General features: G+C 35.9%; 1 protein-coding gene across 1 annotated transcript; it reads left to right on the forward strand.

Moving 5' to 3' along the window:
* The first annotated feature begins 27,825 nt into the window (after positions 1-27,825).
* RASSF9 (Ras association domain family member 9) lies at positions 27,826-56,391 on the forward strand. Its single transcript, XM_006169611.3, has 2 exons — positions 27,826-28,108; positions 54,935-56,391. Exons 1-2 carry the CDS (start codon positions 28,062-28,064, stop codon positions 56,193-56,195), a joined length of 1,308 nt encoding a protein of 435 aa, XP_006169673.1. The 5' UTR covers positions 27,826-28,061; the 3' UTR covers positions 56,196-56,391.
* The last annotated feature ends 3,263 nt before the right edge of the window (positions 56,392-59,654 follow it).

Below are 59,654 nucleotides of genomic sequence, written 5' to 3' on the forward strand. Positions count from 1 at the left end.
GGTTTAGTGGTTAAGATGATGCACTTCCCCAAGACCAACCAGTTTGAGTCCTAGACAACTGCTTGAAAAATCACATTAAGCATATGTGTGTGCATGCCCAAAAACCTGAGAGGAGAATGGAGGTGAAGGGATTAATTACAGTCTGGGCCATCCTCCCCCCAGGATGTGATATCTCACCTTCTTTATCACTGTCTTTCTCTGTATCTCTTTCCATCCACTGCCTGTTCCCTATGACAAAAACCTTAAAAACAAACAAACAAAAGACAAGAAAGAACACAAAACTATCCCACCTCTGCTCCATTCCAATCTCTGTAGTCTTTATTTGTTAATTTATGGTTACCTTTTTAAAGTTAAATCAAGGATCATTCTTGTTGTATTTTCTTTAAATTACAGGAACATTAAATAATGTTTCTACATAGTAGACATTCAGTAAATATTGATGTAGCAAACCAATGAAATTCCAAGCACCCTTCCCTGGTAGATTTAGCATAGCTATTTCTCCATCAACTCTCATGAGAATATTTCAATTTTCCATTATGTAAACAACGAAATCCAGGAAGCAATCTCTTTTGGAGAAATTCCTAGCCAAATGAGGTAGTATGAAAGAATGTTTCTCTTCAAGGAGTTTTGGGTATTGTTTTTAATTTCAGTAGACACTTTGTAAGTTGTCACTGAGAGAAATGGGTGTATGAGAGTGCTAAAGGAATGCCTCCTATTTGATGAATTTCTGCAGAGAGATAGGTACCAGCAAGCTGTCAGTCGCAGAGGATGAGGGTGAACAGTAGAGCATTCTTTTCTTTTCTTTTCCTTTTTTTTTTTGGAGAGGTTTTTGCTACAGGGTGCGTGCGCTCGTCAGAAAGACAGAGAGAGACAGAAAGAAAGTGAGAAATCACCTCTTAGGGGGGATGGCCACGCCACAATCCCTTCTCCTCCATTCTCCTCTCGGGATCTTGGGAATGCACGCACAAGTGCCTGGCGTGAGTTTAAGCCGCCGAGTCCCAGACTTGAACTGTGGTTGACAACATGGGAGTCCAGCCACATAGCCATCACACTAACTGCTGGTCCCGAGCATTCTGAGTGTAGAAACAGCCATCAGAACCAATCCTCAGTGTAATTTAAATATTAAACCTGAAATTCATTTATTGAAAACCTGCTCTGTGATAGGCACTATGCCAGGTAAATTTGATTTCATGTAATACAGCCTACTGTGAAGCAGGATTCTCATGATATTATTTCTATTGTGTAAGTTTGAAAAAGAATAAAGCACTATAGACAGGTTAAATAAAGATAAAGAGACTTGGTAAGAAGAAAGTGCATAGAATTAACAATGCTTTCCTTTCCAAACTAACAGCTAATCTTTGTAATATTATACCAGATCCAAGTATTCAAAGCAAATCTTGTATTAACATGCTGTGGAAAAAAAAATCATACAAAATAAAAGATGAGTGAATATTTTTTACCTAAAAGTACATTTAGTAAAACATGATGTACTTGGACTCTAATTCATCAGTCTAATCATGTTTTCCTTCCTTTTCAGGCTCAGGTATGTTACACATCTTAAACACACAGACCCTTGATGCTTCTTACTTTAAGGATTATGTAGAACCTGGTGGGCAGGGCATGCATTGAATTGTTTAATAGTTTAAGATGAGAAAGTCTAGAAAGATGAATCAGGGAGGAAGTGAGGTTGCCACAGGAGGGGAATCCACGCTATTGACTTGGGAGGGACATTCCTCACTTTGTACTCTAGGTGGAGGCACCAGTATGTATGGAATGAAAGTGCCAGCCAAGGACTCCTGTGCTAAACCACATGCATATATCTGTAATAAATGTTATTGTGTGTATTTTAGTTTTATGAAAGGATGTTAGGAAATATGTAAAGTTACAGAGATACATACAGCTACATACATAATACATAGTATAATGATTACTACAGGGAAGCAGATGGACCTGCAAAATGTGCTTATTTAACAAAAATTCTTCACCTATTTCTCTTTTGTTCCCATTTATTCGTGACAGAGTTCATGCATGTGCACGTAAAAGTGGAAGAGAGAAGAGCACCCTCCACAGGGTAGTCATACAATGATCCCCTCCTCCAGTCTTCCATCCTGTTAGATCTTGAAAACTGTATGTACCAGGCGTACTTGGGGCTGACCAGGTGAGGGATTCAAACCACAGCCAACATCACCCTGTGACATCCAGCTTTTCTTTTTTTTTTTTTTTTTGGAGAGGTTTTCACTATAGGGCGCGTGTGCTCGCCAGGCAGACAGAGACAGACAGAGAGACAGAAAGCGAGAAATCACCCCCCAGAGGGGATGGTCACGACGCAATCCCTTCTTCTCCATTCTCCTCTTGAGATCTTGGGCACGCACACACATGCGCCCGGTGTGAGTTTTAAGCCACTGGGTCCAGGACGCGAACCGCAGTCGACTACATGGGAGTCCAGCGACATAGCCATTACGCTAACTGCTGGTTCCCAAGACACCCAGCTTTTCTTGAGCGGCACTTCATCACTATGCCATGAAGCTGGCTTCTCTTACCTGTTTCGTAATTTGTCCTCTGCTTACCTGTTTCTTAATCTATGTGTTTTTTAACAAACAGAAAAACAATTTATGATCCAGCCTGTGGCATGGTGGTTAAGATAGCTGAATCCCACTTGGTCCACTGTATGGTTTGAGTTCTGGACCCAGAGAGTTGAAAAACACACTTGGCATGTGTGCCTGTGTGCCCCGAATCCTGAAAAGAAGTGGAGAAGATGGGATTGTGGCATGACAGTCTCCCATGGAGGTAGCTTTCCATCTTTCCCCAGTACATGTACTCTCTGGAGAAATTAAAAACAAAGCAAAACAAAACAAAAACACAAAAAGTGTTTTTCATGGATCTTTTGTTTTTTAGTCTCAATTTCATTTTCTCCTCTGATCTTTATTATTTCTTTCTACTACTTTGTGATTTGGTTTGTTCTTGTTTTTCTACATTTTGAGGTACATTGTTAGGTTATCTGAAATCCTTCCTCTTATTTGATTTAGGTATTTATTACTATAAGCATCTCTCTTAGTGCTACTTTTTTGAATCCCGTAGGTCCTGGTACACTGTGCTTTCAACTTCATTTGCTCCAGGACATTTTTAGAATTCCCTTCTTAATTTCTTCATTGACGCAGTGATTGTTCAGGAGCATATAATTTAATTCCATTTATTTGCATAGGCTACGCTTTTTAAAATTTCTTTCTTTCTTACATGAGAGACAGAGACAGAGAGAAAGAACATTCCTAGCAAGTTGTTGACATCATGATCTAACCCCACCGTGAGCCAGACCAAGCTCATGGGTACACATGGCCCCAGCATACTCAGGGAGGTGTCTGGAGCTGAACCTGAAACTTTTCCATGTGGATCAGTCTCACAGAGCATTGCATTTTATTACTGTAATATTATCTGACCCCTAGCCATATTTGAATGTCATCATCATTTATTGACTCAAAGAATTTTAGAACTGAAAAAGAAACAGGCTATGATACTCTGAGTTACAAATTTTCACCTTTCAATTTTTAATCACTTTAACACTATCTGATTCAAGTCTGACCTCACTATTTTTTCTCAGAGGCAAGTTATTCTCCAGCATGAATCAAGCTATTTTGAGAAATTAATGTATCCTTTGTACTTTTCACTACTACAGAGCATCTCCACAAGAAGTTGGAACACATTCAAAAAGAATGAATCACTATGAAATAGGCTTTCCTTTGGGACATGTCTCTCATGTCTGTCTGTATTCTGTATAATGTCTTGGTTTGCACATGATCAGTTTCATTTCTATCTTGCACTATATACAAATCCTTTGGTTCATAGAGCATGGATTCTCTACTCAACTGTTCTTTTGTTTTACTATATAATATAAAAAACAACAAAACCCTGGCTTTTGATAGAAAGTGGAAGAATATGGAAGATTTATTGCTGAGTGAAGCAAGCCAGGCTATGAAGGAGAGACACTCTATGTCCCCACTTAATATATACTGAGTGTCCGCACTCTATAACTGAAACTGACGGGCTAAAGGATGTACAAACACAAGAGATGGGTGTGGATGCCAGATGTGGTGTGTGTGGAGGAGTGGGGCCTAGGGAAGGACATTTGGAGGAGGGATACGGAGACAGCATTGTTGGGACAGGGAGGTAGTGTTGCTATATTTTGATCAACTGGACCAGGGAGAAATGTTCACATATTGAAATGATCACCTTGGAAACTAAAAAATGTGATTGAATGTATTAAAAAATGTAAAAAATTAAAAAAAATATATTAAATGTCCTCTCTGGTCCTGAGGTTGGATGAACATGGTCATAAGTCAGATAACCATACTCTAATGCCTATAAGGACCAGATAAGTAGATGTCCTCTTATTTTAGTTTACTTGCTACTGTTTCTTTCTCAAGAAGAATATGCAAATCCAGCATGGCAGAGCTTCCAAATTTTCAAGATCTTTGAGAAATTTGTTCTCTGGTAATCTTATAATACTTAAATGTAAATACTAGACTAATATTTTTGTAATACTATACAGACCAATCAGAATATATATATATACTGAGTTCAGCATTTAGATGGATTATTTTGCTAGCCTCTGGTTTAAATTCTACTTCTATAACTTTCTATCTTTCTGGTATTAGGTTTATTTCTTTTATTGTTTATTGTTTATTTATTTATTTATTTTTTGCCATAGTGCATGTGCACTTGCCAGAGAGAGACAAAGAAAGTGAAAAAAAATCACTTCCTACGGGGGGTGGCCACATCGCAATCCCTTCTCTATTTTCCTTCTGGGCCTTGGGGCACTCATATACATATATCTGGTATGATTTTCAAGCCACCAGGTCTAGGATTTGAGCAGTGGTCAGCTAGGTGGGGATTTAGCATCTTAACCACCATACCAGCTGCTGGCCCCTATTTTTTCCCTTTTATTCCTTTTTTTTTTTTTTTCTTTTTGGTCAGAGAGCTCATGTGCCCCTTGAAGAGAGACAGAGGGAAGTGAAATATGGAAAGTGAGAAAACACCTCAGTGCAGGGATTTTCACATCACAATCTCTTGTTCTCCATTTCTCTCTCCTTTTGGGATTTGGGCACACGCATGTGCCCACTGTTTCTCAAGCTGCCGGGTCTGGTACTCGAGAGGCAGACTCAGCTATGTGGGATCCTGCTACCTTAACCACCATGCCATGAGCTGACCTGGCTTTATATTTCAATTATCTGGGCCTCTTTCATAATCTGTAAAATAAATATAGCAATCACTCTTTAAGAGATGGTAATATAGGTTATTTATGTTTTAGTGGTAGATTCATTATATATTCCAAAATACATGTAACAGGCACTCAATAAATGTTAGCTTACACACACGAGCCATTCCATCGTAAGCTATACATATGCCTCATTTTTTTCTGTCTTCTATTTTCCTACTTTACATTTACATATCTTAATTTTTAAAAATCATTCAAATATCTGTTCACAAAAGCCTAAATTAGGCTCTTTCTCAGGCATTCTTTGTGAACTTTATCTCTCCCCCTTCTTTCTGAAGCTGAATATTTTTGTGCCTCTTTGCTTTCCAATATTATGGTCTTTTAATGTTAGTTCAATATATAACATTTTCTCCTTTGGGGCTTGCATTTTAATTTATGTAAAATTCACATTTAATGAAAGTCATAAATCCTAACTGTGAAATTAATGGTTCTGAAACAAGCAAGGTGGCGTGGTGGTTAAGGTGACTTTATCTCACATGGCTGACTGCATGGTTTGAGACCCAGACCTGGTGGCTTGAAAATTACCCGGGCATGTGTGCATGCATGCCCAAAATCCTGAGAGAAATGGAGAAGTGAATGTGGTGTGGTAATCCTCCTTGGGTGTGATTTCTCATTTTTTCTCTCTTTATTCTTCTCTGTCCAATGAGCTCATGTGTACTATAGCGAAAGAAAGAAAGAAGAAAGACGGAAAGAGAAAGAAAAAGAAAGAAAGAAGAAAAGGAAAGAAGAAAGAAAGAAAGGGAGGAAGGAAGGAAGGAAGAAAGGAAGGAAAAAAGAAGAAAAGAAAAGAAAAGAAAGAAAAAGAAAGAGAGAAAGGTTTAACAGTTGTATACATTTAGGTGTTTCAAAATTCAAGGGACCAGCAGACAGCATAGCAGTTACGTTGTCGGACTCCCACATGGCCAACAGAAATTTGAGTCTTGGGCCCAGTGGCTTTAAACTCACGCTGGGCAATGTGTGCCTGCATGCCCAAGATCTCAGGAGGAGAATGGAAGAAAAGGGATTGTGGCATGGCCATTCCATCTGGAGGGTGATTTCTCATTTGCCCTTTCATTGTCTCTGTCTCTGTCTCTCTCTCCCTCTCTGGGGAGAGCATGTGCCATAAGGCAAATAAACAGAAAACAAAAACAAAAAACAGGGACCAGCAGTTGGCATAAGGGCTATGTCGCTGGACTCCCATGTAGTCTACCGTGGTTCAAGTCCTGGACCCAGTGGCTTAAACTCACACCAGGCACTTGTGTGTGCATGCCCAAGATCTTGAGAGGAGAATGGATTGCAGTGTGGCCGTCTCTCTTGGGGGACGATTTTTTGCTTTCTGTCTCTCTGTCTCTCTCTCTCTTTCTGGCGAGTGCACACGCCCTATAGCAAAAACCTCTCCAAAAAAAAAAAAAACCAAAACTAAAAATTCAAAAAAAGACAAAGATCCTTTTTCCTCACAATTGGATATTTTTCCAAGTATATTCCTAGAATTCACAGATAAACAATTTAACCTATATTTAATGCTCAAATAACTAGAAAACAAAATAATATGCATTATTTTGAGAAAGTCTACTAATGCTCAACATAATGTTTTTGAGATTTATTTATAGTTCACATGTCAACAGTTTGTATCTTTTTATTGTTTGATATTATTGCATTATATAAATATACTACAATTTGTCCATCTGTTCTCTAAAATGAACATTTGAATTTCCAGTTTATGACTTTTAAGACTAAACCTCTGATAATCATCTCTGCTGACCAGAACCGCTTTCCTAAAACTGTATTCCATGGAGACTCACCTACAATTGCGGAACTGCACGAGACCCACCCTTGATCCAACCTTGAATGGAATCTATGTTCCCTATTGTTAAAAACTTTAAACTTGTGGCCCCTCTCCCTTTACTTGCATGTATCACATTTTCAATAACTCCTCTGGAAGACAACTGTATATAGCAGAGATAGTGTAATGGGAGAGGGGGAAAGGGCAGAGGGTCAAACATAGGATAAAAAACATATATATATGTATACATATGTATGAAAGTAGAAATGGAATATTATTGATGATAACATGCTGGTATGGAGGATCTATTGCTGAGTGAAATAAGCCAGGCTATGAAAGAAAGATATTGTACATATCCACTCAATATACACCGACTATCCGCACTCTATAGTAGAGAGCAATAAATCGGAGGACATAAAAACAGTGAAGGTACTTAATGAGAATAGGACAATGTGGAGTGGGGTGAGTGAAGAGAAGAGGATAGAAGGGGATAGCAAGTGAACAATAGAGAGTCAGGACGTTAGTGAGAAATAGAGAGGGCTTATAGACATAAGAACTGGACAATTATTTGCTGAGAACATGTATGTTGATGTGCTTGATTGAGCCAATGCACAGTGTATTTTGGATGGAAAATTCATTGGTGTGTTGTGATGGTGTATAGTGAATTAATGTAGAAAATGAATAAATAAAAAAATAAAAAAAAAGGACTAAACCTCAGGAATATTCATTTACGTGTATTTTTCTAGACATACATTTTCATTACTCTTGTATAAATACTTCTGGTGGAAGTGCTGGATTTTAATGTAGGTGCATCCTTTGCTTAATAAGAAACAACCTAAACTCATGCTGGGCGCGTGTGCGTGCGTGCCCAAGATCCTGAGAGGAGAATGGAGGAGAAGGGATTGCGGTGTGACCATCCCCCCTGGGGGGTGATTTCTCGCTTTCTGTCTCTATGTCTCTCTCTGTCTGTGTGGCGAGCGCACACGCCCTACAGTGAAAATCTCTCAAAAAAAAAATAATAATAAAATAAAATAAGAAACAACCTAACAGTTTCCTATTTGGTTATATCATTTTAAAATCCCATGAGTAACATCATTGCTAACATTGGAGGTTGGGCCATTCTTTAAAATTTAAGCCATTATACTTCACTTTAATCGCTTTTTCTTGTTTCCTAAAAGTGTTGAATTCTTTATAATGTACATAATATCTATTCTTATATTTTAGGTGGAGAACTGTTTATTCAGGTTTTTACCCATTGTTATGTTGGGCTATCTTTTCATTGTTGAGTTTTAATGTTTGTTTTCCAACCTATGTGCTATAAATATTTTGTCACATATTAGGGTTTGTTTTATTTTTGATGACTTAGTCATTCAATGAGGAAGTGTTTATGCTTCATAAAATAAATTTATCATTTTTTTAACCTTTCTGGTTAGTGCTCTTCATGTTCTAGGAAATAGTGCTCTACTCCAATGCCATGAAAATCTTTCTCTACCTTTATGTGAGAAGCTTTATAAAAATGCTTTTACATTTAGATTCATCAAACTTCCCAAATTAACTTTAGTGTGTGCTAGAAAGTAGTGATCAAGAACCGTATTTATTCATTTTTCTATTCAGTCATTTGACATCATTTATTTAATAGGTGTTTGTTTACTGTTAATCAGATCATATACGTCTAAGTTTATTCTCTTTCAATGATTTATTTGTCCTCATATAAAAGTCACAGTCTTCTTTTTTCTTTTTTTAATTTAATTTAATTTTAATTTCTTTTATACATTCAATCACATATGTCACTGAGCTTGTAAAGTGAATGTTCCAACATGAATATGTTTCTCACCAGTCCAGTTGGGGATACTATACATATTATCGTCAACAAACAATAACCCATTTCTTTGTCCCATAAATGTCTTGCCTCTCTATTTTTCTTCTTAATATCTTTCCTCAGACTCTCCTCTTTCTCCCACACTCTTCCCACACTGTATCTGGTATCTGCAACCATTTTCTATGTTTCTACATTCCCTAGTTATTCAGTTTCAGCCAGTGTGGACAGTCGGTATATATTAAGTGGAGATATATAATGTCTCTCTTTTTTTTTTTTTTTTTTAAATTTAAGAAGGCATGTGTGTTAGCCATAAATACAGAGATAAACAGAGAGAGGAAAGCATTTTGTCCTTTCTTTTTATTAATGTAATATATTATTGTGGATGATTTTCTTAAAATGCTAAACCAACAGTATGCTGCCTGGATAAACCCTGCTATGTCTTTTCTTATTCTCCTATACATACACAGTATGGAACACATTTAATAGTACTTTGTTACAGATTTTTGAATATTTTGTCATGAGACATAATGTTTTATAGTTACCATTTATGAAATATAATGAACTAATTTGTATCAAAATTAGTCTAGCCTCATAAAATGATGTGAGAAGTGATCGTCCCTCTTTCGTACTCAGAAAAGGATTGTCCAGCTGGGCCATATTTATGCATTTAAAAGCCAGTGAGATCCTGGGACCAGCAGATGGCGTAATGGCTATGTTGCTGGACTCCCAGGTAGTTGACTGCGGTTTGAGTACTGGACCCAGTGGCTTAAACTCATGTCAGGCACATGTGTATGTGTGCCCGAGATCCCAAGACGAGAAGGGAGGAGAAGGGATTGCAGCATGGCCATCCCTCCTGGAGGATGATATCTCGCTTTCTGTCTCTCTGTCTCTGTCTTTCTGGTAAGGGCATGTGCTGTATAGCAAAAAAATCCTCTTCCAAAAGAAAAGTCAATGAGATATTTACTGAAGCAAGTGACTTATTGACATACATTCACTAATAATAGTTATTTATTAGCTCTTTATTTTCTGTAGGACCTATATCAATATTTTATTTCTCATGCTCCTTCTTTGACTAGACTCAAAAATAAAAAGACTCAAGTAGGTAAAATAAGAAATAAAACAAGATATTAAAAGTCATACTGCAAAAATGGAAAGGATCTTAAGAAATTATTATGAACAATAATACATCGAGAAATTGTATAGCCTAAAAGAAATGGACAAATTCTTAGACATAGCTAACCTACCAAGACTAAATCATGAAGACACTTAAAATCTGAACATACCAGTAACAAGTAAGTAGATTGAATCAGTAATAAATACCTCCCCTCAAAAAAAAAGCCTGAGACAGGATAATTTCACTGATGAATTATACCAAATATTTATAGAACCAATACCAATTCTGCTCAAAACTTCAAAAACTTGAAGAGAAAGAAGTACTTCCAAACTCATTTCTATGAGGCTAGCATTACTTTGATACTGTAGCAAGAAAAGTACATTAATGAAAGAAAATTATAGGCTAATATCCCTGGTGAGTTTAGATTAAAAAAAAAAAACCCTCAACCACATACTTACAAATCAAATTTAATACCACAGTTAAAGGATCATTCATGATTATAAGTGGGATGTATCCCAAGGGTTCAAACATAGTGCAATTAGGCAATCAACCAATATGATAAGTCATTTTAACAGAATGAAGGACAAAACTTACATGTTTATCCCAACCAGATGCAGAAAGACATGACAAAATTTAACATCCTCCCGGGATAAAAATGTCTCAATAAATTAAGTACATATGGTTGGTCATGGTGGTACAGACATGGATAGCGCTGTGTATAACTAGAGTAATATGAAAAGGTCCCAGAATTGGTTCTTGGTTAACTTGAACACCCTAGGCATGTCTGTGGGGGTACCCATAAACTTGAAGTCAGGGGGAGGATTGTGCTGTGAAAAAAAAAAAAAACCCTGTTGGATATCTCTCTTTCTTTGCTAATAAATGACTTTTAAAAAATTAGGTATAGAGGAAAAAAAAATTAGGTCTAGAGGGAAATTATCTGAACAACAACAACAAAAAAGACAGTAGGTGCCAAGTTCACAGCAAATGCAAAAGAGAATAAAAGAGAATATTCTTCCTAATTGAGATGCCATTTGATTTTTCTCTTGCCCTAGTGCTCTGGCTAGAACTTCCAGTGCGATGTTGATTAGAAGTGGTGAGAATGGGTAACTGTCTTATTCATGGTCTTAGAGGAAAGGTGTTCAACTTTTCATCATTAATAATAAATATATCCATGGATTTAGAGACAATTCATTTTTGACAAAGATACCAAGGCTTACAACAACCTGCATGCTGAAGGACAGTCTCATCAATAGAGTGCTGGGAAAACTGGAAATACATATGCAGAAGAACAAAATTAGACCCTTTTCTCACATTACCTGCAAAAAAATCAATGCTGACTGATCCAAAGACTTGACTATAAGATGTAAAACTACTAGAAGGAAGCAGGGGAAAGCTCTTAGACATTGATTAGTCAGTAGTTTCATGTATAGAGAGCAGACAACAATGCAAAAGCAGACAGAAGCAAACAACAGGAGCAAAAATACATGAATGGGATTATACTAAACTAAAAGGCTTCTGCACAGTAAAGGATGAAGCAGAGTGAAAGACAACCTGCAGAAGGAAAGAATAAATTTGTAATCCATGCATGTGATAAGGGGTTAACAGCCAAACTATATATGAAACACAATCTAATAGCAGGAAAACAATCTAATTTTAAAATGGGCTGGAGTGGGATTCCGATAGTTGTGCAGTGGTAAAATATAATGTTCCATGAGGCAAACCACATAGATCATTCTTTATTCAAGTCCAAAGACCTCCCTGAATATGGTGGGGACAGAGATGTCCATAATCTAGGGCTTGCTGAGAGCTAGGAAGAGATTGCAGGATCACACCCCTGTAGTGGGCTGATCTCTTTCTTTCTTGTGTTCTCTTTTGTTGTTATTTGTCTCTCTTGCTCATGGGAGAAATAAATAAACAAATTTTAAAACCTAAATAAACATTCAAAAAAATAAGACATACAAATGGCCAATAGATAAATGAAAAATGTTCAGGATCACTAATCGTTAAGGAAATGTAAATCAAAACCACTATAGGATATAATCTCATATCATTGTAATTATTATTATCAAAAAGCCAAAAAGTAAGTGTTACCTAAGCTGTGGAGAAAAAGGAACACTTGTGCACTGTCAGTGGAAATTTAAATTAGTATAGCCCTTATGGGAAACAATATGGAAATTCCTCAAAAACTTGAAATAAAATTACCATGTGATCCAGTAATTTTTATTACATATCCAAAGAAAATAAAATCAGTATGTTTAAGCAATGTCTGCATTCCCATGTTTATTGCAATATTATTCATCATAGTCAAGATATGGAATTAGCCTGTGTCCATCAATGGATGAATGGATAAAGAAAATGTGGTATATACACAATGGAGTTTTATTAAGCTATAAAAACAAGGATATTCTGCCATTTGTGACAACATGGGTGAGCCTAGAGGACATTATGTTAAGTAAAATGAGCCAGGCATCAAAAATCTTAAGACCACATTATTTCACTCCTATGAGAAATCTAAGAAAGTTGAGTTCATAGAAGTAGAAAGAATGTTGGTTACCAGGGCCGAGATGGCTGTTAGGGTGTGCGGTGTTGTAGAGATGTTGGTCAAAATATACAAAATTTCAGATAGAGGGGAGTAATATGTTGTAGAAATCTATCGTACAACATGATGATTACAATTAACAATATATTATTATCTTAAAAAATGCTGATAGTGGGAACCAGCAGTTAGCGTAATGGCTATATCGTTGGACTCCCACGTAGTCGACCGCGGTTCGCGTCCCAGACCCAGTGGCTTAGAACTCACGCCAGGCGCGTGTGCGTGCGTGCCCAAGATCCCGAGAGGAGAATGGAGGAGAAGGGATTGTGGCGTGACCATCCCCCCTGGGGGGTGATTTCTTGCTTTCTGTCTCTATGTCTCTGTCTGTCTGGCGAGCACACGCGCCCTATAGTGAAAACCTCTCCAAAAAAAAAAATGCTGATAGTAAATCTAAAGTGTTCTCCCAATGAAAATTACACATGCAAGATTGTGCATACACTATTTAGCTGCATTTAATCTTTCCATAATGTATATAAACTTCAAACAATGTGTTGTACCCAGTAAATACATGTAATTTTACTTGTTAATTAAAAATAATTTAAGTATAGCAATTTCTTAATTTATTCTAAGATCTCTAACTACAGAGTGTCTGCTCTCACACCCTCGGGCCAAGACTACAATAATCAGGAATTGATTTGTGAGAATGAAGTCAGCACAAAGACTGTTAAATGATGAGACTATTTTCTGGCACAAGGCTCTTGCATTCTAATGCCTTGTCTCCATAGTAATAACGGCTATTATTTATTGAGCCATTACTTTCTCACAGCTTCTCAACTATGTCCAATTATATCTCTTCTAGAAGTACAGAGACACAGAGAGTTTGAGTAGCTAATAAGTGTTAGAGTTGGGATTCAAACACATGGAATCTGGCTCAAGATTCCAAGTTCTCAACCCTTCAGCTATAGGCATATGCAGAACCCACTGTATCAGCTTCTGATATATTGTATATTCACACTGAGATTGCCTAAACATGTAATTCTTCTCCAGTTTTCTATGCTTTAGTTAATGGCTAGCATCTTTTTGACAAAAACATTACTTCTTCAGAAATGATACTGCAACCAATCATGTTTCAGTCAAGTTGTCAAGTGTCATGGAACAACTGTCTTTATTTATTATTATTCTATTATTAATCTCAATCTAGAACACAATGGGTGATCTGCATACTATATTTGGTTTCAGCATTTCAAAAAATGTAATTTTTGTCATCCATTAAATATAGCAAGATTTTACATTTTTTTAAATATAAAATTTTTAAAAATTCTTTTGGAAAAAAAAGTCAAATACTCCAGAAATAGTAAATCCATGTTACACATAGGGGCAGTCTGCTAGAGCTATCCAGGGCACTGTATTTATTAACTTCACCTGCTAGCACCCCAAGGCATCTTAGTTAGTAAACCTTGATATTGTAGTTTCACTTGGAGCAAAATAATCACTATCACTTTGTGGAATTAGCTTTTTTTTCCCCATAGGATGTGTGCATTTGCCAAAAAGAGAGAGAAAGAATATTGAGAAATCACCCCCAACTAGGGGAATGGCCACACTACAATCCCTTCTTCTTCATTCTCTTCATTCTCCTCTTAGGATTGTGGACACATATGCCTGGCATGTTATTTTAAGCTAGTGGATTTGGGACTCGAACCATATAGTTGACCACATGGGATTCAGATGCCTTTACCACACCAGTGGCTAGCTTGCTACCCTATTCTTTTAAATACTCATATTGAATAGTCTATAACTGGAGTCTATTATTTATTAAATATCATCCTATTAAAATACACTTAAAATATGTCCTTATACAAGAGGCAGCCAATTTTAAGTGTTAAGAGCATGACTAAATTTCTGCTCTGCCACTTAGACATGTGACCTAAAGAAAGTTATTTTACTAACCTTTACCCAGTTTCTCTTTCCATAAAACGACGATTTAAAAATGAGCCTCATGCAGAGTCTCTTGTAAGTGTTAAGGAAAGTGCCTGACAAATACGTGGTTGCCAGACAGTTCGTATTTTACTGTTGTGCACAGTAATGCAAACGTGGATCTAGTAAGCAATTGTAATATTCCATTAGGTTAGATTTTTAGAATGAGAAGTGTAATATTAAGAGCCAGCAGGATTTAAGGTGACTGGATCTCACATAGCCCACTGTGCAGTTTATTCTCACAGTTCTAGAGACTGGAAGTCACAACCAAAGTGCTTTTGAAAATTACGTTTCTGGTGAGGGCTGTCTTACTGGCTTTTAGACGGCTGCCATGTATCTGTGTACTCATGAGTTGTGAAAGAGAGACAATTCTGGTGTCTCCTCCTCCTCTTATATGGAGAAGAGTTCCACCCTTCTGACCTCTTTTAACCTTATTTACCACCCAAACGTTCCTGTCTCCACGTACAGTTAGGGCTTCAACATTAGAGTTTTGGGAGGGACACAATCTAGTCCATAACACAGTTCAGATAACATTCACATGATCTTTAAGAAGTTTTTAAAGAATAAAGAGCTAAATCCACTTAATACAGGTTAACTAACAATAATGAAACATTTACAAGGGTGATTTTTTTATAATTATAAACCATTATTTCTGTCCACATCTATGAAATGGCAATAATAATATGTACTCCTCAGCGTTACTATGATTTTCCTAAATCATCATTGACAGATTTAATTTCTTCCTCCTAGCCTCCATATCACCACTGTATTTTACATATGCTACAATTCAAGAAATGATATTTTATATCATTGTAGTTTTCAACCATTTGACTTGAGATTTTGAAAGTCAGAACTGTGGTTTCTTATCTTTAAATAATGGACTTTTAATTTAGTTCCTTGCATATTCCCGATGCCCCAAAACTCTTGCCATATGATAAAAAACAAACCAGCCTCAAGTCAATATGTCTGGTTAACATGAACCAAACATTCATGGGAAGAAATAATGATTTGGGCCAGCAAGTGGGATAGTGGTTAAGGCAGCTGGATCCCTCATGGGTGACTGTGCAGTTTGAATCCCAGACCTAGTGGCTTAAAAAAAAGGTTGGTTGTGTGTGTATGTGTGTGGTGTGTGTAGGGTGTGTGTGTGTGTGTGTCTGTATGTGTGCATGTGCGCAAAATTCCAAAAGGAGAATGGAGAAGAAGGGATTGTGATGTATTCATTCCATTTGCAGATGCTTTCTCACTTTTCCTCTGTCTCTCTCCTGTGAGCACATACATCCTATTGCAGAGCTAAATAAAAGAAAAAAAAATTAGTAAATTCATTAGTTAAGATTCTCTCTGTATCTTCTTTTTTAAAAAACTCTTTCATTAGCTATTTTTTATAAATTCAATCACTGTATATCATTACAGCTTGTAAAATGAATTTTCCCAGCATGAATACACTATTAGCCAGTTAAAGATGTTACCATACACTGTATCAATAGAGAATTTTCCATTTTTGTGTCCCTTATATGTTTTGCTTCTTTTTCCCCCTTGAGTCCCTTTCTCTTTGTAGCTTCTTAAAACGAATAATGTAACTATTATTTAGCCGTTGTCAAAAATCACCAGCATTTCTCATTACACAAGATTTTATTCCGATTCTCACTTTGAATCCCCACTCATATAATGCATTTCAAAGAAGAAAATCAGATGTAAGGTTTTTATTTTTGATGTTAGTACTTGAAGCAAGCCTCATTTTTTAAATTTTGTTTTGTTTTGTTTTTAATTTTCCAGAGAGCATGTGAGTTCACCAGAGAGAAAAAGACAGAGAGAGAAAGAGAGAGACAAAGCAAGAAAGGACCTCAGGTGGGTCATGGTCATGCCATTGTCACCCGTATCTCTCCCTCCTTTTAGGATTCTGGGTAAATATATGCCTGCATTTTCTCAACCTGCCAGGTCCAATGCTTGAAGCATGCGAAGGCTCATGTCGGGTCCAGCTGCCTTAAACTGGACCACGAACTGGCCCAGTCCTCAGGATTTTAACCCAAAAACTGGTTGTTGTTTGCAATATTATTTATTTATTTATTTATTTTCCATTCATTCACTGAGCATCATCACAGTATACACAATGTGGTTTCCCATTCAGAATACATTGTGTAGTGGCTTAATCATACAGGTTATCATTGACAAATATTTTTTATTTCTTGTTTTATATATAAATGTGTGTATGTATATATATATATTTTTTTTTTTCCTCCTATTTTTCACCCTCTGCCATTTCCCACCCTCCTCGCACACTGCCTCTGGTGTCTACAGTTGCTTTCCATTTCTCCAAACACACATTTTATTGATTCACAAAATATCTTAATTAACCTAACTACTTTCAGTAGCAAGTTCAGCTGGTATCTACATATCTGTGAACACGTGCTTGACTTTAGGCATGAAATTATGAGTAGAATGGATATACTATAAGGTAGCGCCTCACTGATGCAATTTAGCTTACCACAGTCGTTAAATAGGTATTCTTAAATATATTTTTTAATTTAAAGAAAAGCAGTTTTAGCTTTAATAAATCCAAATAAAAAATGCTAAGAGAGCTTTGCTTAAAGCTTAAAGCCAGGAAACAGGTTAGGATTCTATTCAAATAGTAGGTACATTAATACATGAACCTATCGGCAACTCAAGACAAGAAGTAAATCCTTAAATCTGGAAAACAAAGAATAGAAGAAAATCAGTGATGTTTTCATCAAAAGTTGTCAGAATCTATTTTTTAAAGAATTCTGAATTAAAGAGTGTTTACATTACTTCGCCCTAAACAAATACTGTCATCTCATATTCTACTTTTTTGTTCTTTCCACATCCTTATTACCCATTCTCAGTAGAAGAATACGCTCATTTGGAATTAACTGAAGTACTGACTAATATCCTGACTGATAATAGGTGGTATCAACTTTCCTTTTTTTGGAGGGGGGGGAGATTTTTGCTATAGGGTATGTGTGCTCGCTGGAGAGTCAGAGAGAGATGGATAGAGAGAAAGCGAAAAATCACCCCAGCCTGAGGGGGTGGCCATGCTACAATTCCTTCTCCTCCATTCTCTTCTTGGGATATTGGGCATGCATGGACATGGGCCCGGCATGAGTTTCAGGCCTCTAAGTCCTGCCCTCGAACTACAGTAGGTCATGTAGGAGTCCAATGCCTTATCCATTATGCCACCTGCTGGCTCTTCAGCTTTTCTTTCTATATCCATTCTATATTTATTAAGAGAGCTCTGAATTTTAAAATGATTAGTGTTTGACAAGTTAAAATGTGAAGAGTAAATTTCTAGTAATAAGAACACTACACATATTTAGAGGCCAATGGATGGTGCAGCGGTTATGTAGCTGGACTCCCACATGGCCAATCACAGCTTGAGTCCCAGAGAGGTGGCTTGAAAAATCATGCTGGGCACATGTGTACATGCCCATGGGAGGAAAATGGAGGAGAAGAGATTACAGCATAGCCATCCCGCCTAGGTGGTGATTTCTCATTTTTACCCTCACTGTGTCTCTGGAGAGCTCGCATGCCCTATGCCATAAACCTCTTTAAAAGTACACTACACATATTTACAAGACATTATTTTTTAGAAGAAAAAATTTACTAGTGCTTTTGAGTTTATCAAATTTCATTTTTAAAAGTTCACATTATTTTAATTGACAAATTTTTTAAAAAATTTTGAGATTTTTTTGCTATAGGACACATTCACTTGCTGGAGAGACAGAGAAAGACAGAAAGTAAGAAATCACTCCCCAGAGGGGATGGCCATGATGCAGTCCCTTCTCATCCATTCTCTTCTCAGGATTTTGGGCACATGTGCACACACGCCTGGTATGAGTTTTGTTTTTGGGTCCAGGACTCGAACCACAGTTGACCATGTGGGAGTCCAGCCACCTGCTGGTCCCAATAAATTATAATTTCAAAATAACTGGTTGATATTAGATGTCTAACTATAAAAGTGGTAGAAAAACAAGGTGATACATATGTTAGTTAGCTTAACCTAACCATTCCACATCGTATACATATATCAAATAATCATATTATATTCCATGAATAAAATTTCTTGATTTGAGTTAAAACTATTTTATTTGGAGTCCATAAGATGGCATAGTGAGTAAGCAGCTGTATATCCACATGGTCGACCACAGTTTGAGTCCCAGATCTGACAGCATGAAGCTCATAGCAGGCACACATGAATGGAGGAGAGGGGATTATGGCATAGCCATCCCCCCTGAAGAGAGAATAGCTTCTCACTCTCTCTCTATCTCTCTTTCTGTCTCCAGTGAGCACGTATGACCTATAGCAAAAATGTCTCTTTAAAAAAAAATTTTATTTCTTATAAACTATGAAGTAGAGGTGGTATTTGAACCATAGGCATTTAAATGCTTGCAAATAGACTGAGCATATGAAATTACATAATTTAAAAAAAAATACACCATCAGGAGAATTGTGTTCCAACCCTATAAATTGTTAAGTTTGGAAATTCATTTATTCTCTTCTGGACTCTGAATTCTTAGCAATGAAATAAGAGCTTGCTTGGATAAATTCAAAGGACAGTTTCAGTCTGTAGATTTTTATTTTGTCCTATTTTATATGTCAATTGAAAATATACTCTAAGTGATTTATTAACATAGTCAACCAAGCATATCTTGGTTCTACTCCATGCAAATATGTATCTGTGTTTATCTCTGAGTCTCATACTCCTTTTTTACATAATGAGAGATTTGAAATAGAGAGCATTTAGGTTTGTTCCCATCTCTAAAATCATCTTTGATTTTAATTTGGCTCTGATTTTGTTTTTAATAAGCATTAAATAATTGTTCATGACTCTCAACCTCAACTTTCTTTTTCTTTGCAATAGGGCATGTGCGCTTGCCAGAGAGAAACTGAGAAAGCAACCTCCTAGAAGGGATGGCTAATCTGCAGTCCCTTCTTCTCTATTCTCCTCTCAGGAGTTTGGGCGTGCACACAGACAGGCCTGGTGTGTTCCCCAACCTGCCAGATTGGGGACTCAAACTGTGTAGTCAGTCATGTGCTGTCCAGTCACCTCAACCACTATGCCCCCAGCTGGCCCTCAACTTCAGTTTTCTTACTTGTAAACTTGAAAAATATTTATAATATTTCTTTCCTGATGACCATGCTATGATCAGTTAAGATATCAAAAATAAAAATATCTTCTGAGGAGGGCAGCAGATGGTGTAGTGTTTACGTTGTTTGATGCCCACGTAGCCAACTGTGATTTGAGTCCTGTACCTAGTGGCTTGAAAATCACAGGGTCATGCACATGCATGCCTAAAATCCCAGAGGGAGAATGGAGGAGAAGGGATGGAGGCGTGGCCTCAGTCACCGGCGCGGTGATTTCTTATTTTCATTCTCACTGTCTCTTTCTCTGTCTCTCTCTGCAGAACTCATGCAACCATGGCAAAAGCTTCTAAAAAACAAAAATCTTGTGTAAAGCGCTACAGAATATAATATCATGATGCCACGGGACTTTAAAAAATCCATGGAAAATGGAACTAAGGTACTAGCTTATCTTGTTGCAAAACTTTTTGAAATCCACACATAGTTTTTTGTTTGTTTGTTTGTTTTGTTTTGTTTTTATTCCTTGGAGAGGTTTTTGCTATAAGGCATGTGTGCTCTCCAGACAGACAGAGAGAGACAGAGAGACAGAAAGTGAGAAATCACCCCCCAGGGGGGATGACCACGCTGCAATCCCTTCTCCTCCATTCTCCTCTTGGGATCTTGAACACGCATGCACATGCGCCCGACGTGAATTTAAGCCACCGTGTCTGGGACTCGAACCGCAGTCGACTACGTGGGAGTCCAGCGACATAGCCATTACGCTAACTGCTGGTCCTGTCCACGCATAGTTTTTCAAAATACATATTTCTATGAACTATCTGAAGACCCCATATAAACTTACACACACATAGTTAAAGTATTGTTTTATTAAAGTATCTGTGTTTCATGGCTTTTAGAACTTTGTAGCTGTGCAATTTCTAATTGTAGTCAGCTTTATATGAATTTGTCACTTTATTAGAGTTAGCTACTGAGTGAAGAATTGTGGCCTTTTATTTAGGACACAGATATGTGGCCAACACCCAACCAGAGAGCTCTTCAAATACTGGACTTAATTAATTAAAAGCTATGCTTAATAGAACCACCAGTAGACGCTAGATGACTAACTAGACACCTGAGTCTGTAAGTCCTACAAAGCTCAAAAAAAACACTTGGATGGCGAATCAGGAGAACATTGTCATCATAGAATCCCAGCGTTGAAATAGAATCTCTGATTCTGGGCTTTATTTATGCTGTACAAGATTGTTATTTTTTCCCATTCTTAAAACTTCTGAGGTTATTTCACAAGCATGACACCTATATCCATTATTTAAAAGGTTTTGTACAAAAAGCCACATCTATTCCAATTTTCAAATATGATTTCTGTTATTGGGAGCAAATCCCATAGGAAAGAACTACAGAAGGAGATATTCATTACAGGTGATAATAATTATAGTAATATCAATGGCAGCTCCTGAATCCAGTTTAACCATTTGCTCTCCACTAACTTTTTGGGGGTTTTCTACCTTCTGCTATAACAACTGTTTTGCATAGTCCCCTTTGGTCTCATCCTGACTTCCCAGTGATTCTCACCTGTTACTAGTATACCCTTCTGGCCAGCTCTAGTTACTTATGAGATTTTTCTCTTTTGTCCAAACAAAACAGACTCTGCATCTTAGTATTTTCCCCTAAACTGAGAGTGGGGTGTTGAACCAATTGGATGAACTAGTTGATGATAGTAAGCTACCCAGTATGTTATGTCCTCCAAGATTACCATGTAAGTGGTGACAAGTTGGCTCTCAGTCCAGTACCTGTGTGTAATCTAAGACTTGGAATTTCAGCTCTGCTGTTCCTTTTATGCAGGCCCCAGGGAAAACTGGCTCTACGTGGCACAGATGCCTGTGATAATTATGCCAATAAGCCAATTTAATTATTAAAATGTAAAGAGTAAATGTCTGGTATTAAGAGTTTCTGGTAATAGGAATCTGTTTAAGATAGGTTTTATTTTTATTTATTTATTTATTTATTTATTTGGAGAGGTTTTTGTTATAGGGTACGTGCGCTCGCCAGACAGACAGAGAGAGACAGAAAGCGAGAAATCACCCCCCAGGGGGGATGGCCACGCCACAATCCCTTCTCCTCCATTCTCTTCTCAGGATCTTGGGCACACACGCACACGCACCCAGCGTGAGTTTTAAGCCACCAGGTCCGGGACTCGAACTGTGGTCGACTACATGGGAGTCCAACAACATAGCCATTATGCTAACTGCTGGTCCCAAGATAGGTTTTTTTTTTTTAAGAAAAATATATGTTTAAATTTATATGTAATGAGATAATGAAGATGTATTATTATTATTATTATTTTCTTTAATGTTCAGATCAGAAAACTGAGGGTGACGGAGTAAATCCTAGTCACTACTAGGAACTGACAGAACTGTGACATGGATACCTGTTTTTTTTACTCTCCAACTCACGTACTAAACTCTCATGCCATGTCTGCCAGCCTGTTAGTGAGTCATATAAGCTGAAGCTAAGTCAGAAGAGTTAAATAACATAGAGATCTGAATGCCAGGCTAGAGAGCTAGTGCTGAATTCTGAAAGAATCTCAAAGGGTTTACACTGGAAATGAGAGTGGTATCTTTTCTTTCTTTCTTTCTCTCCAAGTTTATTTATTGATTTCCTGAGACAGAGAAAGACAGGCACCCTCAATAGTGTCTTCAAGCTGCAATCTTCTCCAAGCCTGGCAGCCAGCCAGGATCCAGGTGCGCTGGTGGGCATGGCCCGCATGTTCAGGTAGACCTGGGACACAAACATCAGTCTTCAGAGTGTTTTTTTGTTTATTTACTATAGGGTGCACATACTTGATAGAAAGAAAGAGAGAGAGAAATCCCCATTCTCCACCCCAGCGAGGATAGACACACTGTAATGCCTCCTCCATTCTCCTCTCTGGATTTTGGGCCTGCACACACAAGCACCCAACATGTTTTTCAAGCGATTGAATCCAGAACATAAACCATGAAGTCAGCAGTATGAGATTGAGGTGCCTGAACCATCACACCACCATCTGGTGCCAAAATGGTACATTTAAAAGATTAGTATTATCATGTCATTGAAATTCATGTAAATGGTTAAGAGAGTATGTCAAGACTGCTCTTAAATCTGTGCATGCGTAAGATCAACCTAGATAATTCTGAAATTTAGTTATTAGAAAGGGAATCAGGACTACTTTTTTTTGTTGGTTTTTGGAGAAGTTTTTGCTATAGGGCATATGTGCTCACCAGAAAGAAAGAGACAGAGAGACAGAAAGCGAGAAATCCCCGCCCAGGCCATGCCACAATCCCTTCTCCTCCATTCTCCTCTTGGGATCTTGGGCACGCATACACACACACACACACACACACACACACACACACACCCGTGTGAGTTTAAGTCACTGGGTCCGGGACTTGAGCTGTGGTCGACTACATGGGAGTACAGCAACATAGCCATTATGCCAACTGCTGGTCCCAAGACTTCTTTTTCTGAAGAAAATTAATATAAACATAGGCTGGATCTGTGCTTTAAAAATGAACTAGATGAATAAGTGATATATTTTATATCAGAATTTGTTTTTGAGAGGTTTTTGCTATAGGGTGCATGCGCTAGTCAGAGAGCGACAGAGACAGAAAGCAAGAAATCACCCCCCAGGGAGGATGGCCATATCGTGATCCCTTCTCCTCCATTCTCCTCTTGGGATCTTGGGCATGTATGCACATGCACCCGGTGTGAGTTCAAGCCACCTGGTCCAGGACTCAAACTGTGGTCAACTACATGGGAGTCCAGCGACATTGCTGTTACACTAACTGCTGATCCCTTCCAGAATATGTTTTAACACTGTTAAACTTTTGCTCTCAACTCAACCGCTGATTAAATAATCTTCATTTAATTGATGATATTCATTTATACTTTTTGTTATTATTATACTACCATCCATATTAATTTTGATATAATAATCTAAATATGTAAGGAAATGTATTTTTTAATTTACTTTAGCTGAACTTCATACTCAGAAAGGAACTAAAAGGCATTTTGTTTTCTATCATAAAAATCCTCTTTATACATTTTATGTTTTAAGAAAAATAAAAATTCTACAGATGAATAACCATCTTTATCTTATGAAGACTTCTTATTGGTCCAGAAAAAGACTGATTCGTTCTTATAGGTTTGCAAAGTATAATGTTAAAAAGCTAGAATGTAAAACTTCATACAAATACATAGTGAGAAAGTGCCCCCAAATTGACTCAACTCATAAATGAATGATGCAGCACAATTATAAAGTTGGTCCAGAAGAGTATAGGAAAGATTGTTTTATAAATATATAAATTTAAGACAGAATTTTGAGAGAAAATTAAGTGAGATATAAAATTAGTTGATGTCGGGAACCAGCAGTTAGCGTAATGGCTATGTCGCTGGACTCCCATGTAGTCAACCGCGGTTCGTGTCCCGGACCCGGTGGCTTAAAACTCACGCTGGGCGCATGTGCGTGCGTGCCCAAGATCCCGAGAGGAGAATGGAGGAGAAGGGACTGCGGCGTGACCATCCCCCCTGGGGGGTGATTTCTCGCTTTCTGTCTCTATGTCTCTCTCTGTCTGTCTGGCGAGTGCACGCGCCCTACATTGAAAATCTCTCAAAAAAAAAAAATTAGTTGATGTCCTGCAAGGCAATAAAACCATAACCATTTTTTCCTATTAGACAAAAATTATTTGTTTGCTCTTAAATAAATGCATTAGCAACTTAAACTATTTTTTACAACTTATCATTTCTTTCAACGAGTTTCAGTATATCACTATGCAGTAGTAAAAAAGAATGCATTATTCCATAGAATTGGGTAATGTTTGAGAAGGACCATCAAATAAAGCTCCAGTGAAAGGCCATCTGATTACTCTCTTGCCTTATTTTTAAGTTTGAGAGCATTTTCCTTAAAACTCTCTACCACATAATAAAAATTGTATTTAGATTCTATATCAACACTTTGTCTGCATTATTTCATTTAGTTCTCAATATGTACATTAATGAACATAAACCTTTTGTGACACTTGTTATTTCCTTGGGAAAAAAATCTTATTAAAAAAACTTGAGTAAGAGTTTGACTATTTTGAAGGTCATACTGTACATAACCACATTTATATTTTTTAATAACAATCCAATCTATACTACTCATACAGTGTAGTGTACTCTGACCATTACACTGACAAAGTAGAGCATCATCACCAAAAAAAGAAAAAAAAATCAGCCAATTTGATAGATACAAAATAAAATTACATTTCAATGTAACTATAGGCTTACAGTTACCAGAGAAAGGGAACTTTTCTTTAGAATTATTTTATTTAAATTTATTTATTTATTTAAATTTGATCAGAAAGGGACAGAGTGAGAGAGAGAGAAAGTGAGAAAGCAAGCTGCTAAGTCTGGGATTTGAACCACAATCAACCATGTGGGAGTCCAGCACCCTTAACAACCATGCCACCTGCTGGGCCTGAAAGGGAACTTTTAACAACACGGTTTTGTTATTTTCTTTTAATATTGTTTGCTTGTTTTAAAAATTTTTCTTATGGTAGGTGTTAGCGTCCATGTTTTTTTTTTTTTTTTTTTTTTTCCTTTCAGGCTTAATATCTGAGGGACATTAACCCTTTATGTTTTTCTTTCTAGCTTTATTGAAGTATAATTGACACATAAAAATTGTATATATTTAATATGTATAAATAGCTTTGTATTTAATCCTTACACATCAAAGAGTTTCTCATGAAAAACATTCATAGGATATTTTATGTGAGAAAAAAATAACACCTTACATGAGAATCATTTGTGATAACTTAAAAGGCAAACTAAGACTATGCTAATAAATATGTAGTGTTGTTTCCTCATTTTTCCATTAATTTTTTAATTGAAAACTGCAATAAACAAACATAAATAAATACTATTTATAAGGACAGAGAATCAAAAATACGAGAAACAAGGATTATAAGTAAGTGCAAAAATTTTTACAAGTTGACTGTATTCATGATATTAATGAGTAAACAGTATAGCTTTAGGGGACTATATTTTGACTAATTTTGAATAATTAGGCAAACTTCTTGGGAATCAGCAGTTGGTGTAATGGCTATGTTGCTGGACTTTCATGTAGTCGACCGTGGTTTGAGTCCCAGACCTGGTGGCTTAAACTCACGCTGTGTGCGTGTGCATGCGTGCCCAAGATCCTGAGAGGAGAATGGAAGAAAAGGGATTGTGGCCATTCCCCCTGGGGGGTGATTTCTCACTTTCTGTCTTTCTGTCTCTCTCTGTCTTTCTGGTGAGTGCATGTACCCTATAGCCAAAAAACCTCTCTAAAAAGATAAATAATTAGGCTAACTTCCATAAAAGTTTCAATTCTTTTTTTTTTTGATATACTAGCATTCATAAAAATGAAATCAAGAACTAAAATAAAAGTATACCCAGGATTATGTAATTTATATGGAATGTAAAGTACTTATATACATCTACATAGCCTGTAACATATATATATATGTATATATATTTATGTGCCTGTGTGTGTGTATATACATGTGCATTTTTGTGTATGTTTATATGCCATGACTACTATTGGTGTCTTAACACTTCCTCTGGCACCAGGCCTGGTGTGGGTTTTAAGCCACCAGGTCTGGGTCCTGAACTGCGGTGGACTGCATGGGAGTCCAGCAACGTAACCATTACATCATCTGCTGGTCCCGAGATGAGCACATATTTTTACATTATCCTACTCCTAGAAATATAAAAAGGTGGCTGAATTATAACATTGGCTATTGTGAGTTTTAAAAAATTTATAATGATTTAGGTTGTATGTATGTATACACAGGTATTATATATAATACCTTAAACAAAATTATAAAGAAAAATATCAAATAATAAAATAAATAATAAAAGAATATACATAAAACACATATATTTATCTGTATATACAAAATATACAGAAAGTATAGAGAACTAGAAAACTATTATGATGGTAAGGAAGGGTGAAAAAAACCTGATTTCTGTGAGGGCTGTGATTCCTGCACAAATCAGCGCATGTAAAAATTACTGAAACCTTCCAGGTCACCTAGTGTTGCTGTCCTTGGGGTGGCTCTCAGAGAAAGCGTGAGCCATTCATGTTCTTTGCCAAGGCCAAACCCACCAGCTTCCCCTCCTTCTCATATGGGCTAGTGTGGAATCGGAGGACTAGAAGCTTGGCAGGGTGGAGGGTGAGGATGGGTTGGTGTTAGTGGGGTGAAATCCTAGAAAAGTTCTGGGAAAAGTCTCCAGATCCTTGCCCCTACACAGAGCTTTCCCATGGCATCGCAGGTCTGGAGCACTGTGCCAGAGTGCACACATCCGGGTCCACTAGCCCAGCTCTGTCCTTCTGGGGTCGTAGGTTCAAGCTCTCCTGGAACCAGGGCAGCCACCAACCTCTCAACCTCTACTACACACTTTGAGTTCCATGAAATCCTCTAGGTGTGTCCTCTCTTGCTTTACTATTTGAAGGGCCGAGAGCAGACAGATCAGACAGATCACTTTTCCTCCAGATCACGTTTCCTCTGAAACTCCCAGGACCCTACAGGCCCAGGAAATGCCAAAGCTGCTTGGGAGTCCAGCACAAAACCCCAGCGGGTTGCAGCTACACAAGAATGCTGTGATCAGTCAGCCCTGGAGTCTTTTGGGCCTTCAGGTCCTACAATTTTTGGAAAAGGAACTGAAAAGTGTGGATGAGGGGAGTTGGGGGAAGCACTTATTATTTTGATGTAAGAATTTTAAATACCCAAGTGTTCCCCGAATCTGCCCTGATTCAGATTCCAGCTTCGCTCTTCCTTCAACTATTTTCAAGCACCGACAACTAGGGCAGGGGATTTTTGTATCACATAGGAAGAAGGCAAAGACTTCTTGGCCCTCTCCTGCTTACCATGATCAGATTACTTTTCACAGACTCCAGCTGGCTGGGAGGTGGGGGTGAGGAGTGGTATTTACTTTTAATCCTTTTATGTGTGTTCAGTTCACCTCCTGTGGTTGAGTGTTGAAAGTGGGGGAAGGGGGTTTCCAAATCAAGTGAAATTTCCATTCCCTGGGTATTACCATGCCTGTGGGGTTGGCAGTTCTGAAAGTTTAGCTGGTCTGCAAATAACTACAGAACACAATAGAGTCCCCCTCCCTTCCTCTCACTCTCTCTGTCTCTCTGTCTCGCTCTCTTTTTTTTTTTTTTTTTTCTTTTTCCTGCTTCCAAACGCCTTCTTAGAGGCTGGAGCTGGGCAGGTCTCCAAAGGGGAACCAGCCACAACAATCCCGCAGTTCAAAGTTAGGCAGTAGTTGCACAACTTCCAGCAACTCTCTCAGCCGGCTACTAATGAGCTGAAAGCCAGAACATCTGAGGAGGTGAAGAGGAAGCTTCCACCCTCCTCCCTACACCCAGAAATCCAGATACTCTGACCCTTACCCCCAGATCACTGAGACACGCTCCCTGTTGCTGTGCAGACCATGGCTCCCTTTGGAAGAAACTTACTGAAAACTCGGCATAAAAATAGGTAAGGTCGAGTGTGTGTACTTGGGTTACTACGTGTGAAAGTATGTGTTTTGCTGCGCTTGGATTATGATGGAGATTGCTTTCGGGGAACAAAGGACCTAGGAACTTAGGATCAGTCTGAACACTTCGATAGTAAGAATATTGTTCCAGTATTGATGAAGCCAGTATCGGGAAATGGCAAGAATTCCAGCTGATAAGGAATATCTTTTTTTTGACTTCTTTCTCCCCTTTGATCAGTCCTGGTTCCACAACTAGCCTAATGAACCAATTCTTTTTTAGTGCCTGTACATTTGAAGGTGATAGGATGCCAAAATTCATTTTGTTTCAAACAGAACTGTAGGATATTAAAGAAAGGGTTAACATTTTGATGAAGATTTAACTACAATTTATAGTCACTAATTAGATTGAAAAACACAGCTGCTGATACAATCCGGAAACAGTGCGATGGCTCCCCTGAGCATAGGGCATTTCTGAAGCCTGGAAAGTTCCCAGAGTGAAAATACTCTGTAGAGAAAGTTTGTGTGAACAGATTCTAACAACAAATCTTTGAGAATTTTAGGTGGTTTTTAGGATCTATAGGGAGTTTCACACGGTTATCTTCTTTCATCCTTATTATTACTATTTGACTTTGATTTAACTTGTTAGTTTAAGTTTGCACTGCTCATTGTATAAATAGCTGTACTTAAAGCACACACAAATGTGCACAGATATTTTGTGCCAGTGTGTGTTTTTCAGTCTTATTAATATTTTATGTGCACCTTAAAAATTACATTTTTTTGCCAAATGATGAAGATAATTTTGGACATGGGCTTTTAAAAATATATTTCTTTCAGCATGGGGCTTTTCCACCACCCTTGACTCAGTCATGCCTGTTTGTACTTGTAATTTGCTTAGTGTAAATTTGAAAGGATACAATTACATGGTAGGAAATGATATAATTATTTTAAACTGCCTGCATGACAATATAGAGTGATAGAACTTTCAAGTAAATCCCCATACTTTATTTCGTGCACAGATGTCTGCCTGAAAAATTCTATTTTAGTTTGTCTCAGGTATTTTTATGATTTAGTTAACTAAAATTCCTTAAGCACCTGAAACAGTAATAAAACTGTGAAACTTTCTAAAGCGGTTTTATTTGCTAAGAATTTGATACTATGTAACAAATATGGCTTTTATAATTAGTGAAAATGTATGTTAAAGTAGCTTTGAGTGTTCTTAAAAATATGTTAATGCTGATTGCCAAAATCAGTTTTATATTTTAATAGTGGGGATGGAATAAAAACATATTCCAGTAGCATCCCCCCCAAAAGAGTTCTGTTTGTAAAATGACTTTCTGAAGCATTATTTTTGTAGCATTATTTTGGCATTTGTTGAATGTCACCAAAATGTATAAAAAATAACTTTGGAAAAGTTCATAGTTTTATACAACAAGTGGTGTTTCTGGCATACTACCCACGTAGTTGTTTTTTATTTGGGGGCGGGGGATTCAAGAATCCTGTCACTGGCATGCCATGTAGCAATGCAATAAAGTTTTCCGTGCACCCCTGTAAATTTCCCTCAGGGAAGTGCATTCTCCACTTTCATTACATCAGTTTGGCCACTCTACCATCTACTCAACCCATAACGTTTGCTTTCATTCAAGGAGGTGAGTATAAAACCTCTTTTTATAATATTACATTTTCTATACGAGATTACAAAAAAGTGGAAAGAAAGTTTTTTTTAATTAGGCAGTTTAGTAATTTTGGAAGATTTTTAAGAAAATGAATGTTGCCTGAAGGTGATATCTTATCAACCCAATTGTTTTGGCAAAGGTGGGAACTATGAGGATGTGTTTAAATTACTATAATAATTAAAGATTTGTATTTTTTGATCCGTTAAAGAATGTGAAACACAGCAATGGTTGAGGGCATAAAAATACAGGTATTTTCAATTAATTAAATTCCTTAAGTGAATAAATCATATGGTCTACTTAAATGAAATTAATATTTTTATATTTAGTATGTAATATATAAGATAATTTTGTTTTATTTTATTTTTTCACCTTCTCAGAAGTGAATATATATAGGTAACAAATTAATTACATGAGTATGTTTATCCATTTTGTTTACCATGATTTGAGTGATTTAACATACAGAAACCAAATAACTTTCCTTAAATGATGAGTGATTTATTTTTTCAGAGATAATGCGATTGATGATAATATAGTTACCACATAAAAGCCAATGCATTCCCCACCTCAGTCAATCTATTGTCTATCTATCTTTTCTTGTAGAACGTAAAGGTAGAATTTGAATAATAAATTTGTATGCCCAGTGATATATGAAGTAAATAAAGAGAACAACTTCCGCATAATTGAGCTTTTATCAGTAGGAAAAAATACTAATTGCTAGAAGGAATATTAATTTGAAATCACAAAATTTCAAGAAAATTTTTTCACTGAATTTTTTTGCATCTTAATCTCTGCCTGTCTTTTCCTCTTGTTCACTCTTGGAATGATACATAATTACCCAAGATTAAATTTCATGAAATAGTACTGTAATTGTTCTCACAATAAATGAATACTTGAGATTTCTAGAGACAAACAGGATGCAAATGATACTTCAGACTATGAGAAGTAAACTCCTTTAGAAAAAAGTGTGGGTCTAGCAGATGGCACACAGTTATGTCTCTGGACTCCCACATGGTCAGCCATGGTTTGAGTCCCGGATCTGCTGACTTCAAAATTACTCTGGGAATGTGTACACATATCCTAAGATCCCAGGAGGGGAAAGGAGGGGAAGGGATTGCCCTGTGGCTATCCCCTTGGGGAGTGAGTTCTCACTTTCCTTCTCACTGTCTCTCTCCCTGGTAAGCATACACACAGCCAAAGGGAAAAAAAGAAGAAAGAAAGAAAGAAAGAAAGAAAGAAAGAAAGAAAGAAAGAAAGAAAGAAAGAAAGAAAGAGAAAAGAAAACACAAAGTAAAAAGCTTAAAGGTGGACCCATGTATCTCTAGCCACTAGTAGGTTATCAGGCCCAGGACAGTCCATGCATATTGTGGTCCTGTAATAGTTATTTATTTAAGTTTGTAAACTGAAATTATCCCAAACTTGCAATATAGAAACTATTTTATTCTCCATTCATCATGTGATACCAACTGATGCTATATAAAAGTGATTATCTTATAAAGACCTGATTGACATTAATGTAATCCAAAATTAAAGAAGACAGACCATTATGTGGATTTGGACATCAGTTAAATCCCACCCAACCAGATACTTTGTTTCTAAACTTTAAAAGTATTTACTTTTAAAATTTAAGAAATTTTCTTCAGGAAATTTAAAAATAATACATAGTCACAAAGTATTTGGGAATAAACTTTTTAGGCTCTTTATTTCAGTTTCATATAAATAAAAGGAATGAAGTCAAATTAAAATATTTTATATTTATAATCAGGGTCCATCATTTTTAATGTTCTTATTATAGTAATGTTTAATTGGAAGGCTACAGTTTTTAGAGACTCTTTTCATCATAGGTCCAAAAAAATAGAATGTTCTGTGACTGAATCCCAAAGGTTGATGGATATTTTTTAACCAGATTTTTGTTCAACATGAAGAATAAAAATATTAGAGCCTAGATATGTTTTCAACAAACTGAAAGCATTTCTAAAAGTCACAATGAAACCATTGTTTCTCGTATAGAAGTCGAAGAGGTATTTAATGAAGTACCAATCCATTTGATATTCATTATGGACATTTAATAATTGGTTCAGATGATTAACCTCTATAGGTATTCAGTTTCCATTTGTGAATGTGATTGTCTCTATATAAGATTATGCTTTTGAGGTAACAGGTCTTTTAAAAGTGAATATGTCTGAACAGCAATCTGGAAATATTTCTATAACTTTAGAAACTTTCTAAGTTATAGAAGGCACTGTAAGGCAGTTTGGAGTCCTTGGTTGTGAGATATGATTCCATGGTGTTTTAGTTAATAAAATTTGGGGACTGAGAAGTCGCTGGAACTTTCATTAAACCTTGTCAGAAGAGAAAATTTCTGTAATGTAACATTGTCCCATGCATTTGTCAGAAATTCAAAATTAGAATAGTTCATGTTAGGTGATTTATGATGTAAAAGGAAATTGATGAGTATGAGAAAGATCTACTCCAGTTAAAAAGGCCTTTGTGATTATTAAGCACTGTTTAGATTTCCCTTGGCTATTCCAAAACATGTGGCTATATGTCCATCTATCACAGACTACAGCAGATACCCTCATAATATCAACCTAAGATTTAATGGCTCTAAAAGTGTACTTATGATAAATAAATTAGCAGTAACTTTATTATAACTGATTCATATAATTTTGCTTTTGAATCAATTAGAACACATTTGGCATATATATATATATACTTAATTGCTGTTGTAAGTAAATCATGCAGTGAGTGCTTCATCAGAAGGAAAAGTTAAGCTTTGCAGTTGGTAATAGGAAGCATGTTTCTCACTGTAATTAGAGATATGGTAATTTATAAATTCTGCAAAACAGGAAATTGTCATGTAGTAGTCTGTATACCTTCTAATAAAGATTTGACATAGTCCCAAAATCGGATTGAGAAATGCCAGATATCTGAGTATGTAAATCTTTATAGTTCTCAAGAGTTCCTGAAAGAACTTTTCCTTGATGATACTTGGTAGCTTAAGTAATTATTAGTTGGCAGCAAGCAGTCCATTAGGAACAATGACTGGAATGTTTTATCTTGGGAAAAATTAACCTGAGATCAGTGGCAGGAGTGAAATTGAGCTCCGGGTTAAAACCTGAATTGTTATTCACAAACACCTAAACCAAACTCTACCACGTAAGATGTGTTAATAACAAAACCAATGCATGACACATGTCAAGGTGAGAAGTTCTTAAACAGATTTTTTTGAAAAACATTTAAAAATATTTGAAGTTGTTTAACAATTTTATTTAGCTAGTATCTTTATGAGCTAGACTACATAACTTAAGAAACATTTGATGTTATTTGATTGGTATGTAGGATCATGGGAACTAAGGATAGCTCAAAATAATTCAAAAGTGTGACTGTTTCTTGAGTTTAGTTCTGAAAATGAAAGAAAGTTAAGTAAGGGTAGGCATTTCCATCTTCCAGGTATATCTAGACACCAGTTCTTGACAAGGAATCGCTTTGTCTCAAACATATGGGCTTTTGGTGAGGCCTCCTGATATCTGCCTAACGTGCATGCCACAGGGAAAAGTTCCGTGCCCTTCTGTGTTCTTATGTTCTTTAATGTATATATACTTAGGGAGTTGTTTTTTTTTTTTTTTTTTTTTTTTTTTAAGACAGCTAAACACAGTACAGACAAAATGATTTCTTAAAAGCTGCCTTTAATAAATATATACTTAGGGAGTTTTTTTTTTTTTTTTAAGACAGCTAAACACAGTACAGACAAAATGATTTCTTAAAAGCTGATTATTTACTATTTTTGTTAATAGACTGGGATTCCATTCCTTTGGAACTGGCTGTAATATTACAACTTCTAGAGAAGGTTTGTGTATTTGTTAGATATAATTGAAAGCAATGGCTAATATAATTAACTACCCAAATATAAAGTAATTATGTGAATGGAATAGAATCTTGAGAATCTGTTTAACATTGGCAGTGTTAAGCAATATATTTCAAGAATAAGAATGATCAATGGCTATTAAATATGCTGACAAACAAGGAAATTTATCCTTAATGTTTTATATCTGCAGAATGATAAGCCTCTGTTTTTATAAATAAAACGAGTTAAGATTTCTATAGGAAATCCCTATTGAGGATAGCCCCAATGAGTACAGAGCCCTTAGCTATCATCTTCCTTTGTAGACAGTCAGTTTATAGTTGCTCAATAAATACTCGGTGAGTATATAAAGGAATTCACTATTTACTTTCAAAATACATCTGGTTTCCATTCAGTACCCGGATGAGAGTAGTAGATCAATACATTTTTCTTGGATGGATGCATGGGTAACTCATAGAAGGAATTCATAAATGCAATGTTGACTGGCTCTTAACATCCTTGCTCTTAAATCCCCCTAGTCTTCAAGTGAAAGACAATTTTGACAACTAAATGCTATAAGAAACATTACTGGTCTCACCTTTAAACACTGGTAGAAAAACATGTCGAGGAGCAGGGTTGGTCCTCCTTCTCTGGAGATGCTCTTGTCTCCTCTTATGCCCCTTGAATGCAGCCATGTAAGCATATGAGTGACATTTGAAAGATGAGAGTGGATGGCTACTATAGACTCCAGTGCTGAGTGTGCAATATTTCCTCCCCTCTTGACATAGGAGGGAGATATTTGTTTTCTCACATGAAATGACAATTTCATGCTTTTTTGTGGGTCAGATTATGAGCTTATAAGACAAAGGGAAAGTACTATAAATATGCAGACAAATATTTTGGCTAAGAATTCCAGTTTTCCAGTCATATAGATTTTAGGACATCGTCCAGCTATGTCATTACTAGTTGTATATCCTGGGGCAAATATTTAATCTTTCTAGTACAACAATAGAATAATAACAACATGCAAGGGCAAATCAAATTCTATCATATGGGGGTGGATGCTCTTTAAGCAAACAAATACACAGTAGGAGTAATAAGAAAAGTACTAAGATCATTCTGGGTGCTTTGAAGGTGACTGTACAAATGAAAAGATCTGCTACTTTAAGCTTCATTAACTTCAGGGTAAATGAACTTCTACTAATGTTTCTTATAACACTATGTGCAAGGCACTATTCTAAGTGACTTACATGTATCAACTTATTTAAAACAGAAACTGCTGCTATGAAGAAGGTATGATTATTTTCTCTGTTTTACATATAAAGCAACTAAGACACAACGCAATGCAGTGATTAGTAAGTGACAGTGATAAAATTCAAATTCATGCTCTTAACCATTACTATGTATCTTCTACTTAGGATTTAGTCTTCTTATCTGTTAAACGGAATTATTCCTATACCATCAATTGTTTGAATTAAATCTCATTGCATGTCGAAGATGTAGCACTGTCCTAGGACATAATTAAACTCAATAAATATTTACTAATGTTAATGCCAGTTAAATTCATAATGCATTCTAAATACATTTATATGTTCAATATTTACACATGGTGTGATCTTGTGAGCTGTAATATCACAAGTTTGACTCATTGCAGTATCTGCATTACCACTGGTCTCTTTCTCCATTCAGATATATAAAAATAGACTATAAATTACTGAATTTAAATGGAAAAGGGTCTATGAATGTTACACAGAACTATCTTTTGATCTTGATTTTATTTACCTAAAACATGATGCATTGCCAAATTACCTCCACCAAGAAAGGCAACATAATGGTGAAAGTCACATCTTTATTTCCACTTATAAAAAGATATAAACAATTCATAAATGATAATACCTAATAATCATTGAGTAGCTACTATTTACTAAGTACAGGTCTAAGATTAGAAACACATGAATATAAATGTTGGGAGTAGTTATCTTTTTATTTTATTTCCTTTGGACTGGCAAACTGTATTTGGTACTGTACCAGACATGCAAAGACACAACTTCATTCCTAAGAGATTAAACTCCTAATTGAGAAAATAACACTACCGTTAAATAGCTCATGCTCATGCATTAAAAAGAAAAAATAAATCATCCTTCCATGGGAAACTGTCTTTGACAGGTCAGAAAAAAATCACAATCTTTATAACATAATTAAGAAAATTGAGAGGATAATCTCTTCAAATTGAGAAAGGTTGTTTCGCTGTACAGTAAGTGCTCAATGAATGTTGTTGGTTGACTCTAAGCAGAAGAATAAATAGAGATAAAGAAAAATAAAAGGAGCATCATCATAATTAGGTCGTATTTATTAAACTCCCACAGGTGGCAGGCTTGGACAAGAGAAAGGAACACAATAAGATGTACAAAAAGATGTAGGTGGGGGCTGAATCACACTAAGCTAAGACTGACTCAGATAGGATAATCAAAAGAGAAGAATCCAGAGGCAAGCAACAATCTGGTCAAGTTGGCAAGAATCCATAATCTTGCTTGGGTTGGTAGAAAACAATATTTACAATCAAGTTATAATAAAAGTGCTTAGAATTTTTTAATGCTTTTTATGTTTAATTTGCATTTAATCACTGTACAATTTTATAGTGAACAAGATAGTTTTTCCCCCCAAGGAAGAATATAGTGCATATTATTCAAGTCAAAGACATTATCATATACATTATCAGCAGATAACTTTTCATTTTTGTGTCTGTTACATGTGTTGTTTGATTTTTCCTTGAAGCCCTCTCTACTACTCTCTGTAACTCCCAGTACTGTCTCTAGTATGTACAGTTGCCCTCCCTGCTATTATACCTTCCAATCTTTCGGTTTCTGCTATAAAGCACAGACATTTGGTATATATTGACTGGGACATACAATGCTTCTCTTTCATGGTCTGACTTGCTTTGCTTAACATTAAATTTTCCATACTCATATACTTTGTATCAAATGTCAAGGTCTCATTTTTTAAAAATATTTTTTATGGTTGAGTAATATTCCATAGAGTACATGTGCCACCTTTTTTCAGTCCACTCATGGAACATTTGGGTTGATTCAATGTCTTAACAATTGTAACTAATGCTGCAATAAACATGGATATGTGAATGTTTTTCCAGCTGAGGGATTTCCTATTCTCTGGGTAGATACCTAAGAGTAGAGAATTACTTAATCGTATGGTATTTCTATGTGTTGGCTTCTGAGGAACCTCTGTATTATTCTCCACAGTCATTGTACTAATTTATATTCCCATGAACAGTGCAGGAGGGCTCCCTTTTCAAATAGGAAGAGAAGGGATGAAATGATCTCTGTTTGCAGATGATATGATTATATACATAGAAAATCCAAAAGAATCCACAAAAGAACTACTGGAAGTTTAGACAAATTTTAAGGACGTGTTTATATAATTGTCACACTTAAAACAACTATAGTTGGTTGCTGTTAATTTCAATAATTATATTAAATTGGTTAGTTTATTAGATCATGGAGCTGAGTTATTCTACTTTTTTATGAATCTTTGTAATTTGAATTCCGTTAATGCAGACAGTAATTCAACTTCAGCATATTTTTATGCCCACTAATAATTGTGTATAATTAATAGAAGTATCTCATGCCTACTGATAAACCTCATGGTGTATGTTTGTTGTCTTCAACCAATGACTGTGATATTTTATCATCACTACAAATATCCTTATTTACTTTAATGTTCCTTATTTACTCTAACATCTTTCAATCCCACTGGAATTCCCCATAGTTATAGTTAATGAAGGGAACTTAACACCCAGAGGAGAAGACTAGTGCTGGGACACTAGTTTTCCACACTAGAGTCCGAGGATACCTATTTTTAACTCTTCACATTGACCTGGAAGATATGAGAGAGTCTATTGAAAAAACCATGTATATTTCCATGGTGTAGACATGTAATCACTGCATTCTCATATGAAGAAAAGGGTTGTACACAATTAGGAAGGCACTTCAGAGGTTATCATAGACCTTTGAGGTTCCATCTCTATTAATGACATAGGAAGCTAAGCACATTCTAGGTGTAGACCACAAGTTTTTTCTTCATTCCTTGACTGTCCTACTGTAGTAGTGAGAGTCTAGGAATTTCTTTCTAGAACTATTAATAGTAATCATGAGATTTAGATTAAGGTTTTTTTCTTTTGAAAATGTAATCATTTTTAGTGGTTCCACCTTTAATTAAGAGAAGAATGGTGGACTGTGCAATATAATGACTTAGTCTACATACACCATAGCACAGAATATGTATGTAAAGCTTTTATTAACTATCCTACTCTATCAGATTTGTAATCTATGTGTGTGTGTGTGTTTCCTGTGTTGTGATTTAAAATAATGGTTGACTGATGATTAAAAAAAAACTAGAAGCATTAAACAAACCCTATACTTCATGTTATATTGTGAAAGATAATGATAAATAAGGTATGGATCAGGCTAGCCAGTGTCATGGGGTTAAGCCAGATGGATCTCATGTGTCCAGTAGTGTTATTTGAGTCCCAGACCCAGCAGTTTGAGAAAATGCTGGGTGTGTGTGCCCAAAATCCTGAAAGGAGAAATGAAGGAGAAGGGATTGCAGAATGATCACCCCTAACCACTTGGCTTTCTCTCTCTCTCTCTCTCTCCTCTTTCTCTCTGTATCTCTCTAGTGCGTGCATGTATCATCTAGTAAATTAAAGTAATAAGGTAATGAGGAAGACAGTCAAACTTTCTATTCTTACTGAGCTTAGAATGCAGTGGCAGACAATACACAATAATATTAAATAAGAAATTTCAGATAGTAGTAACTGCAATATAAAAGAGAGATTGGAGTGCTATAATGGAGAATGAATAGTAGTCTGGGAAGAGAAAGTTTCTGATTTGAGAACTAAGTGAACAAAAAGGAATCAAGTATCAAGGCTGTGAAAGAAGGTAAATGGAGCTTAGAATTATTGAAGAAAACAAAAAGATCAGTGAATAAGGATTTTCATAGTAGGGAATATAGTTGAGGACCCAGATGGAGGTATGGTCATTTAGGAATTTATGTATCCTAAAGGATTTTTATTGTGCTTTAAATCCAAGTGAAATCTATTGAATGGTGTTAAGCAAGGGAATTACATGATCTTATTTATAATCATTACAAGGTCAACCTAGCCACTGTGTGGAAAGGTAATTGTAGTAGGGCAAAGAGTGGAAGCAGCAAATCCAGTTAAGTTATTGCAGTGTTCAAAATAATGATGACTCACGTGTTGATAGTAGAGGAGAAAAGTAGGTGACAAAATGGGTACACTTTGGAAGTAGAACTTAATGGAATGCGTAACAAGTGAGGGAAAATGAAAAATGAAGTTTTTAGTTTGGACAGCTGTGAATGGTGGTCCCAACAACAAGAAAGGAGACATTTGTAGACTAGCAGACTGAAATGACAATGTATTGGAAATTAATGATTCCACTTACGTCTTGTTATATTTCCGATGTATATTAAATATCAGGATGGATACTAATCCCTGAGGTCCAGGAAGAGAGAGTTAAGTAGAATAGTATTATAGATGACAGGGAGACAGTAGTACACTTCTCCAGGTTTCACAAAACAGCAATTGTACTGGAACATAAATGAAAGGCAATTTATAAATATAAAATATAAAAAGATGGGGATGACTAGGCAGTGACACAACATAATCAGGTAATCAACTAGACTCATGTGGGAATGATCCTGAATTCACATTCTGGGATCTCCCTGGGCAAACTGGATACACTCTGTTTTATAAAATGCACAAATTAGTATATAATGTCATATATTATATATTTACATGTGATATATGATATTACATATATGTAATATATACATATATACAATTATATTACATATAATATATGTTTACATAATATATAATTATATATAATATGAATTTTTAAAAGATGAGGAAAGAACATTGCAGATAAAAGAAACAGGAGGGAAAGAAAATACTAAGCATTACTATCTCGATGTAGTTTGTGAAAGGTCAAAGAAATCATTTTTTATTTTATTATTTTGTTTTGCTGTGGAAACCATAAAAGGGCTATGAGCAAGAAAATGACTTATTATGTACTATAAAGATTAAGCTGGAGGCCAAATCCCATAGCCTAGTGGTTAGGGGAGCTCAATCCCAAATGGCCAATCATGGTTTGAATCCTGACCCTGGTGGCTAGAAAAACATGCAGGTTGTGTGTATGTATGTGCACGCAACCAAAATCCAGAGGTTAGAGAAACAGAGGAGAAGGCATTGTAATGTGACCACACCCCACTAGGGGATATTTTCTATCTCTCTCTGACTCTCTGTCTCTGTCTAGCAAGTATTCATGCCCTCTGGCAAATAAAAAGTAAACCGGTTAATTGGGGATAAATATATAGAAAATATTGGAGAGAGTACAGAAAGAACATGAGTCAGTCAGTTAGAGGAGAATTAAAGAGATGTCTTACATAAAAAGAGAAGGGAGTTAAATATAAGAGTAACCATGGAGGTAGAATTTATAAAAATTAAAAATTCAATTGATTGTGGAAGTATTAGGATGGAAAAAAGAATCAGTACTAACTATACTTTTGATTCTGAATAACTGAAAATGCAGGTGCATCATCAAGAAGAATAGATAGAAATATCAAGGATAAATTTTGAGAGCAAAGAACATCTGGGTGAAGAGTGAAAAATTCAATGTGTTGTTTGAATGTTTCCAAATATTCCACCTCCATACACCTGGTGTTTGGACATACTGTACCCGAGATGGGCCTGTGAAAGCAGCCTTTCATCCAGCCTACTCTTGTGGCTCCTGACGCTCATGTGGGGCTGATTAATACAGAGCACCTGGAGAGGACTTTAAAGGCAAAACACACTGGATTCCCAGTCAGGGCCTTCAGGTTGACTAATCTTATGTTAAGCCCACTCAATACACTCAATGAAGCAGCCAACCTTTTAATGATCCTTTAATCATTACCTTTGGATAAAATTGCTTCCAAACATAGCCATTACTTCTACTAGATTGACAATTTCTTTTGTGTCAAGATCACATTATTTTTACCTTTTAATCTCCTAAAGAACAAACACTACACAGAATATTTGTACAGACACTGAAGTTCAAAAAATATTCTATTATTTAAATAAATAAAGTCTAGATATTTGGTGCAAAAAAATTACCTAGTTCAGGAGTTTGCAAACTTTTTGTGTAACAGGTCACAGAAGAAGTATCTTAAGTTCGTCCAGTCATAATGTCACTGTCTTCACTACTCACTCTGTCATTAGAGTGTGAAAACAGTCACAGGCAATGATGAAGTGGGCATGGGCGTTTCAATAAAACTTGATTTACAAAAGTAAGTAGTGGAAGAGTTACAACCACGAGGCCCTAGTTGTCAGGCTCCCTTTATAGATGACTGACTGAGAAATCCCATTCATATACCTCCCATAACTCTTTCTACTCACCTCCCTTTCCTAAAAGAAACATTTAATACCTACTATATTAGACAGTTAGGCTTCAAAGGTTATAAACTCCATACAGAACCTAATTGGGTGCCCATTTTCATCTGCGTTATGGGCGTGGAAGTGGAGTCCTTCAGAGAGGGCCAGGGAGTTTCCTAGTGGAAGCAACATTTGAAGCAAAGCAAGAGTTAGATGGAGAAAGGCGGAGAGTGGGACAGTTTTCTAGGACAAGGAAACAAGTGGAAGCTTTCTCCATCTAACTCTTGCATTTGAAGCAAAGCAAGAGTTAGATGGAGAAAGGCGGAGAGTGGGACAGTTTTCTAGGACAAGGAAACAGGTCTTGAAAAAGTCTCTAGTCAAAATAATATAATGGCAGATAAAATTCAATCCAGTCTAGATAGCAATAAGGTAGTACATGCGACAGAAGATTGTTCTTATATCACATCTGTCAGCAATTACTAAGAAGTTAGGGATGGTTAATTCAATATGAATATTAAATAATGCTTGGTTATGATTTGAAAAGTTCAAATCATGGACAGAATCTTAGGAGCAGTGGGGGGAGAGAAAGAGGGAGATTCACTTAAAATGAAGAACTTGGGAATTAATCTGAAGGTTTCAATCTAGGAAGTACATAACTAGATTTGGAATATGAAACAGAGGTAATCTGATAATATTATGAGGCACAAATGTAAAAGGGGCAAGATTTTATAATATAATATCTAACAGTTCACTACAGTACTATGCGGTACAACAGAGTTGCCTGAGTTACAGTAATGATGATACGGTGGCAGATCTTCAAGACTTTGAGGAGAGACAAGACAATAGAAAGGACCAGAAGAAAGCAGCAGATAAAGAGTTTAAGAAGGGATAAATTATGAAGTAAAATTATAAAGAAGGTAAATACAGTACAATCCAAAGCTTATCAAAGAGTTTAAAAGCTTGACTAGAAAAAATGGACATGCAATATTGTTTATATTGATGACTGGTGTTTTTCTCTTATCAATATTTTTTCTGAGTATCTCTCTTTTTTTCTTAACAAAAAGTATGATAGACTCTGGTATGGTCTTGTTTCTACAAATCATTATAGTAGTTCTCTCTTACCCACAGTATTGCTTTCCACAGTTTTAGTCACCTAAATTCAACCATGGTCTGGAAATATTAAATTTTTGGAATGGTAAGATTCCAAAAATAAATAATTCATAAACTTTACATTGCTCACTTTTCTGAGCAGCATGATGAAATCTCAGGTCATCCTCCATCCCACATCATCCCTGCAATTGGTCACTTAGTTGCTGTCTCTGTTATCAGATGGGTTGCTGCAGTTTCCTAGTGCTGCTTGTGTTCAATTAACTGCTTTTCTACTTACTAATGGATGCTGGCAATTCAGATAATGCCAAAAAGAAGCCATAAAGTGTTTCTTTAGGGTCCAGCAGGTGGCATGGTGCTAGATTCCCACACTGTGAACAATGCTTTGAATCCTGTGCCTGGCAGCTTGAAAATCATGCCGGGAGTTTGTGCATACATGATTAATGTCCCAGTTGGAGAGTGGAGAAGAAATGGAGAAGAAGGGACCGTAGCGTGACTTCCCTGCTGGGGGGTGATTCTCACTTTCCCTCGCTCCTGCAAGTGTAAGTGCCTTATGGCAAAACGTTAAAAAATAAAAAGTGCTTCTTTGAGTGAAAGGTGAAAGTTGTCAACTTAATAAGGACAGAAAATAATTGTATTTTTAGCTTGTAATATCTATAGTGCAATAAGAAGTTTTGAGAGTGAGAAAATACATTAACATGAATTTCATGATAGGGTATTTTACAGTGTATTGTTATTGTTTTATTTATTATTATTATTGTTAATCTCTTACTGTGCTTAATTTATAAGTTAGACTTTATAATAGGTATGTATATATAGTAAAAAGCGTTGTAGACTCTGTATAGAGTTTGGTACTGTCTTTGAGTTCAGTCATCAACTAAAGGTATTGGAATATATCTTTGGTGGATAAGGGACAACTGCTGAGATTATTGCTCTCTTGCTGTTTTTTGTTTTGTTTTAGAGAGATTTTTTGTTACTGGGCACGTGTGAAACTCTAGAGAAACAAAGATCAACAGAGAGACAGAAAGCGAGAAATCACCCCCTCGGGATAGTTGGCCACGCCACAATCCCTTCTCCTCCATTCTCCTCTTGGGATTTTGGGCACGCATGCACATCCACTCAGTGTGAGTTGCAAGCCTTTGGGTCCAAAACTCGAACCATGGTTTGCCATATGGGAGTCCAACAATATAGGCATTACACCATCTACTAGTCCTTATTATATATAGAGAAAGAGACACAGGCATTCTTGACAGAGTCTTGTCTAGCCAAAATTGCTGCCTTACCAACAGCATTCCAGCGTGCGTGGGCCATGGGTACAAATAGTTGCCTGATATGTTTCAGGTCAACCTGAAATCTGAAACCTGTTCTCCTTAGGGACTGCAGCATTACAGAGGGTGGGCTACTCCTTGTGATACCATAGCAGGGCCTGTCCTTGCTATTTAGGTATTTTGCAATTAATGTAAAAAAAGCTGATTTTTCTTTTTTTTAGACAAAGCTTAGAAATGAAAGTTAAATCTCATTGCAGTTTGTTATAGAATATGTTCAGAAAAAGAAGACCAGGGATAAAGACGCTCACCTAATGTTTTCAGCAGTTCTAATGGTAACTCAAGTTCTTACGTATTTCTAGTGTCATTCAAACACACCATCATATTTCAGAATACATCCATCAGTGAAAGAGTAGGTGGCTGCGGGCAAACACAAGCTTATAATCACCAACATTAAGAAATACCTTCCACTAAGAAGGTAAAACCAGTTATGTATTTGGTTGTCAAAGGAAACTAATGCTAATAATTGAAAATAACTATAGCTATTATTAAGCCGAATATGCAAGCTAGTTGAGTTTCCTTTTAAAAAATATAATTCGTTGTTGTGAAATATTTCTTTACAAAATATGAATCATTCAGGAAACTTTAGATACTTGCCAGGCACGGGTAATTCTGGAAAGTAAACACTAGAAATTTCCTATGAGAGTAGATATTTTCTCAGCATTTCATTTGGTAAATACTACATGTAAAATATTTATATTTTGATTAGCATCAATTTCCGGAATCTGAACTTTGATCTTAGTTTACTTAACTCCCAGTAGTCTCCAATGCACATTCTTTACACATTCCCTTCTTTTTTTTTATGTTTGTGGGAATTAGGTACAATAGCTACCTTTCAGTTTGGGAATGTCTAGTGTTTTTTTCCCTATCCTGCATGACTGATTTATAGCATTGCTTCCTAGAAAATTATACTGGCATTAATAGAGCATAAAACTAGTGAATGCACGTGTGTGTGTGTGTGTGTGTGTGTGGTAAATTTTAGGGTAGCTTTTTTCTTTTATTAATTTTTGATTGCCCTCATTTTTTATAGAATAATGAATTTTTCACTTTAAGAAAAATCCTAATGGTTTGTGTTTAGAGGCAACTACTTTTGGAGCATTACTTTTCGTGCTTCATCTATCAAAACAGTGACTCAAATTGTATTTATTTTCTTAGATACTAGAAGGTATATGTGCTCATCAGAGAAAGATGGAGGGGCAGAGAGAAAGAGAAAGAAGTATGTCCCAGTGGAGCATAGTCACAACACAATCCTTTCTCCTCCATTTCTTCATCCCATTGGATTTGGGACAAGCACACATATACACCTGACATGCTTTTCAAGTCTCTGGAAATATTATTTGAATCTTATGATTGGCCACGTAGGATATGGCTCTTTTAACCACTAGGCTATGGGGGTCATTCTGACTTGAATTTTCTTAGCAACCTAAGGAGAGATCTGTATTATGTATAGGCAACGTTTCTATGTTTATCTCTTCCTAGGATGAAGCACTGCGATCCAAAAAATGTTACTTCAGAAGGCATTTACCACACACACAGTCAAATCAACCAGTGTTAGTTTGTGAACCAGAGTTTCTTCACCATTTGCTGCTTTACTAAGTTTATTTACCTATTTCTTCCAAGAGTGAGAGAGAGAGCATGTGTGAGAGAGATACAGCATCCCAACGAGGTCGCGATGCTGTGATCCTTCCCCAGCTTCAGTGAGCCCTGGATCGCTGGTGCAGAGGCATGAGGGTGTGCCCAGTATACTCAAGAAAGTCTTAGGGTGTGAACTGGAGCTTTTCTATATGGGTCAGCTTCACCATGCATCATGCTCTGCCACCATCTGAGCTCTGCCTGCTTCATTCATTTTAATTTTGTTTAAACTTTGTTGTCCATGTGCATGTCTGTGTGTGCATTTTATAGAAAGACAATCAAAATTGTCATTTGACATTGCTACTTCCATTTTATGTATAGCATATTTGCTTTACTTAAAATGCCTTCAGTTTTCCTGAGGCGAACAAATTTAAGTTTAGAAGATAGACAACCTTAAACAGAATTAATTGGTCAATGTACCTTTTAAAATCAGAATAAGTGAAGACTATACCAATGAATGTTGCATTATAAACTAACTCATTTTAATTCTTTCTTTTTTTAGTATTAAAATTAATATCAATGAAGAACCATTTTTGAGCTCCTGATCAGCAATAGTCAATACAGAAGTCCCATATTCAATTTTTCACTATTATTTCCGAATGAATATGAAAAGGTACCTGTTGTTGAAGGGTTTTAGTTAGCACATAAACCCTGTTGATTTGATGATGAGGATATTCTAAACAGATAAAACCTGAAAAATTAAATAATTGTAGAATAATGAGGTTTATTTGTATATTTTCAGTGAAATGTTTCTCATTAGCACAACTTAACCTATATTAAAGAGTTATAAATCAAAAGATGATTAAAAAGATTCTTGGCTCATCTGTGGTCCAAAGCATATACATATTATTTTTTAGATGTCTCATTAGTAAAGAGTTATTTTTATATTGGTAATATATATGCAAAAATAGCCTGATGAAAAATATTGTGTGATAGGTTAGGAAATATTTGTAAAATAATATTGTTAACTGTATGCTGTACTAAGTACAGTAAGGGGACTAAATAAGAATACTAAAACAATACACCTTTCTATTCATCAAATTATAGTAGTGATAGTTTTATTTTTTATTTTTTAATTTTATTTTTTTAAAAGAGATTTTTGCTATAGGGCATGTGGACTCACCAAACAGAGAGAGGCAGAGAGATAGAAAGCAAGAAATAACCCCCCCAAGGGGGACGGCCATGACTCAATCTTTTCTCTTCCATTCTCCTCTCAGGACCTTGGGCATGCACACACATGTGCACAGTGTCAGTTTCAAACCACCAAGTCTGGGACTCAAATTGCAGTTAACCACATAGAAGTCCAGTGACGTGACCATTACACCATCTGCTGGTTCTAGTAATAGTTTTATTGTCACTCATAACCTATATTTACATAGTACATTCACACATACATTGCTATAGTGAAATGTAAAATGGATTAGAAAAAAACAACTGGTCAGAATTTAAATGCTTGTCAGTGATAATTAATATGAATTATAAATTTAAAATTTCAAGTGCAGTTATTACCCCTATATATTTCTGTAAATATTTACAAATGAATCTCATTATTATTTCAGAGGGAAAAAATTAAAGAATTAAATAAAATATATACTCTACTGTTATTAATTTTTAAACTTTCTTACATAGAGAGTATATATTTTCAAAATATTTTGTGATTACAAACTATTCTAAAATAAATAGAATCATTAAGCAACAAAAAGGAACATTTCCATGAGAACATTAGGATATATTTAACATTATCAAATTTAATAAAATATTAAAAGCACACATATAACTAAAAATATTAAGTACATGAGAACTGTCATGAATATATACTACGTAATTATAGCTGTAGTATAATGTGCACTTGAAATGTGTAGTAAAATATGCTGAATAATGTTTGAAATTACTTTTAATTCAGTTTCCAATGACTAAAGCATCATAAAAATAATTGTGTAAAATAATTATGTATTGATGGGCATCATCATTTAGATGTAAAGAGCATTTTCTCTTTTGTTATGTGCCATTCTTGATAGACAAACTAGTTTAAATCAAGTCAGGACACAACCATGGTCTTACTCAATTTTCAGCATTTACTTTATTGTAAAATTCCTTCAGTTTTATTGATTGTGGTGTGTTTTAATTACAACTAGAATGTGAGCTTCCCTACTTAACATTACATTAGGCAGTATTTAACATTTTTATTTATTCACTATTTTTGCCTGCTTAAAATGGACATCTGGTAAATTAGTTTGTTACATATGGCAATATAGATAAGCAGCTCAAAGCTTCCTGGCCATATAATTTATTCAAGAAACTCCATTGATTATAAGACATTATCACTATTAAGTATGATACTTTGAAGCCATGACCTGATTTAATTCTGGCTTATCAAATTTCCTATTGACATAAATTGTAGACGTGAACAAGTATTAAATTAGCCTCAAATTCAAACTTAAACTGACGTGAATTAAATGTGAGTAGCATAATTATTTTATCTAGAGAGGACACTCTAGGAACTGTCATCCATATTAATCTTTCCAACTAATCCACCTTCAATTTTTTTGTACCTACATCTTTACTATTTTTTTAGAATTTATATTTATTATTATTATTAGTAGTAGTATTTAATTTGCTATAGGGCATAAATTCTCACCAGAGAGAGAGAGAGAGAGAGAGAAAGTGAAAAGGCAAACTGCCGGGGTCAGAACTAGAATTATGATCAGCCATGTGTGAGTCCGGAGAACTAACCTCCATGCTACTCGCAGGCCCACTCCCTCACTATTATAGACTCAGAACATGGGACTCTGTCAATGTGTGACCAGACCCTGGGGGAGGAGATTATATCTTTCTGTCTCTCTCTGTGTCTTATTTTCACTGTCATGTGTGTGTGTGTGTGAGTTGTGTCATGAATAAAGGGAAAAAAATTTAATAAAATGAAAAAGAAAAACAATTGAGGAAAGAAAAATATATACTTTGTCAAAAGCCTTTAAACCAGAAGTTTGATTATACCAGATGGAGCATTTATTTTATGGGGAAAATAATCCAGCTAGTTCCAAACAATTAATTTAAAAATAACTGTTGAAATGTAAATCAGTTCCTAAACTGGGAAATATTTGTGAGTGGGTAGATATCATAGCTGTCACAATTTTTTGTTCAGGAATTCCTTGTAGCTTAGTGAAAGGAATGCTCCTACTTTCTAGCGTTGTGACTTCAGGCAAATTGCTATTACCCTTTCCTTGCTTTATCTGTAAAATGGGCACAATAACCAGATAAGTGAGTTCTTTATATCAGGGATACTTGGAGTCAAAAAAAAATTCTACACAGTTGCTTCATTGGATTGGAGGTAGTAAATATGAATAAACATATTTCTAATACATGGAGAAAATTAACTTGAGATTTTTATTAACTTTGAGCAAGGGCAGTGTATAATGAGATAAGAACAAAATTTAAAAGAGCAATATTAATTGAATTGACAAGTGAAGTTGTTTATAAATGGAACTAAAACACTGGGATAAGAACAGAAAATAGAGGTGAATTTTTGGAACATGAGAGTTTACAAATTAACGCAATAAAGCTGATGAGTTTTCAGTTTTTACGTGGCCATAGCAGGTTCTCGAGGCAGATATTGCTCCTCACCCACCTCATCCCAACAAGCAGACTCTCTAGGTAGATATCACGCCACCACTCTGCTCCCTTCCCTGACAAACACAAAAGCAAAGGAAAGCAAAATAAAACAAGCTAGACTGTCATGCATGTAATACATGCATTTGTATATATATATTTTTATTTTGAAATGACAATTCTCTGTATTATAATTTGAGGTTATGTGACTCAACTCCTAGGTCTGAATTCATTAGGTAGGAACTATTTGTTACTTTAGATTACATAACAAGCCAAGTTATCCAGTTGCATTTGTATTTTTAAACTTTTTTTTTTGTATGTTTATAGCTGTCGTTACTTCTGTGAGATGATAAGTTTCCCAAGGCTGGGGACAGATGCTTTATTTATTCCTAGTTCTAGTGTTAAATTCTTTATTCATATCAGGTAATCAGGTTTGTATGGGGCTGTGGCCAAATTAAAACAATTATTTCCACAAAAGTAATGATTAATTAAGATCTCTAAATTGTTTCAATTTTGATGAGTAGTTTTCATCCTTTTAAAAATTTTAAAAGAATTATTTGTTTTTTAATTTTATTTATTATATTATAATTAATATTATTATTATTTAATTTGACCAAAGAGAGACAGAGAGCGAGAGAGAGGGAAAGTGAGAAAGTAAACCTCCAGTTCTGGGACTGGAACCATGGTCAGCCATGTGGGAGTCCAGCATCTCAACCACCATGCCACCTGCTGGCCCCCTTTCTTTCTTTTTTTTTTTTTTTCCTTTTTTGGAGAGGTTTTTGCTATAGGGCGCGTGCGCTCACCAGACAGACAGAGAGAGACCCAGAGAGACAGAAAGTGAGAAATCACCCCCCAGGGGGGATGGCCACGCTGCAATCCCTTCTCCTCCATTCTCCTCTCAGGATCTTGGACACGCACGCACACGCGCCCGGCGTGAGTTTAAGCCACCGGGTTCGGGACTCGAACCTTGGTCAACTACGTGGGAGTCCAGCGACATAGCCATTACGCTAACTGCTGGTCCCTCTGCTGGCCCCCTTTCTAAATTTTTTTGTTCAAAAGTCTGTGTTTTTGATTTTGCTTTTTTCTTAATGAGGTGATGATGGGGGTCATTATTCAGTCTACCATGTAGGTACCATTAATGAAATAAGGAATTTACCACTAGAAATGATCCTAAACAAAGTTCTCTTCCTGTTTTCAAGACTGTTTTCCACAAAAGCCAGAGACACTGTCTCATAAATCATGTGAAGCTTTGTATCATCTGCATTTCCCATGTCAGTGCCAGCCACAGAGAAAGTGCTCAGCAAATATTTGTCAAAGGAATGAATAGAAACTCAGAACCATATTATCAAATAAATACAGTTTTCAAAACCCTAAACCTGCTATAAAGTAGAGTCTAGACATGACAAAGTGTGTATCAGTTACGGGAGACTTATTGTCTACATTTAGTAATGAACGGTCATTACATTTAAATGTGTTCAGTCAAGGGAAAGACATTTTGGAAAATTATTCATTTTGAATGATGGTTGTAAAAATTCCCCAAAATATTTAGAAACAGCTCACCTACAAAAATATAAGAGCATTTAAGGCTGACTTAAAAAGTAAAAAAAGGAATAAAGGATTGGAACCAGACTGTGAGTTTATTGATGAAGTCATCATTTTTTTCATATGTAACATGGAAATAATAGTATGTTGCTTGATTGTGCATAATGGCTGCCAGTGCTACACTATTCATATGAGCTGAAAACTAGCAGGTCCCTATACAAGAACTTTATCCCTCTAAGGCAGGATGGACCTCAGGTGGAGCAGGGGCTATGGAACTATTGGGTAACTGCTATGATGCCATCCTATTCCACTATTCAAAAGGATTATCTGCTCCCTACTTCCCAGCCTTCTTCACAGTTCCAGCTAGGGCTGAAGACTTCATAGCTCATGTGTGATCCTTAGCCAGAGACCCAGCACTGACAGTTCCTATCCGGAAAAGAGAATAAGACACAGGGATTACTCTAAAGAGACAACAAGGAGAGCTTTTGTATAAATGAGAGTTTTGCCAGCTAGGGGAGACATCCAAGCTACCCAGAAACCTTTTATTACTGCATCAAATTAGGAACAAGATCACTTAAAATAAACAAACAAATTCACCCAAAAGTAACACATTCATGCATACTTTTCTCAATGAAAGGAAACCTTCCTTTACCAGTTAGTACTCTAGTGAGGAACTGTGTTTCATTGCTATCAAGGGCTTACTGAATTGATTAGGTTCTTCTTTAAAAAGTAGTTTAGGGCTGACACCGTGGCCTATGCGTAATGCAGCTGCGGCACTTGTGGCTGGCCACCCTGTTCTAATCCTGGACCTGTGGGATTAAGAAATATGCCAGATACTGGTGCATGGGTGACCAATTCCCCATAGGGGATGTTCTTTCTCCTTGTGTTTTGTGCCTCTTCCTGGTGAGCACACACATCCTCTAGCACAGGAAAAAAAAGAAAAGAAAAGAAAAAAGAAAAGAAAAGAAAAGAAGAAAAGAAAAGAAAAGAAAAGAAAGAAAAGAGAAAAGAAAAGAAAGGGAGAGGAAAGGAAAGGAAAAGAAAGGAAAGGAAAGGAAGAAAAGAAAAAGAAAGAAAGAAAGAAAGAAAGAAAGAAAGAAAGAAAGAAAGAAAGAAAGAAAGAGAAAGAAAGAAAGAGGAAGAAAAAATACTTGTCATAATTATCCACCTTCTAGCTAGTATGTTTAAACTAAGTATGTCTTTAGAATATGTCCGTTTTTAGTATATAGGATCAAACTCAAAAAATTCTACCAGACTGCGAACCAGCAGTTATTATAATGGCTATGTCGCTGGACTCCCATGTAGTCGACCGTGGTTCAAGTCCTGGACCCGGTGGCTTAAAACTCATGCTGGGCATGTGTGTGTGCGTGCCTAAGATCCTGAGAGGAGAAGGGACTGTGGCATGGCCAGAGTCTCTCTGTCTCTCTCTGTCTGGCAAAGCACACGCGTCGTATAGTAAAAACCTCTCCAAAAAAAAAAAATTTCTACCAGGACTAGGCTACATTGAGACTGCAGTTCGATATAGCCATTATGCCATTTGTTATTCTTTAGCATATAAGATCAAACTAAAAAAATTCTATTGGGACCAGTAAATGGCATAATTATGACAAGTATTTAATTTTATTGTTGCTACCATTATTTATAAAAAGTTCATATTTAATTGTAATTTGACATGCAGTAAGTACACAAAGTATGGTTTACTGCTTTTCAAACTAGCTAGGTTAAAGTAAATAAACTCCTAACTACTAAAAATGCTTTAAAAATGCTTAATTTTGAGTCTTATATATACATGATTAAAACATATCAAGCCAAGAACTTTTTAATTGTTTATTTGTTCTGTATGCCATAACATAGACAGTAATTATGAGTAACTTTGAAAACTTAGTTGTTTTTGTTTAATTCTTTGCATTATTTCTCTACTAATCAGTATATAAAAATAATTTTATTATGCTGCATTCTAACTTATTTTTTTGCTGCTTGGAATTATTAAATGATGACTTGTAATCATTGTTAAGACATCACATTTCCGGGGCTGACAAGTGGCATGGTGATTAAGTTGCTGGGCTCCCACATGGTCTACTGTGGTTTAAGCCCCAGACCTGATGGCTGGTTTTCTCGCTTTCTCTCTCTCCCTCTCTCTCTGTCTCTCTGTAGGGTGCATGTATGTTTTGTAGCAAATTTAAAAATAATAAATAAAATCAAATATAAAATTCTTAAAAAAACCACATTTACTTCAAAATAGATCATTTAATACTGAGTCATTAAGTACAAAATGTTTTATAGCAGAACCAACACAACTCATTGTGGCTTTTTGAGTAATCACTTATAAAATTTTACTTGCTACACTTGGGTGCTTAAATTATACTGGGAACTCTTCAGTAGAAAACTGAACCTAATCTTTTATGTAGCTTGGTATCACTGATTCATTCTTTTACCTGTAGTAGTCACTTTTTGACCTCAGGACAGAAAATAACCAAAGTATAATAGATCATTTAAAATACAGATAATAACATACAATTAGTCACTATTGCTACTAGTATATAAATGCTATAAATCATAAGTCTTAAAAACATTCTAGAAGCCAGGGAAAACTTCTTTGATATGTGTTTCATGAACTCATATGCTTTGAGGGTACTACATAAATAAAATGCTAAATGATTTGACTTAATTTGCACAAGTCAATTACTACTCGAAGTCTTATGCTACCACAAATAATATTGTAGTATGATTTTTTTCACAGTATTTGTTTCTTTGCATTCTTTTAAAGAGCTATTTTAAAAGACATAGTTAATTTGATTTATAGTTGTGATCGAAAAAGGGATCTTAAAAATTCTTCAGTCAGTTTGACCTAGAACTCATGGAACTTCTTTACTTCTTTTACTATCCATGTCTTTGTTTCTCCAGAAAAAAAAAAAAACAACCTGTTTTTCTTTTCCCCATCCCTCTATACTACAGAGAAAAGTAGTATAAAGTATACACAGAAAAACCTATACATCAGTTCTGACCACTTCCTAATATCACCACTAACAACTTAGTCCAGGAAATCATCATTCTTCTCCTCCTCTGCTGTATTAGGCTTCCAATTCAGCCTTCCTGCCTTTAATTTTTCCTTTTTGTACTGTCCACTTCATAAAGAGAAGCCAGATGGAGGCAAATTATAAATTAGATCATATCGCTCCTCAGTTTAAAACTTTCCAATAGCATCCCATTAAAATTGGAACAAAATCCAAATGCTCTATCATGGTCTGCAAGGACCTTTGTCATCAACCTCTATTGCCTATCATTTGACCTCCTCTTCCAGAAGCAACTCCAATGTCCACTATCTTCAGCCTTTAAGTTCATTCATATTCATTCTGTCCCTGGAACATACTTGATGATTCTTACAGTCAATCTTCCTGGAATTCTTCCTTTAGGTTTCTGACTGCCTCCTTTGGGTCATTTATGTCCTCATTCAAATCTCACCTTCCTAGAGAGGTCTCCACTAACCACTCTAAATATTGGGTTGTCAGAAAAGTCATGACATATTTTTTTCTATGCAAAAATGCATCATGACTTTTCCGACAACCCAATAAAATAGACCTCCCTTTCTTCCAAGTGTTTTTCTATCCCGTCACCCATTTACTTTTCTTCCTAGCATTTAATACTGATCTTTTATTAGTATCACATTCATGTCTATGTACTTGTCTTGTTTCTTTTTGTGTTCTTAGTATCTTCAGACATGTCTGGCACATCATTGGCATATAATAAACACTTGCTGAATGAATGACTATTTTCAATGTTTAACTATTCTTGACCCTATGACTCCAATATCACTCACCATTCCTACTTATCTTTCCAGAGCCCTTCTCTAGCCATAAGGCTCCAGCAAAAATGGTCTTATTTAACCTCCTCGTACTCATCTCCTCTTTGAATATTGTCTCGATGTTAGCAGTCCTGTGGCTAACTTCTAAAGAGAAATTAAAATAGCTTCCTTCGACATATTTTTTCTATGCAAAAATGCATCATGATTTTTCCGACAACCCAATAAAATAGACCTCCCTTTCTTCCAAGTGTTTTTCTATCCCGTCACCCATTTACTTTTCTTCCTAGCATTTAATACTGATCTTTTATTAGTATCACATTCATGTCTATGTACTTGTCTTGTTTCTTTTTGTGTTCTTAGTATCTTCAGACATGTCTGGCACATCATTGGCATATAATAAACACTTGCTGAATGAATGACTATTTTCAATGTTTAACTATTCTTGACCCTATGACTCCAATATCACTCACCATTCCTACTTATCTTTCCAGAGCCCTTCTCTAGCCATAAGGCTCCAGCAAAAATGGTCTTATTTAACCTCCTCGTACTCATCTCCTCTTTGAATATTGTCTCGATGTTAGCAGTCCTGTGGCTAACTTCTAAAGAGAAATTAAAATAGCTTCCTTCGTCTTCAGTGACAATTTGCACTTTCCAAAGTACCCCAAGAAATAAAGAAATTAAGATACTTTCCATGTTCACTTTTTGCATTAAATCTCCTGATTCTTATGGAGCCTCAATCACAGAGCACATCTCTCATTACGGGTAAAATCTAGGAAGGGTATTAACGTTAAACCACCTTTCTGAGTTTACACAGGTGATGACAGAAATATAATGTGTTTTGTTTTTCTTTCAGATCTCCAACTAAAGACATGGATTCAGAAGAGAAGGAAATTGTGGTTTGGGTTTGCCAAGAGGAGAAGATTGTCTGTGGGTTAACTAAGCGCACCACCTCTGCTGACGTCATCCAGGCTTTGCTGGAGGAACACGAGACTACCTTTGGAGAGAAACGTTTTCTTCTAGGGAAGCCCAACGATTATTGCATCATAGAGAAGTGGAGAGGCTCAGAACGGGTGCTTCCACCACTAACTAGAATCCTGAAGCTCTGGAAAGCATGGGGAGATGAGCAGCCCAACATGCAATTTGTTCTAGTTAAAGCAGATGCTTTCCTTCCCATTCCCTTGTGGCGGACAGCGGAAGCCAAACTAGTGCAAAATACAGAAAAACTGTGGGAGCTCAGCCCAGCAAATTACATGAAGACATTACCACCAGATAAACAAAAAAGAATAGTCAGAAAAACGTTCCGGAAACTGGCTAAAATTAAGCAGGACACGGTTTCCCATGATCGAGACAATATGGAGACGTTAGTTCACCTGATTATTTCCCAGGATCATACGATTCATCAGCAAGTCAAGAGAATGAAAGAACTGGATCTGGAAATTGAAAAATGTGAGGCTAAGTTCCACCTTGATCGGGTAGAAAATAATGGGGAAAATTATGTCCAGGATGCATACTTAATGCCAAGTTCCAGTGAAGGCGAACAGAAGTTAGACTTGGAGTATGAGGAAAGCCAGATTCTGGAAGACCTGAGTGAAAGTGATGGTATTGTTCAGCTGGAAGAACGACTAAAATATTACAGAATGCTCATTGATAAGCTCTCTGCTGAAATAGAAAAAGAGGTGAAAGATGTGTGTATTGAAATAAATGAAGATGCAGAAGGGGCAGCTGCAAGTGAACTGGAAAGTTGTAATTTAGAAAGCGTTAGGAGTGATTTAGAAAAGAGCATGAAAACTGGTTTGAAAATCCACTCTCATCTGAGTGGAATCCAGAAAGAGATTAAATACAGTGACTCATTGCTTCAGATGAAAGCAAAAGAATATGAACTCCTGGCTAAGGAGTTCAATTCACTTCACGTTAGCAACAAAGATGGAGACCAGTTAAAGGATAACAGAGGGAAGGAATCCGAGGTTGCCAAAGGCAGTGGGGAGGTTCCTCCTTTCACTCAAAGAGTATTTAGCACATATACAAATGACACAGACTCTGACACTGGGATCAGCTCTAACCACAGTCAGGACTCAGAAACAACCGTGGGAGATGTGGTGCTATTGTCAACATAATCTGAGTGGCTTCTTTCTGACCTGTTTTAATGTCATTCTTGTTTGTTTAATTTAATAGGAAATTTAATTTTAAACACAGCTTTTGGGTGTATATGTTCATGTTGAAGCATTCAGTGGTCAATAAACACTAAAGAAATATGTTGTTTGTTTTTGATGTAAGATTTCTGTTTTGTTTTGTTTTGTTTTGCGTTTTTGTCATAGGGCGCGTGTACTTGCTGGACAAAGAGAGAGAGAAAGAGGGAAAGTGAAAAATCACTCTCCAGGAGGGATGGCCGTGCCACAATCCTGTCTCCTTCTTTCTCCTGGAATCTTTTGGGCATGCACGCACATGCACATAGTGTGATTTTTCAAGTGCCTGGGTCTGAGACTTGAACCACAGAGTTGGCTATGTGGGATCCAGTACCTAAACCTCCATGCTACTTGCTAGCCCCTGATGTAAGATTTGTAATATGACCTTAACGATTACAAGTTCAAGCAATAAAATGCTATTTGGAAAGCAGTACAAATAACTTGATGTATGAACAGAAATACTTTGGTGAGAATTTTATAATGCTGTAGTTTGTATGGGAAATGATTTATATAAACACATCTCAATATTACAGTCAAAATATTCAAATGGTGCACATGAAGCAAAATTAAAATGTGCTGTAATATCTTTTCTCAAAACTATTGTCATTGGAGTTTTTAAATCTGTAAAGTATGTGGAAGCTACCATGTTATAAATGCATTAATCCAAATCTTTGTTCTTTTAGCTGATACTTTGATTATACAACATCTTGTCTGTCACTTTTGAACCCTTCTACCTGTGTTGGCCTATGTGACAGGATGCTGTTGAGATACTTGTAAATTCCAGCAGTGGATCTTAATCTCCATGTTACCAGTTGGCCCAATCTAGTTCTTTTTAAGTAATCTTAATCTATTCCTTCGTTCTTCCCTCCCTCGGTCTTTTCACCCATCTTTTGGAAGATATTTAGAATTTTCTTAGTGTGTGCTTTTGGGAAGCATTTATGTTATTTCTTGCACCAAGATATTTACATGCTATATTTCAAGTTGGCTGGTAAGAAAAATAAGGATTTCCATTCCATGGAAAATACAGTAATAAAGAATAATAAGACTCACCTGGATTATATTTTCTTTAAAAAAGAAGGAGTTGAAATAGTCAATGTGAAAGGAAGGTTTGCCTGTACTATATAGTACATTGAAACATTTTATATTAGATACATTCATTGTTCATTACTGTGGATTCAGACTATCATAAATGATAAATCAATTGTAATGTTGTTTTCCTAAAGTGAAGGAAATATCTTTGAATTACGCTTACTTTTAGTAAGAAAGTAATGACTATCCATTTGACTAGTTATTTGAATTCCAAAGAGGTTCAGATAAGAAATGGGACTGGAGAAATTATTTTAGAAACTAAATTAGCTTCTGCTTTTATAAAGTTAAGCATAGTGATGCAGCCTAAGAACACATTCTTATATATTTTATAGTAAATAATTTTAAAAACCCATTTTTAAGTTTATTTACTTCTTCCATGAGTGAGACAGACAGACAGACAGAACCCAATGGGTTCTTGATGATGCATTTAACCCCCAGCTTTGGCCAGTCCTGAATCATGGGCCCATGTTGGCATACTCACGGAGACCTACAGAAGTGAACCTGAAACCTTGCCATGTGGGTCTCCTCACAGCCCCTAAAATAATAATGTTAGAAGGTAGAACCATTGACTTTTTAAATTCATTTTAGAATTTCCATTTGTTCTTTAGCTACACAAATGTGTTTGTGCTTTTGACTGTTACGATATTAATTCATCGGTAACCATGGTAAATCTCTAATTTAGAATTATATATTGATGTATTTACACAAGTAGAAATATTAAAATACAATACCCTCATATCTGGTTCTTTAGTAAATTGTGTGCGAACTAGAATTATAAACGTAGGGCTTGCTAGAAAGGTTGATGTCTTCGTTAGCTAAAGAAACTTTAAAATGAAATTATTGATAAATTCATAAATACCCTGACAGCTTAACTATGAAATGGCTGTATGCAGCTAGAAGGAGCAAACCTAAGCTGACATCTCTGTGATGTACCCTAGCTTTTCAGATGGTGCCTCGTTCATCCTTCCATTTGGCGCTCCTTCCATGTATATATACTGAACTACGTTTTCAGTATTGTTAATGTACCGCTACTTGTATGAAACTGTTTGGTTTGATTCAATCAGTTGTGATCTCTTATTCCTGAATATTTTAGATGTGCTTCTCATAGAGGAGCATTTACATTCTGGCTTGAGTCATGTTTATTTATGTAGTTATCTGACTCCTCTCCCCTAAAGGATTTGTGCCATCTTACTTTATCATCTCTTTAGTTAACCTGCCTTCCTCTCATCAACGTCTTTTCCCCTCCACTTGTTTTTTAATTGAATTACTGAATTTTAGAAAGTCGTGGCATTGTTTGTGTGTATTTTCATACATGGCAAATGACCTCATGAAGTTTGTACATAGTATGAAATTCAGAAGACTAAATAATTTAACAATAGTTAAGTAGTACTTGCAAATTTGGGGGGCAGAGAGACATCAAATCTTTGTTACTGAAACTTTTTTAAAAAATTTAGCATCAATTCTTAGTTTTACTTTTAAATTACAGAATTAGTCAGTTAAAACAGCACAAACAATGGCCTTTTTAGCCAGTTCAATGGTTAAATTATGAATTTATTCTCTTCAGGGTGTGCGTATAAGAAAAAATGTATTGTGTAGAGTTATGTTGTAAGTGGTAGACACACAAAATGACTTTAAAATATTCTAAATGAACTATTTTTTTCTTCCCAATTAAAAGAATAAATGGTCCATCATTAGTGTATAGATGCTATTCTAATCCATTAATATTTTATTTTTATATTTATTTAAACGTTTATTGTACATGACAAAATATATTTCTGTGGCTACATTTTATAATTTTTCAAAGTAGGATTTATTCTATTTAAAACATATTTTTCTAGTGACAAAGGAATACCTTTTAATCCTGACATATGTTTTTTTAAAAAATTAAGATATTTCTTTTCATACTATATGATCGATTTAATAAATGTGATGTGACAAATATAAAATGCATATCATTTCTTCAAGTTGTAATTGACCAGAATAATAAAGGACTGCTAATTACCTTTTATGTGATACTGTTTTTCTTAGTATGTTGTTTATCTATACTTTTTTAAAAAATGATCAGTTTGAATTATATAATTGCTAAGCTGACCCAATTAAAGTTCAGTTATTTTATGCCAGTATTAATATATAATAAATAAGATCTAGCAAGACTTTATATTCGGCTTCACACATATTTGTTCCAATTTGTCATGGAAGAAACTAACTTCTATACTGGATAGCTGATTTTCTAGCATGATATCTTACTTTCTAGAATAAAATACTTTGATGAAAAAATATTCAAGAAAGTGTCACTCTTTC

The sequence above is a fragment of the Tupaia chinensis genome, unplaced genomic scaffold, assembly GCF_000334495.1.
Source record: "Tupaia chinensis unplaced genomic scaffold, TupChi_1.0 Scaffold147312_1, whole genome shotgun sequence".
Classification (NCBI taxonomy): Eukaryota; Metazoa; Chordata; class Mammalia; order Scandentia; family Tupaiidae; genus Tupaia; species Tupaia belangeri.

Excerpts from the sequence above, each read along its gene's own strand:
- RASSF9 (XM_006169611.3), top strand. The coding sequence starts at position 28,062 with ATGGCTCCCTTTGGAAGAAACTTACTGAAAACTCGGCATAAAAATAG. Across the intron at positions 28,109-54,934 it reads AAAACTCGGCATAAAAATAG|ATCTCCAACTAAAGACATGG; the intron begins GTAAGGTCGAGT and ends TTTTTCTTTCAG.